At 40.5% G+C, this 51,982-nt stretch overlaps 3 protein-coding genes across 6 annotated transcripts; 2 read left to right on the top strand and 1 right to left on the bottom strand.

Moving 5' to 3' along the window:
- The first annotated feature begins 2,405 nt into the window (after window positions 1-2,405).
- LOC122869262 (class E basic helix-loop-helix protein 40-like) lies at window positions 2,406-6,221 on the top strand. The gene is made up of 5 exons (XM_044182081.1): window positions 2,406-2,865; window positions 3,008-3,071; window positions 3,322-3,429; window positions 3,808-3,931; window positions 4,132-6,221. Exons 1-5 carry the CDS (start codon window positions 2,795-2,797, stop codon window positions 5,043-5,045), a joined length of 1,281 nt encoding a protein of 426 aa, XP_044038016.1. The 5' UTR covers window positions 2,406-2,794; the 3' UTR covers window positions 5,046-6,221.
- A 1,601-nt stretch (window positions 6,222-7,822) lies between these two features.
- ttll3 (tubulin tyrosine ligase-like family, member 3) lies at window positions 7,823-14,523 on the bottom strand. Of its 2 annotated transcripts, XM_044182056.1 has the most exons (14): window positions 14,374-14,523; window positions 13,718-13,785; window positions 13,506-13,624; window positions 13,218-13,389; window positions 12,661-12,710; window positions 12,354-12,482; window positions 12,138-12,252; window positions 11,752-11,868; window positions 11,452-11,632; window positions 10,366-10,514; window positions 9,735-9,978; window positions 9,107-9,542; window positions 8,778-8,994; window positions 8,459-8,668 (listed from the first exon to the last, which is right to left on the bottom strand). In XM_044182056.1, the coding sequence occupies exons 2-14, from the start codon at window positions 13,731-13,733 to the stop codon at window positions 8,634-8,636; spliced, it is 1,980 nt and encodes a 659-aa protein (XP_044037991.1). In that variant the 5' UTR covers window positions 13,734-13,785; window positions 14,374-14,523; the 3' UTR covers window positions 8,459-8,633. The 2 variants fall into 2 exon arrangements, with proteins under 2 accessions (XP_044037981.1, XP_044037991.1); XM_044182046.1 differs by having other exon boundaries at window positions 7,823-8,994; window positions 14,374-14,522.
- A 1,444-nt stretch (window positions 14,524-15,967) lies between these two features.
- Window positions 15,968-47,351, top strand: slc4a8 (solute carrier family 4 member 8). 3 transcript variants are annotated; one of them, XM_044172209.1, is made up of 25 exons: window positions 15,968-16,339; window positions 27,317-27,398; window positions 29,293-29,445; window positions 29,921-30,056; window positions 31,302-31,462; window positions 33,865-34,041; window positions 34,641-34,729; window positions 35,345-35,502; window positions 35,624-35,711; window positions 35,837-35,983; window positions 36,134-36,234; window positions 37,539-37,713; window positions 37,879-38,012; window positions 38,114-38,359; window positions 38,697-38,802; window positions 39,201-39,362; window positions 39,451-39,564; window positions 39,665-39,826; window positions 39,954-40,205; window positions 40,327-40,395; window positions 40,945-41,118; window positions 41,202-41,333; window positions 41,421-41,518; window positions 41,781-41,886; window positions 42,065-47,351. In XM_044172209.1, exons 1-25 carry the CDS (start codon window positions 16,295-16,297, stop codon window positions 42,068-42,070), a joined length of 3,273 nt encoding a protein of 1,090 aa, XP_044028144.1. In that variant the 5' UTR covers window positions 15,968-16,294; the 3' UTR covers window positions 42,071-47,351. The 3 variants fall into 3 exon arrangements, with proteins under 3 accessions (XP_044028144.1, XP_044028151.1, XP_044028161.1); XM_044172226.1 differs by lacking the exon at window positions 15,968-16,339 and adding an exon at window positions 25,036-25,135; XM_044172216.1 differs by lacking the exon at window positions 41,781-41,886.
- Window positions 47,352-51,982: the final 4,631 nt, after the last annotated feature.

Here is a 51,982-nt window from a genome sequence, read left to right as displayed (position 1 = left end):
GCCCATCCAATTTCTATCTAATTCACTACACTCAAGGAATTTTCTAACAGACCTTTAGTTAAACTAGTTGACGTGGTCATAGGATGTGAGTCCTTTGAAGCTTAAGAATGAAGACCCTCACTTGTTACTGTAAAAGAGACAACATTTCTGACATTATGAAAAACGTGTTTAATCAGAGTTGTCTTGTGACAGCTGCTACTTTACTTATTTTTGTCAGATAAGTTAGATGGATTGTCCAAATGAACTAGCTCTTATTAGCATGGGGGGAAAAAACATCCAAATCAGGCTTTTAAAGATAATATTTATCTCTAGTGAATTTTTTGTAAGTTGTCAAAATTAGCGAAAGAGTACACCAAACTTAATTGTGATTTAGAAATACATACTGTACAAAAAAGGTCTTCAAGTAAAAACTTTTTTATTAATAATACATATCCAAAATGCTGAAAAGTTCTGCTTTTCAAAATACTGTATAAAAAAAAAAAAGGTCAGGGAAGTTGTTGCCTTCTTGCGTAGCCTCCTGAGTCTCATCTAGCTTGCGAGACTGGATTTGTGTTCCTATCTTTGAAATCAATAACTTGTCCCAAAAAGAGCTTAAGCATGAGTTCATATGATTCAGTTACTGCAGGGATTTTGGTAAATGTGATTTCCAGGCAAAAATCCTGAGACATGTGGTCAAATAAAAAATGTTTAAAAAGCTGGAGGGTAGACACACATCATAATTCCTACTGTGATAGAGATAGTTGCTTACAGCTTCACAAAACTGCCTTAATTCTTGCTTCATAGGGATCCACATTGACTTTAACTAGCAGAGTTAGAACAAATGATGGATTATAATAGGAATGATGAAACAATTCAAGGTCTTGCACATTGATGATTGTGAAATTAAGCGACACTTCCTTTTTACATGTGACATGTACAGGACTGTTGATATATTAGGGTGATTATCCTTGAGTATAGGTCATTAAGATGTAATAGACCTGTAATTGTGTTATGGGGTATGGTGATGTCCTTGTGTATTGAATTTGTTTGGACATTGTATGTATATTTTTATATCAAAATATCCTATTCTTGTAGAGTAAAATAATGTGTATATCAATGACTTTAAAGGCCTTTATGCTTTTATTTTAGCTTTAACATTAGAGATTTTCTAGTAAAGGGAAATATTTGAGGAATCATTATAATTTCAATGTAAATTTCAACAAACCTGTCTTCATACACCTTTTCATTTGCAATAAGAAAATAATTTAATGAAAATCTGCATTAAAAACGCGTGTACTGGTGTGATCTGTCCTTATAGCCTGCAGCAGGCAGGTGCAGCCGCAGTGTGCTGGATGGGCTGGATGTGCCCAGTCCGCTCAGCAGGCTCCCGGGGCCATGAGGAGTTCAACGTGACAACCGGCAGCGCCTCATGACAACAAACACTGACTCCACACACACTCATCCACAGGTGCACGTGGTTCTCCCGCCGTGACCGCACTGTCGATACTGGAGCTCACCTGCCTTCTGCAGACATGTAGATCGATATAATAGCCTACACAGCTGAATGTTTATTATTATTATTATTTATTATTATGATAACACTTTACTTGGATAGTCCGCCTACAGATAGGTTATAGAGTAGCTTATTTATAACATTTCAACTGTTTCGCTGTTGTCTGTAGATGTTTAACAGATTATCAATAAAGTATATGTGACAATTCAATTGGTTAAACCTAACCAAACCTTAATTTGTGAAACAGTTGACTTGTTGAATCTCAACTAATAAGCTGTTGAAATGTTACAAATACTCTATAAACTATCTGTAGGTGGATTATCCAAGTAATGTGTATAACTGTTATCATTATTATTATTAGTATGTTCTGTGAGAACACAATCTAACTTAAAATAATTAGGCTTAAGAAGCTGCCGTTGTTCCTACATCATTAATGGGATGTTGAATATAAAACTACAAATATAAAAACAGCTGACTAACGTTGTCCACTGACTGCAGAGCTCATAATGTTTCTAAAACCTCAATGCATCATTCAACACTCATGAAGGACTCAGCTAAGTGACGTTCACTGCACTTGATGACATTTCGTGGCATCACTGCTGTATAATAAACCTGCAGGATATTATTTATGCCTATATGGCTACTACAGCGTTTTAACTGTCTTACTGATTATTTCTATTTGGCAGTAGGTACCGTACCCACTCGCCTCGCACGTGCCCCAGGCCTGTTGAACTCCTGCACTGCTTAGCTGCCAGCACATTCCCCGTGCGTCGGCGAGCACAGCCTTGTTTCCATACACTTCAGCATGGTGGTACACGGGATCCGACACGCGCCGCCCTCCTCTCTGACGTCACCCGCCGTCCGCCCACTGAGGCTGCTTATCGGTAGAAAGTGGGACGTCCCTCCGCAGAGGATACAGCGCCGTTTAACACGTGAGCCTCATGTGACTGAGGTAGGTCAGGCTGAGCTGAGAGTCAGAGGGTTTATTTAACTCGTCGCTCAGTCCTCCCCCACTTTCCCAACGCGCCACTAAGAGGGTTGCCTTCCTTCAGCGGCGGGACCACGGCGTGGAAATCGCAGGGACTAACTTGAAACCATTTTCACACCCAAAATAACCTTTAAATTAGCAAGACTAGTATTAAATAATAATTAGTACACATTTCTGACCGTTTTTAAAAGCATTTTAGGGCATTTAGCTAACTGCTGCTTTGCAACTTTTTTTTTCGTCACGCGTAAATAAATGCGTATTTATTTGTGACTGCATTGGAAACGTACTTTGACTGCGTAATTGGAGTAAAAAGAATGGAGCGAATTCCAAGCGCGCAGCCACCTCCTCTGTCCAAACACCAGGCTGATATGGCAGACGTGCAGGGGTAAGTTATACTTCTAAATGCTTTTACTAGACTGTGTAGCCTTATCCTCAAACGCACTTGATATGTTATTTGTTCTGTATCATAAACTTCACCTAACCATTACCTCATACCTTACTGCTGTTCTCTCTCTTTATTTCTTTAGGATGGATTTCCCGATGTATGTTTATAAACCCAGGCGTGGAATGAAGAGAGGAGAGGAGAGCAAGGTCCGTTATTATTTTGTATATTGCCAATTGTTAAGTTTTAACCATATAGTTTTTATTAAAGGGTGTGAACTAAAAAGGGAAGAATTAGGCTGGCAGTAGTCTTGTAGCCCCATAAATGGTTGACCTAATTTCTGCTATGACATAACTCCTGGAGTCCTCCCTATCGATGTGACTGCCTCTGATCATAAAGAGCTAGCTGTGTGCTCTCAGATCAGCTGAATTAACCCAATATTGCTGTTTATTCTTGCAGGAAACCTACAAGCTGCCTCACAGACTCATTGAGAAGAAAAGGCGTGACCGGATAAACGAGTGCATCGCTCAGTTGAAAGACTTATTACCAGAGCACCTCAAACTCACGGTAAGTTCATGCCGTATGGAGAGATAATGGGATTCACTGTATTGAGTGGCATGCACCATCGAGTGGCTGTTCGGTGGTATTACATCCTCTGTGCGTCAGTAGTAAAGAGGATGTGTCTTCTGTCATGTGTCATTGTTTAAATTGGTGGTTTTAAAAATTAAAATGTAATTGTAATATAATTAATACTCCAGACTGCATATTATCTGTGTCATTTATATGATCCCTTATCATCTTATTGATTATTTTTGCCTTTGTGGTTGCTGCTGTAGTGTTATGATGATGGGACAGCCAAAGATCATGTGTACATGGGTAGTAAAGCTTAGAGTCTATGTGTTGTATAAGAGGTGAGGATGTGCTGACTGTGTCTGTTTCCTACAGACTCTGGGCCATCTGGAGAAGGCTGTGGTTTTAGAGCTCACACTCAAGCATGTGAAAGCCCTCACCTCTCTTCTGGAGCAACAGCAGCAGAAGATCCTTGCTCTGCAGAGCGGCATGCAAATTGGTGAGCTGCAGATCACACACACACACACACACACACACACACACAAATATGCATGTGGAACAGGATGACAGAATTATGCAGAACTACAGGCAAATAAGTGACTTCAAATATAGCTATAGTTGTAGGGAAATAGACATAAAATCTGCATTGCTACTTCCATGTCAAAATTCTGATGGTGTGGTTTCTTGTTGTGTTTACAGAGCAGCCTCCTGTCAGCCAGGAGAAGTCAGAGGAGATGTTCCGCTCTGGCTTCCACTTGTGTGCCAAGGAGATTCTTCAGTATCTAACCAATCACGAGACTGATGGAGACTTCACGCCATCCCATGTGATCAATCACCTTCACAAGTTAGCTGCAGAGGTGCTGCAAAGTCCGGTCCGACCCCGCACTCCTCTCAGCCCTCGACCTGAGGAAATCCCCACCTACCACCAGCACCAACCTCACAAGGAGATGCCCGCCAGCTTACCCCCTAAACCCAGCGAGGGCTATGGGAGGAACTGTGTGCCTGTCATCCAGCGGGCGTACGCTCCACCGAGCAGTGAGCAGAGTGGCAGTGATACGGATACAGACAGCGGTTATGGGGGAGAGCTGGAGAAGACTGAATCTGGGGCGCCACAGGGACGTCCAGATTACTATGGTCAGGAGAGCCAGCTGAAGCGAACGCTGGGCGAGAGGCAGAGCTCCAGCATCAAGCAGGAGGATGACGAGCCGCGCCACAAACGACCCCGGGTGGAGTCGTCTGAGGATGAGCTGTTCTCAGGTGGAGAATCATCATCGTCCTCTAGCGGTTACAGTAGTTACATGAGCGTATCCCCCAACCATCCGCCTCCTCCACATCCCCTCTGCATGCCTTTCTACCTCATTCCACCTTCTGCTGCAGCCTACCTGCCAATGCTGGAGAAATGCTGGTACCCCGGGGCCATGCCCATGCTCTACCCTGGCATGGGAGGCTCTTCACCCGCCATGCCCAGCGAAAGACCGCCTCCACCTCAGCTAGTGTTGTCTCCCAGGGGAGGCTCTCCAGCCCCAGTCATGTCTCAGACCCCCATGGACTCCCCTGCCCTCCTTCAGGCACTAAAGCAGGTACCACCCCTCAACCTGGAAACCAAAGACTGAGAGATACGAAAAACAGGGGTGAAGAGATTATCCTGTTCTAGTGCCCAGGAGCAGAGACAGTAGTAGGAATGAGAACATGACTGAGCATATCCATAATCCATCCTCATACCTGTCCTCAGCCTGGAGGTCAAACAGTGAACTTGTAGGAATGATCTAGAAGAGATGGAGGGGAGAGCAACATCCATCCACACTCAGAGGATGTAAAACTCTGGTTGAATGTTTAAAGCTCAGTGGTATTACTCAATGCAAATGTATCATATAAACTGGACCTGCCCTGCACATACACCAACACACACACACACACACACACACACTTGGTTGAATGTAAAGAAAGATATGTTTAAGATGCTGCTGTTAAAGTATAAATGCAGATGACACTGATGCATCTCACTTGTAGCTGTTGCAATAGAGACACGCTATCTTTGTACTTTTAGAAAAAGTGTTGCCTCAAATGTTAGCGGTAATATTTCACCCAAAGTTTGTTGCCTATGTCCTGTAGGTCACCATTATCATCACTGAAAATGCCCTTCGAACCAGACACTATGATGACTGGCACTGTAAAATACAAGGGTGTCCTCAAGCGTGTACAGACAAGAGTAAGGGTACACCCAATGCATGGATGAAGGAATGGGCCACCACATGACCACACTGAATGAGAAGTCTTGTTTTTCATTGACAAACAGACAGTATAGATGGATTTTCTGTAATTATTGTTCATAGACTTCTTGTACATTTCTATTTTTGATACCTGTTCTTGCACTCTTGTCCGTCCGGAGAGATAGAAGGAGGGCAGAGTGTGGACAATTGTACGTTGTGTACTCAGAAACTGTGTACATACTGTAGCACTGTGCTGGACCTGGTCTGCATACTCAACATCTGTTTCTGCTCAAGTCAAACCTGGTGTTTGTTCTTGCTGTTGCCTTTTACTTGTGAAAAGCTGATAAATCTCAGATGTTTATTCTCTGTACTACGTATGAATACTGGAGTCAAAGGAGTCAGGAGGAGAGAAGTGAATGTAAACGTTTTACCAGAAGACTAGTTTTCTATAGAAAGAGGTACTTGAGATTTTATATTTTGGGACCTACATGAAAGATGTTTGATGTACATACTTTGTCTATAAATGTTGATATACATATATTAAGTGTATTAATAAAGTATTTTTTTTCCCGTGGAAAATCGCTTTGACTGTATGTATATGAAAGAGAAGGAGAGTGTGTGTGAAAAGATCTGCAAATGAAATCCAATCTGTTCAGTTTTAGTTATTTTACACCACAACATTCATGTCGCAGGGAACATTTACGTAATGGCAGATCTGTAGCCCGGCTCTCCTGCTGGTTAAACGTCTGTGCTCACCGATACAACAACAAGTAAATACACACGAGTGTAAACAGTTTCAGTTCATCTCCTGAGGCAATAATCAGGATCCATCTGCATCTTGTCAACAGCTTTGACAGGAAGACGTGTTTCTTATTGGCTGTATGATTCAGTATGAAATGCTATTATCTCTCTCTATATTTACACTCCCAGTATTGTACTATGTAGACAGGAGAAGTACATCAAAACATGTAGACGCATAAATCACAACAAATACTACTTATCACCACAATCTGTACTGTATTGTGCAATCACATATGTCAGATATGTGACAGCACTTACAGTCATTAAGGTTTATCTCATGCTGCAGATAGCAACACGTTTGCATTTGTACACAGGCCCAATGTCGATGCTCAACATCACAAACTCTTCAACCACATATTATTGTTTCCACTATCATTTCGGAGCTGTAGGAGAGTTGTTTTATTGCATATCTGGTTTGTTTGTACAAACTGAAGTGTAAGATCCATGACCTGCACCCTAAATGTCATTAGTTCCTCTGAAACTAATTATCTTTAAATTCATTTCCGTTCATTTGTTTAAGGAGAAGTTCCATGTTTTATTGCTGTCATAAGATACCATATGAGGTGTAGCTCACCCATTATTCATTTAACAATTTTCTTCTATAGTTAAATAATGCTTTTACCACTCATCTCAGTAGTTGGGTGCTGGAGGCTTAATGGTTAATACACATAACTACAATAACTCCGGTTTGACCTTTTGTTGCACATCATACATATCTCTCCCTCCCTCATTGTTTCTTGTCTCTATTTCTGTCAGTCTGTACAATTAAGGGTAAAATTGCCACCAAAAAAAAAAATCTTTCAGTTTGCCAATTTCAGTAGTTTATTTTAGCCATGTAGTTCAGGCAAATGCCCAGACTTATTTAGTTCTTTAAAAAATTATGTTTACAATAAATTGCATTAATTTGGTCAAATAAGTGGCAATTAAATGTGTATTGGTGTCTAAACCATTCAGAAAAGGTCTGTTAATCAAGCAGCAATCAACCGTTTAGTGAGCACTGACACTGCTGTGGCTCTCTCCCAGTGCTCCTTAACATTTTTAAGTTTATAAGCTATTTTCACATTTTGACTTTATGTTTATAAAGAGGCTGAAAGACCAGATCAACCAGGTGTTGCTGAATATGTACAAACATCTGGATAATGGCTGTCAGTTCTTTCCTATTTCATTTCCTCTCTTAGAAAGGCTTTGGCATAAATTGTAGTTAATTAGCTCATTGAGCCTTTATTGCCACCTGCTGGGGATTTGAAATACCTGCATCCTGTTGGTAATGTTAATATGAAGCTGATTATTTTTCAGCAAAAGATGGAACCAGTGATCATTTCATGATATATTTTCTGCCCAGTCACCTTGGAATATCTGCCACACTGGAGACACTTGAATTAACTATTTGTTTGTTTTAATACAAATTAACTTACAGAATATTGATTACAGAATATTGATTTTCAAAACATAATCATAAAACATATACATATTTTGTTTCCAGTCAGCCAAAATAAGACATGATTCAAATTTACTACTGAAATATATGGTATGTGTAACACTTTACTCCTAATATAAGAAGGTAAAAGTACTCATATTTACCTTATTGTTGTATATTTAAAACCCCTATGTGACTGATTTGAAAATGTCTCACTTCTGCACTCTCACCATGATTTTCACAAGTTTCTGCAAACAAAATCTGATGCCATCCCAGGCCATTAACATATAAATTAATAACAATGTTGTTGCTGACAAAACCGCTTCTGTACTTCCTACTGTTTTCTTTCCATCTTTTTAATACTCAACACCACTAGTGTGTATGTTCCCCTGTCCACCCTCCTTTATATTTGGCCATGCTTTGCCTTCGAGAGTGGAGGAATAACTGATGCCTGCGGACGCTGAGATGAGAGGACAAGTTTGGATTATGACAGGCAGTGGTTCCAGCCACAATGTTTGGTCGCAAGCTAAAGACCTCCAGGGTAGGAAGAGGCCCTCGGAGTGAAGGAAAGACCCTGTGTTGGGGCTCAAAAGCTGTCTGAGGAAGGAAGGATCTGGAGTTGTGTGATCCATTGCCTGGGTTGGGCAGAGATTTACAATCTGACATGCTGCGAGGGGGGCTGAGGGAAAATGAAAGGCTCCGTGGGACCAGAGTTGCCCTGTTGGCACCAAGACTCAAACCCAAACGTTTCCTCTGAGGTTCAGTGTGTACCATCAAAGGCTGTTCAGATGCCAGACTGCGACAGGACCTGCGAACACAGGAGATATTCAGAACTTCTGTTTTCCCCTTGCGTTCCTTCTTAGGAGATGTTGATGTCAGTTGCCTCTTTTTTGCTCCAACAGCTTGGTTCTCCTTGCCTGAACGACGAAAAGTAGAGACTGCTGGGAACTTCTGACCTGATGTTTTATGTGTCGTTTGAACCTCTTCTGGCGATGACTGATCTGAAGGGAACTGGATGGTGAGAGCTGGGTTAGAAATAACAGTTTGTCTATGAAGTGGAGGTCTGGATCGCAGTATGGGGGCACCTTCCACCAGCAGGTTCACTCCCACATACTGAGGAACTTCAACTGCAGCCTGGGAGGGTGATACAGTAAAACATAAATAAATGGCATAGCGTCTATTATTCAGTGTAATTCCCCTGGAAATTAAAGCCCATTGCCTCTATGATGTGTAAAGATATTCCAACCTGTTTATAGATTAGCTGGAAGCCTCCTGTGTAAGCACTAGGATCGGTCCGTCGGTCGAGCACAACCCTCAGTGTGTCCAGCTGGACAGCAGGGCAGAGGCGAGCAGTCACAGCGGTGGAACAGGCCATAGTTGGACTGGCATTGATCTCCAGAAGCCAAGGCCTCAGATCTCTGCCCAACATAAAGTCAGCTCCGTAGAGCTCAAAGCTTGCTTTGCGGGGCTCGACCAGGTCCTGGGCTGTCTGCAGGGCACGGACCACCGCTTGCTGCATGCCTGGGACCACCACTGACTCCCACTCTGCCCCACGGCCTTCCTGCTGCAGAAAAGCCCTAAACTGAGAGCAGGACCACATATTGTCCTCAGGCACGCCTGGATGGCGGTCATAGGACGGCTGGAAGTGCTTCTGGATGGAGTTGTTGCACAGGTGGACTGAGCTGAGGAAAATAACAAAGAAGTTAAGTCCATGACGATAAGTGTAAAATGTGCTTTGAATAAAACGGGTACATTTAGTCCTGCTTGCATTGTTAAATCAATCCCTCCACAAAGCATTCATGATACAAAATACAGCAAAGGTCAAGTACAAGTATATAATTTGTTTTTCTCTTTTGTCTGACCCGCTGTCTGACCTGTCCAGAGTTTTTGTTGAGTAGGGCTGAGTGGAGAACCGCAGGTAGCACTCTCTGTAGAACCAGACAGTCAGAGGGTTCCAGTCGGTGACGAGGAACCACTGACGGAGGTCAAACTTGGTGCCATGAACCAACAGAGGACGTTCCAGGTATTTCTGAACCACCCACTTACTCTCCTTTGTCAGGCCTCTGTCACTGTCCACGAGTGCCAAAATCTCATCCAGGTGATTCATACACATAATACCTGGGTGGATGGTGTGATATGGAAAAAAAAGTACCAAAACTGGCTTAAACAAATTAAATCTGCATTATTGACTGCAACAATTCCAGTGAGAGGACATGGTGTTTCTGATGGCCTTCTCAACAAATAGCAGGCTAACAGTCCTTCATTATACTGAAGCTGAAGGGAATTGTAGGCATTTTATTTTTTCCAATTAAATGTAGAAAAAGGACGCAATAGTAACATCTGCATGTCACAGTTCATGTTGCAACCATAATATTCACAACACAAAACAAGACCGTATGTTTTTTCAGTATTGTGTTTTGAGAGAATAGGGAAGAAGTGAAAGATGAATTTAAAAGATTACTATGTAACTATTATTTTATTATTATCAAAAAAAAAAAGCCTCACCTCGTCCTCTTGACTTGGCACCTGGTTTGATGATCCAGATGTTTTTTAGTCCATCTGTATCTAGCTGAGGGCAAACCTCCTGCAGTCTGATTAACATGGCCTGGCAGCGCTCCACAAACACACCGCTACCCCTGATCAACGCACCTTCACTACACAAAAACATCACGGATTGAGTTTATTAATCTACAGATTCACTAAATATATATATTATGCTTTACTCAAGACAGTAATTGTGCTGGTTATTGTCTCAAAGACCCCTTATGTGTCCAGATTATTAATTATATGTGTTGATACCTATCTACCTCCTCCATCTTTGCAACAGTTCTTGTACAGTAGTTAGGTGAATAGGAATACTGTATGTTCACAGTGGGAAAAATGACAAAATTGAACAGTAAAAATACCAACCAATGAATATTAAAACCACTTAATTTCTGAGTGTGTTCTTAATGGACATTATTATCCAATGCAACGCTCATTCCATTTCCAAAGGGAAATGGAGGAGCTACTCACAGTTGGAAAGAAATGGTAGAATGTGAGGCAACAGGTGCACCCAGCAGTTCAGAAAAAAGGAACGGCAGCTTTATATTTAAGTTTTTTAATTTAAAATAGACAGTAGTGTTCTGAAGGTGGAGCTCAATGATGTCTGTTTGCATATGTTTTTATTTATAAAATGGCACAGCAGGGCTATGTCAGTTTCCTGTAGTGCACTATAAATATTAACATGCAGTATCGTGTATATTTTATGGTATTTGTATATGCAGTAGTGTGGAACTGGAACATGCTGTATCATTCCAGTGAGCCCCACTTTAACACAAACCTTAAACCTAACTGACTCTATATTTAACCCCCACCTGAGTCCTAAGACGAACTCAAGATAGTGTTAAGAAAATCTATTAAAAGACATATGTAGTGTATGTGCTTCTGACACTGTTCTTTTTTTCTTTAAGAAACATTTTAGAGTGAGTTTTTACTGACCTATATTCATTTGATGAGTTGACTTGGACTGTCAGTACTGCAGATAAATTTAGTGTGACCTAAGAAGGATCATTCTAGCAAACCCAGGAAGCTCCCAGAAAACATACTCACTGCACAACCATGTAGTAGTCTTGCAGAAACTCTGCCCACTGCTGTTCTTCCACTGAGGGTGGTGTTTCTACAGTTACATCAATATCGCTGTGCTCTAAAACACAGAGAAACTCCTGACACACGTGTAAAGCCACTTCGATCATTCCTGGACCAACAAATCGACACTCCACATTATCCAGCTCTGTAGAGAGAAACAAGATTGGTATCATAGAATTTGTTACATTCTCCTTGACCCGTACTTCATATCATGGTCACAATTGTCAAAGGTGCATTTTTTTTAATTAATTTTGCATCTATTACCACCAGAGACACTGTTTTTGGCTTTTTGTTGCTCAACCTCTGCTCCCTCTCTCCTGCATTGACCTGTCTCAACCACATGCTGCAGCAGGCTTGTGCATGCTGTCCTCCTGAAATCCTCTTCATTGTCATATTTAAAAAAACAACAACAAGAGGACAAGAACACAAGAGAGATAAAGGGTGTGTAGTTTTGTTTAAGATGATACTATATCACTAATAAAAATAAGACAGTGGATGTGACAAGTCCACTTATAACCCCCATTTACACTTCATGCATTTCTTATCTACATATGATTTTTCCATGTTTCGTTTACACCTGGACACATAATTTCTTATATATACATATTCTTTTATAGAGCAAGATGTGTTAATAGAGCCATACAGCAGACCTATGAATGCATGCTTTTCATCCTCTGCCCCAAGCCTGTAACATCTTGGGAAGAAGGTGTCAGGATCTGCTGTATCAAACCACTGAAGGTTACGCAGGTTCACACAGAGCCCTACCTGAAAGAAACAGAAATATATACATAGGAGATGGAGAGCACTAGCTGACCTATGACCAAAGTTGAATAACTCAATCATTAGAAAATCTTTAGAGATGAGACCTTGGTAGTAAACGTCCCAGAATTTGCATAGTGATTGGTCATTTGGTCATGCCGTAAGGAGCGACAGTCTATGTAATCCCAACGTGTTGTCCAGTACAAATATGTTGTTTCATTTCGAGCCAGGCGAGACTAGAAAAGGTTGAGGAAGAGTTAAGTTAGCAAGCTGACTGAGCTAGAATACACAGCACGATGAATAAAAGACACATGGAAATGATGTTATGCAAGAATAACACGAATAACACATTTGATTGCTTTCAGACTGTGCAAGATGTCAGTGTCATGTTGGTTCACTTGAACGTTATCTTACCATGAGGGCATACATATCATCAAGGTTCTCTTCTTTCTCGCCTTCATCCACTGTAAAGAGAAAAGTAAAGAGGTGCGTGTGAGTGCGCGCACGTGGGCTTTCATCTGCATAGGGGTGTGTTAAAAGGGTAGGAGTTTGTGTTATACGGTATGTGGTACACAATGCATCATTTATCAGGTGTAGGGGTATCCATCTATCTAAACTAGTGCTCCAGTTGCATATACGTTAACCCCTCCTGGACTTTTAGCTTTGACAGTTAAGGGAAATATTACTGACCTCTCTTTTAGACAAAATTTAAATCACTCAATGAACTAACAGACATATGGATGATTGGGGGAAAAAAATGTAATTGTAAAATTGCATAAATTACATTTCTGATGTTTAAAGCACAATAGTACTTGTTAGTAATACTGTGTGCAGGGTCTTATACACACCCCTTCTTTTCCCAGTATCTCAACCCCTTATATAAATCCGTTTTTCTTCCCACAGTCATGAACACTGCATCTTGTTTTCTCAAATGTCTGATTTGGTAGCTTTCTTAAAACCTATTGTCTCACCAGTAACATCAGCACTGACATCACCACCATCGCCATCCTCCTCCTCCTCATCGCCATGGCAATGAGGTGCTCTCTGGGCAGGATGGGGCAAACGACGTTCCACCCACCCTCTGGCCCATAAGGCAGCACGGATCACAGGATAGGGTCCCTGCACTGAAAACACTTTCCTCAACTGAGAATGAGTGGAAGAGAAACAGAAAGAGTCAAATAGGACACATAACACGTAAGAGGATAGTGGGGTAATGTGCAGAGGTGTTACAGTGAAGTCTGTCTTGTACATATAGTCACCTTCAGTGCTTTCTCCACCAGTGTTTTAGCTGTTTTTAGCCTGTCTGGCTTTATCGCTGGCAGGCTTGGCACACTGCGACGTAACCTCCCCTCCACTGGAGCCACAGTGGATTGTAACACTGAGACAAATTGTTTGGTCAAATTTCAATATAAAGTAACTGTGTGCACTCGCATGTGAGTGTATTTGTATGTGCAGATGTCTCTTTACTTACCTGGCATTTGCTGCATGGTACTTTTATATAGTTCTCTCTTCACTGATCAACATACAGTGTTTAGTTCTCTGTGAGCAGAAATATAACAGCATTAATTTCACGTTATCATATTATAGGATATAAAATCATACAGATGTATTGATATTAATCATAAGATAATATGATAGATAGATAGATGTAAAAAAAAGGCACAATCTATAAATGTATTCCTCCTATTTCCAAATAAACCTTTTCACTGTCAGACCAACAAATTGTAGTAATGGTCTCTCTGGTATGGAACGTGGCACCCACTTTGTCTCTGTAGCTACTGAAGAATTGAAAGGATGTAAATTGGGCCACGCAGGCATCTAAATCTGGCCAGAGCTGACTGAGGCTGACATAGGTTCACATCGACATACCCATGCGCAAAAAGGCGCGTGCGCGCACACAGGCAGACATGTAGCCTAGTACAAACTCATGAACAAAATTTTAAAAAGCATGTATACCATGGAAACACATCTACAGTAGATTACATCCACGATGAACGATCGTGGATTTGCGGACCAACTCTCTGTGTATCATCTATGACAGCGATTAGACATGCATAAAGACTGTTCCTAAAATACATCTCAAACAAAACACAGGAGAGATTTTACGTTGAACATTAAGATACAAACCTAATGTTGTCACCGCCCCAGTGACCCGACCACTCTGTCCATAGCTCATTCCTGGTTCCTTCATGCTCCCGCAGAACGTTCCCATAACAACCGTGCATGCTCCCACATTGTGTTTATAGTTGCCATAACAACCGTACCCAGGAGAAACAGGACGCCATGTAGGTCGATGAAAAATCAACTGCCTTGCACAAGAACCATTAAACCACCATTTGTGTGGACATATTTTATTGCAGTATTAACTCAGTGCTCAGTAAACCATAGGGACCAACTGGCTGAGGAGAGTCAACCAGCTGAGCTAAATCCTATCAAGTGTTTAACAATGTGGCAGGTGCACAGTCTCATATTTGTCTTGATCAAAAGAGTTCATGACGAGGCCAATGTGGATACAAAACACTATGTGATTTACTGATGCTCAGTTTGATATTTTTTGCTTCCTTATGAATATAGGCGACTATCTGCAGTGGTTACAGAAAAACCGCTTCAGTAATAAGCCTGTCACTCTGTCAGACATGTGTCCGTGAGGTTTATGAGATGTACATGGATTATAACAAACGGTATTTCCTGCTTTGCGCAATGCTTTACTATCCCACAAGGTGGCAGCCAAGGCTTTCTAGTATGTTCTAGTGTGTGTTTTAGGATCAATCAGATCCTCCATTACAACTCTGTCCAGGTTCTTCTCTTTCATCTTATGTGCACACTGCTCACTTTTGCATTTATTTTTTACTACTGGAGTCTATATCGCCATGTAATGTCTTGTTTGATAATTGATAGAGTAAAAGGGGCAATTTCATCTATATTGTATCAACCCTGCAATTACACAGGGAAAGTACTTCACTACTTCACTTACAAGTAGTTGTACTTGTATTTCCATTTCTCCTACTTTATACATATACTACTCCACTGGCCTACATTTCAGAGGGAAATGTTGTACTTTTTAATTTAATTTATTTTTTTGCTATAGTCACAAGTTACTTAACAGTTTTTTTTCATACATAACTCATCATGTTATAAAATTTGATGCATTGTTTTAGATAGTAGTTACTATTTGCTCCTGCTCAGGCTGCTTCATTAGTATAATATAAAATAGCTTAAATATAACATAAACCTCTGAAAGGTTTATATTATCATTTAATATAAAGTTTAAGTATATTTTGCTGCTATTATTTCTCTACGTTTATTCAAGTAAACATTTGAATTCAGGAGGAGTTACACGCCTACTTGTAATAGAGTTGGGGGGGTTTATTGCTGCTTATGTAAAGGATCAAAGTAGGCTACTTATTCCACCACGTCTTCTTTCCACCAAAGAAAATAAATAAACATAAAGTTTGACAAATCTTGTCATTTGTCAGTATGTTTTTAGTCGTTCTACTGATTTTAACATCTGCATGGATGCAGCGTGCAGTATGTTAAATGGCCAATTCAAGTAAAAATAAATGCAACAGCTGAACCATTTGCTGTGCACAACAGTCCAGCACATCTTAGCAGCTGAAACGCTAGAAGCTGCCCAACTGGACATCGTATAGAGTGACGTCGCTCTATAAGCCTATAATAGTCTTGTCTTTATTGTGTTGGGTAGCAGCAGTGCGCCGCAGCCCGTAGTGTGCCTCTGCGCTCTGATTGGCCGAGGCTGCAGTGATGTTCGCTGCATCCGGATCCCACAGCCAGGGCAGGAGGGAGGGGAGCTGGAAGTGCGGCCGGAAAATCATCATAACACTGGGGGGCAAAATTAGTATTTTCACCGTTTTCCTCATCTGGAAGAGATGTTTACACTCAACATGTCTGCAGAAACAGAAGTAGCTGCTGTTTCCAACTCGTGACTGCTTCTTCCAAACGTCCTAAGACAGCGCTGAGAGGCTGATCAGCCCCTGAGAAAGTCTCACCTTTACACCCCGTGAACACTGAGCAGGTTAACCCAAAGGCCATGAGCATGCCCGTCAACGACCCCGAGAGTATACTGAGCTACCAGGTAAAGTGCCCTTTAAATGTCTAATGCATGGCGCGTTGCTTTGACACTACGGGTTGGCACAGACCAGACCAGGCTGTACACAAGCTCCAACAACTGTAACCCTGCTCTAACAGAAATGTTTAACTTACTGCTGGAATGATGGACTGGTGTGATATTTTAGGAACTATTTTATGACAGAAATTATCACACCTGTTCTCTTTGTTGGCGTTGCATTCCCCCATGCATGTCATATCTTGCTGCGATGTTTTAAATTTACCCGGGATTTTTAATTTTTTTTTTTTTTGAACATTTTATGTTGAAGCCAACTGAATAAATGTTATCCCAGGTTGCTAAGTTGTGTCAGGTTTCTCACTCTGCGGAATGATGCTGTATGCGGAGGATGTTGTTGATATTGTTATTCTGAGGTGCTAACACGTGCAGTAATTCGGGAGAGCGTATCACATTACAATGCACTGGGAAATCTGAGTTATTTCGACTGTTCCTCGAGCACACATAAATGTGTTGTGGAAAAGTCATGGCCACATTAATGTGATATTGCAGCAGATTATTGATTAGATATCGATACATTTGAAACGCAGCTCTCATTAAAATGCCAAATGCTCGCCCTGAAGTCGCATGTGTGTGAGGAATAACAGGAATGGGGCAGTTTGCTGGATTTTCAGATTGCTCTTTTCTTAGACGGCGTGTTATTTTCTCAGTTACCCTCAAATGACCTTGACGCCATCCTTACAACGTGCACCATACACTGCTGAGTGTCTACTTCCATATGTGATCGTCATTAGCCAACCCTGGCGGCAGGGGGAGGACAGCCCTGTGGTTAAATGAGGTTTGAAGGTGGAAATGGCAGAATCCTTAATGTCCAGTTGATGTGTGATCCATTATGAGATCCTCGGTCGGCTGATGAGACAGAGGTAAAAGAGGAACTAGTAAGGATAAATAGACCATTCAAACTGGCATGCAGTAATGTTTGTATAGTGTGATTATAGCTACCATGGCATGCAGTATCACAGCTTAAAGGACTTAATGTAGCCTACAGCAACAGAGTCATGTCATCATGGTAATTTATAATAACATCCTGTCTGAGGGCAGGAGACAGCTGGAGAAGGACCAGAGGTGAGCTGGGAAGTCTCTGATATGATTAGACAGCTTTCAGACAGGGAGGGGAAATTGCCTGTGAGCCTCACTCTTCAAACTTTAGGGCTATTCCAGTTCACTGTCACTACAGAAAACCTGTAAGTTTGTCTCTCCACCGTTGTTGTGGTGGTCTGGTCGGTCAGCATGGACCAGGATCTTTGCCATATCCCCCACCTGAAACCTGTTGAAATGTTTACTAAAGTAGTGGGAAAGGTATTCAGATCATTTGCTTGGGTAAAAACAGCGATATTAAGATGTTAAAATACTCAGTCAGCCTACAAGTAAAAGTTCTGCGTTCAAAATTGTACTTAAATGATTAATGTGTTAATTTGTAAACAGCACTTTCAAGCATTAATGTTGTAGGTGATACAAGTGACCCTAATCTTAAGTAATAACTACATATACAATATTAGGGTATTTATTTTCAATTTCGATTAATCTGAAGATTATTCTCTCAGTTAATCATTTGCTCTAGAAAAGCAAGGATCTTTGCCATATCCCCCACCTGAAACCTGTTGAAATGTTTACTAAAGTAGTGGGAAAGGTATTCAGATCATTTGCTTGGGTAAAAACAGCGATATTAAGATGTTAAAATACTCAGTCAGCCTACAAGTAAAAGTTCTTCGTTCAAAATTGTACTTAAATGATTGATGTGTTAATTTGTAAACAGCACTTTCAAGCATTAATGTTGTAGGTGATACAAGTGACCCTAATCTTAAGTAATAACTACATATACAATATTAGGGTATTTATTTTCAATTTCGATTAATCTGAAGATTATTCTCTCAGTTAATCATTTGCTCTAGAAAATGTCAGAAAATACTGAAAAAAGCCCATCACAAACTCCTAAAGCTCAAGGTGGTGTCTTCAAACCCATTATTTTGTTTGACCAACAGTCCAAATAAAACACAGAAAAGATGAAAATCCTCACAATTGTGAAGCTGAGAATGTTTGCCATTTGTGCTAGGAAAAAATTACTTTAACGAGTAATCGATTATCAAAATAATTACTGATTACTGAAATAATTGCTTCAGCTCTATTAGATTATATACTGTTGAGTAGTTTCATCTATAGTAATACATTTTATAGTAAATATACATCATTTTATAGTAATACATCACATTTTTGGGTTTATCATATGTTTTGCTTTTTTTCTCTCTGCAAAGTTACTGTAAATGTAGGGAGGTAAAAGTAGAATATTTAAATTTGTGTATTTGTTGTGTATTTTTAAATGTATTTGTAAAGAACTACAGTTATAAAAACTGCACAAAAAGACTTATTCAACTGAAGTACATGGCGTTATATGTGTGCCTCATTCCCGAGTGTGCAATGGGACATTTTGAACACAGAAAAAGATTTTTTTGCAAGCACATAAATAATATTATATAGAGAAATTATTATCACACAGAGAATATTTGATATCAGTTTTGAGCTTAGTAGCCAACATTTATTACCGTGTTTTCTATTAGCCCCCTATAGAGCATTTCCAAGGCACAGGTGTGTGATCACAGTGTAGGTGAATGAAAACACAGCAATCCTTCACTAGTAAATAAATAAGTGGGAACACTTTACAATACGGTACACAAAATTGTAAGTAGGAACTTGCTAAGGAATGACCTGATAATGAATTAATCATTAATAAGAAGTTCCTGAATATAACAGAATCAAGGTCCATATAAGATAAGATAATGTAGATAATGATGAGTTACTGGAGAACAGACTGGGATATATTTTATTAATGAATTATTAGTATTACCAATTTAGTAAACAACGTCTTACATACGTAAGTGCTGTCAAAGAGTAGCAAATCTGTGTATATAAAGCAAACCCCAAGAGACGTAATGTGTATGCAAATACAGCTAATGCCATACTGCTGCTTCTTAACTGCCAAGGCGACAGTCAATATTATGTCTGGATGTAATTATTCTTTAAATGTTTGATACTGTTCACTGATTACTCCTATTGACTGTTTAATCACTGAGGCCCCTCACAATTTCATTATCTGACTATGAATTCTCTGTAGTGCAGGCACACAGTTACATGCAGAACAGCCCCTTCTTCACTGAGTATTGAGAACTTTTCAGTGCCATTGATGCATCGCGTATACCTACACCACAGAGAATCACTGTATTGATAGAAGACCTACTTCTGCAGTTACACCACTGGTTCTCTGCATATTTACAACTATACAGAGATGCTTGGGAAATCAATAAGCCCTCATAAAAGAGAGACACAGTCACATACCATACTAAAGTGCAATCACATACAAAACTGTACAAAAGTGTGAAGAGCCATCTATATGTAGTTGGCAGATAATTAGATATGAGGGTCATTACATGTTTTCACTAATGCGATCAGTAAGTTTTTAAATCTTTTTTTTATTGTACATCCGAGAGACAGCATCGAAATACCACAGCTTTTGATGGTGTCACTACCTGCCCTGATACGGTAAAACTGTGATTCTAGTTCCAGTTTTGTAATAATTTATGGCACTCCTCATCATAGATTTGTCTCAGCTGTAAGTCCCCACAAGATTGTCACAGTTCCCTTTTTCATTCCTTTTACAGTAGCTATTTGGCATCCCACCCAAGCTTTAATTTTAATCAGAGTCCATTTAGTGAGAGTGATCCATAGTCGCCTACCTGACGAGCGAATGTGTATTTTATAGAGCAACACTGCAGTTTTATACAAATCTCAGAAGGAAAAGTCCATCTAATCGAATCAATCTTGAGTTCTCCATCTGTGAAAAGTTTCTCAAGATTCCACATCATGTTTGAATTTTAACTATTACAGTTATACGGCATGCCCAAAGCCAACATTTAATGAGATTCATTTAGTTTGAAAGCACACACATTAGAGTGAAAGATCCACAGCGGTTTAAACTCCCCAAAGGGCAGTAGAACTAATATGAGTAGAAATAAAGTCTTCAAACAGCAGGCCCAGCTGCCTTTCACATTAGTACTTTTAGAAATGATATGACCAGATAACTGAGAATCATCCAGACACACAAATTTAAGAATTTAGTCCCTTCATTCATTCATTTGGAGGTGAAACTCCAAAATCTGCAGTTTTAATTATGCTGTATGTTACCATCTTTAACCCACAAAACCAACTACAGCTGCAGTAATCTTTCTGGAAAGAAAACAATTAGAGAGCGAGGGCTGTGGAGAGGCAGAATTGTGCGTGTGGCATTGAAAAAGGTGTGTATGACTCATGCTACCCGTGGGCTGAAGCAGTCAAAACAGCCGCCCCTCTCATCCTATCTCCTCCAGCTCTCCTCCTTCCTGTCTCACTTTTTCACCATTACCTCTTCCTTTCAACCATTCATGTTAACCCCTCCTCTGACTGAAGCACTGTCACATGTGTCTCTACAGCAGACAAGCAATGGTGCGATGCTATGAAGGGTCAGCGCTAGCCTGCGGCTGTGGCGCCCTGGCTCTCAGACACAAAGCCTAGTCTGGAAGTGACAGGCCCAGTTGTCTGAGTCAGGATCTGTGTCCCTGCTGTCAGTTCAGGGTGCTTCTGCTAGGAGAGGAGAGAGCGGTCAGCTTTGAAAGAGGAGGGGAGGTGGTGCTGGCATGGACAGATAAAAATAGGAGACTGCAGAGAAACAATCAAGAGGAGTAGTGGAAGTTGTCACAAGAGAAATCTTCAACAAGTGTTTTGTTAGAGGGAAACAGGTCATTGTAACGGTCAGTTGAGTCAGTGGAGACAGACTCGAAAGCCCACGCTGTGCTGCTGAATCATGGATGCACTTTTATGAATCTATCATTCACTGTCTGGCAGTGTTGTTCTCCTCACTGCGGATGTAGTTATTTTATTCATACAGAGTGAAAATCTCTTATAACAATGATATGCACTCACACAAGTATCATTTCTGCGTCTTTCTTCTGAGAAACTAGCCAGTGTCTGTGATGTGTCATGTCACATATTTCTCTGTGTTTCAAGCCTCTTCATAGATACCACGGGCCTCGTTCCTCTGAAGTTGGCTCCACTCACAGTCCCCATTTTGGAACAGCACATTGATTGCCCCTCTCAGTCAGGAGACTAGGATGCAAATCACTGCTGCTCTATTTGTTCAGGGCAATGACCAGTTCAATGTGTTTCACTGTAATGCGCTTTGACAGTACCTACTGATTTTGCCTTGTTGTTGCCAAAAAAACTTGTTTTTTGGGTAGCAAAGTCATGAACTCAGCACATGAAGAAAGAGAAATTTAGAATTTTGAGAATGTATGATGATTTCTCTACTTTATATGCTATTGTAGATTGTCAGGTAATATTAACTTACAGTTTACATATCAAAATCAACGTATGAACCTTTGTGTGTTCATGTCTACAGTCACTTTCTGCATCAATGGGAGGTATATCAGCATCATAAGTAGGACACTGTGTGGGATTGCGCTGTTCTATTCTGCTCTGGGAATCTAACATCTTTCTGGGACAATCTGCCCTGTGAGAAGATACATCTTGTATTTGTTTAGTTATCACACATAGACGAGTGATAGCATCTCTCTCTTTTTTACATGCTGAGGTTTAGGGTGCCTAAAGTCTTCATCATGTGAGGTGGGCCAAAAAATAAACAAATGCATTGCATAGGAGGATTAGTTTGTATTAGATGAGTTTATCATCAATAACTAAAAAAAGGGAGAATGTATCATTATAGACAATACATTTCAAGGATAAGGGCACACATTTTCAAGTTAAATTAATAGTTGCCCATATAAACATTTTTGTACAAAATGAGTACTGTGGATTTTGTCCCCCATCACATTGAAAGAACATTAGAAAGTGACCTTTTAATGACGAATACGAACAGGACGAATTAGTCCAGCAAGCAAAAAACAGTTTCAATGCTCATATGGGCACCTGACTATTGTTTTAAGACAGACTTGAAAAATTGTGAAACTATCCTTTAATAACCTTCATTACAGGCAGCTGCAGTGTGTGTTTCCCATGGGTGAGTGCCACTGAAATGCTTGTAAAAGACAGAAACTCAAGGACAGGCAGCCATTTTGGGGCTAGCTGTGGGCCGCTTTTATGGCGCAGTGGCAGTAATCAGCGTGAAAAATTATTTTTGAGTCATAAACCCTCCCGAGCACTGTGACTGATACGAAGCTAGAGGACAAGTGTGAAGAAAAGGGGATGGTTGCCAGGAGATAGAAACAGGCAGAAACACACAATTATTTGCCATGTCAGTGGAAAATCACGCACACGTGCATGCTTTGAGGGTCACAGCTGTGCTCACCCACAGAGAGAGAGCAAGCAAAACTTTAAGTGCCATGTGAGCTTTTAATTAGCTGATGCACTTAATGTGACACAAGGGAGGTGAGTTATGAATGACAGGGAACCATTAACCTTTGAAAAACACTCATACCTGCATGAATTTGCCTTTAAGAAGGTGCTCTTAGTGAACTGTGACTATGGGCTGTGAGTCATATTGTGTTATGAAGAGCATGGACTCAGGAGAAGGAACATCATAATCATGGCATGGATATACAGTAGTGTAATCGGATCTTGCCCACAAAATATGACCTAAAAGAAGATTTTCTTTTTCTTTCATGTTGTTCTCTGAAACACAGTTTCACCCACTCTGTAGTTGTAGTTATTGAATGAGCCTCAGGAGAATGATTTTCCTCCTTTGTCTGTGTGTGTGCGCGCGTGCACCAAATGGACCCAAACTAATTGATGATCTGATGGTCTACCGTCCTTTCTGGGACAAAGAGCTTTTATAGTCTCTCTCTCTCTCATCCATTCTCTCTAGTTGTGTGTCTATATGTTTGGTGAAGCTCCAGTTCTAATGGAGCCGACTGCCTCTAGCCTGAGCCCAAACCCACACACTGCATAGAAGCTCTAATTCACCAGCCACAGCTGCACTGACTGATAACACTGTGTTTGTGTCTGTGTGTGTGTGTGTGAGAATCGAGGTTATGCGAGGGCCAGTGGATTCAGCCAGTGGATGTGTGTATGCACAGGATTGGGATTTTCTTTAAAGCAGCTAATATTGATTTTTAGAATAAAAATCAAATGAGAATGTGGAGACAATGTGTCAATGTGAAAGGTGTTGCTCGTAGTGATGAACCTGCAGAGAATTATCACCTGAATCTGCAGCTCCCCTAGAATTTACGGAGCTTGAGTTTCAGCTCATTGTTTGGCTGTCCGGCCGACAACTTTCCTGTTTTGGTTCACTATATCCACTGACCTCTTGAACATAAAACATTGTGTACTTCTGAAAATTTTTGAAAATCTACCCAACATATAAGACCAAGGTCTGTAAAAATTACTCGGACGTTGTGGTGCTACACTTCAGTCTGTACAATTTTAAAAGTTTGTCATAGTTGATATCTTTTCTACATGCTCTGCTGGCTGTAATAAATACATTAATGTGGCTATTTCTTATATAGTTAAATAGAAATCTTTACTTTAGGGCTGTATATATTTTAAGAGATGTTTCCTTGGACATCCTTGTTTAAGCTTATATGGTTCTCATTGTACATGTCCACAATTTTACTGATACATATAAGTGATATCTGTCATAGTTATGTCTCCTGCAGTAAAGCTTGCATTAACTCAAACCTAAAAAACAACCAAAACCTGTGTGTTTGTCCGTCTTTCAGTGTTTTCCGACTTTCCTATCCTGTCTGTGCCACGTATCCCCAAGCCCATTTGTTCCAACTGAAGATGTAAATCTAAAAAAATGGGTCACAGATATATACTTTCTTTTTCAAAAAAGGCTAATTAATTTCCTAAAACATTTGGTTCCTCTAGTTTTGGGATTGAGTCATTAGTTCATCCTAATGAAGGAACATGTCACCCAGTGATGTTTTTGAAAAACAAAGGAATATATTATATCAGGCTTTGGCTACATAGACAATACTTGTTAGTAGAATCAATTCATTGTAGGTTTTAGTCTTTTCATGGGATTTGTTGACAATAAGATATTAAAAATATAGAATATTACCAGACCTATCCTTTAATGATGAAAAGAGAGACAGCGAAAGAAAGACGATACGTTTGGTGTCAACTAACTATACACAAAAGTATTTTAACCAGACAGGCTGAATATGTGTCATCTCTGATTTACTCTTATTTAAGATGACAAAGCCAGTTTTATTTTATTTTTCCCACTTCTAGGAGCAGCCCGGTGCTCAGTACAAGCACCACTGTAGCTACTGTTAGTGAGTGAGCCAAGTACTGGTTTAGTGCCTTGCTTAGGGGCACTTTGACAGGGGCCGCAGACTGTTGGCACATGTAAATACACATGGTCACAAGCCTTTTCTTTCTGTCACCACACTTCCATCCCTTGCATAAACATAATTATATAACCATGAGTCACATTCAGTGTTTGGCCCAAGCATGACTTCCTAATTAAGAGGCCTCATTCTTTAAATGGACAGAATTGTCCTGGGATAAAGAAGTGCTCGGTCATGGAAAGAGAAAGAAATCCCTCAGCACTGATATGGTGGAGAGGGTGTGAAAGGAGGCAGGAAGGCAGTGCCAGGTCACCCACACCTGTGAATTAAGTGGATGTCTTGGGATCCCTAAGCTGTTTTCAACTGTTGTGTGAATTATAAGTGGCTGTCTGCGCTGATATCAGAGCAGTTGACAGTTGACATAAAAACAGCAAGCTTTTTGTAGTTGGATTTGAATTTTGCTTATAATCAGGTAAGACATTTATCTGTCTGTACTGCATGTTAATTAGTTTTTTCTTATCACAATCTTGTGTTAATGTGCTTAGCTGTTCCGTTTTTAGCAGCCTGGAGAGGCTAAATGGGGCAGAAGATAAAAAAACAGCTTAGGGACTTCAGTGTGCGCGTAAATACAGTCTGACATAGAGATAATACACACACACACTTATAGACACACACAGCAATATCACCATTTATCACATTTCATAACTGCAGGCGGCATTGATTCAAAAGTGGGGTTTTTTGTCAATATACTGTGCGTGGTGTTTTATCAGCCAAACCCCAGGAGAACTAAGAAAAATCACTGCTCACTCTTGTTCCATACACACATCTTACAATAATACACACAGTCATACACACACAGGGTACTTTAGTTCAAATGTAGTTTTATGTCCTGGAAAGCTTTAATAAAGCGACCAATCACTCTCATTAACAGGACATATAGTTTCGAATTTCTCATAAGCCAAACTATAATGTTTTTCATCAGAATAAATGAAAATCCTGCTCTTACATGCTGCTCTGACAGGCCAAGACATTTTCATTTCCACTCCACTAATACAAACTCTCAGCTTTTTCCAATAGCACTTCAGGAAGACAAATTGCAACTATTTTTGCCTCTGTGGCCGTCATGTAGCAGCCCGAGCCGCAGTGCGTTGCTGCGTTCACTACCCGCTGGGTATTAGACTGACCAATTGCAGTAAGAAGACTGCATGACGGAGACTGTAGATCTTAAGTGTTTACCCCTCAGTTAACACTCTGAAAGGGAGATGTACTGAGTGGACTGTCATCATTCCCACATGAATCTTTTGATGAACACCAAGCACACAGAAACACACACACACACACATACTGTATATTTTACATGCACAACTGTTGAGCTAAATAGCTAACATCAAATCATCATGCTAAATCAAATCAGGGAGGCACGATAAACAATTTTATGAGTTACTAACTAACTGACTAACTAACTATATTACCACAGCTCTGTCCTGAGTTTCACTGTTGAACAATAAATCTCTTATGTTCTCTGTATCTAGTCATTTAGTCATCAAAAAGATTTAATTTCTAAACTGATTCATTTTTTTCCGAGAAGTTCAACGCTCTCCACTGTTAATAATTTTTTAAGAGTGGGTGTCAGTTTTGCCAAATGGCAGATATTTTAATCTTCCAAGTTCTGCATTCACCACCTTCACACACTCATAGAAACACATCCAGTACATACGTCATCATGTGTTCATATAGAGTGGGTGGAGAAGCATCTATTATGTGGAGAGCTGCATTTATTCACAGGGGTAACAGCATCCAGCATCTAGATGTGTGTCTATTATCCTACCTGTGTCAAAAGTTACATTTCTGCCAGAAAACAATGGGCAGGTTGAAGTGATATACACTTTGGTTAAACAGCATGTGGGAGGTTCCCGGAGATTAGAAATTAAAGATTTTCTGTTGCATGTACTTGTGCAGAAGATGAAGAGAGATCCTTAAAACAGAGACACTGCAGCAGCGCAGGACTCCAGAGCCGCTGTAGAGGTTCCTGCAGCACTCTGCCCTCATTATCATAGGACAGATACATGACCACGGATAACAGTCACTGCTGCACTTGAGCAAACAGCACTGCTTCTGAGAAAGCCTTGTCACTGGGATAGTAAAACACAGCAACATCCTGCAGCAGTCTGCCTACAGCAGTACCCCTGATGGATGTGACACTTTGCTAATTTGATTTGATTTCCTCTGGATAATAGAGCCTAGCACATTCTCCAACTAACTTGTGTGTGTGTTTATATGAATGCGTGTGTGCGTGCCTGCCTGTCCTTCTCTGTGTGTCTGTGCCAGACGGTCTGAAAATAGACTGTCTGGAATTTGATGCTCATTGTTGAAAAGCTCTTGCAAGTTTGGCCAATTAGTGGCTCTGTTACAGTGCCAGTAGTGTCAGTAGTTTGCTTTAACAGGACGCTCCTGGACAAAATGACCTTTCAGGTTTCCTTTCATGGACTTCAAGGGCTGAAGGTGTTTTACGAAATTGAACTTTTCCATAAGAACAATATGGCTGCTGGAGACAGAGGGTATTGTAAAGAAACGTATTAGCTGCACTGAATATCATTCAAAAGAACAGTAACATGATACTTACATGTCTTTTGTGTGTCTGTGTGGCTATCAGAGGCCAGATGAAGAGGTGGTGGTAGACCAAGGAGGGACCAGCTCAGTACTGAACATCCACTATGAGAAGGAGGAACTAGAAGGTGAGTAACATGCGCAAGTAGAAAACATAATCAAACTCTTTACTTTAAGTCCCTATCTGTAGAATATTTATGTGATTATTTCAAATGGTTCTCATGGCATGAGTTTTTGTTTCTTGCTATTGCCCTGGGTCAGATATGGGGTTGGGTTGGGGCAGCATGAACTGCTGTCTGCCACAGTGTATTAAAAGTTATGATTCTCATTTATGAAGAATGGTTTCTTTTCACACTATCATATTAGTGTTGCATTATAGGCCATGATTAATAGAATAATAATAATGATAATAGAATGCACTTTAGCACATTATTATTTTGGTCATTATTACTTAATCCAACACTGAAGCTGCTTCTTTGCTCTCTATTGGTTCAAACATTCTGCCATGTTACACACCTGACCACACCCCATTCAGAAGTCCTGTTGTTATATCACTAATTGAGGAGTGGCCAGAGCAGCAGCATGCTGGCAGCTGAGATGGATTTAGTGTTGATTTATCCTTTAACTACATCCTCTGTATGGATTAGGCTCCTTTTCCTTTTCTAAAAGTACAGCCAGCAGAACTATCTCTATCTCTGCATTTCCATGGCACAGCTCCATAATTTGTTCATTTTTAGCTTCAACAACAACAGTGGCTTGACAACAACATGTGCATAGTAAATGCTCCTTGTGCCCACTGTGTTACCAGCAACCATCACACCTGCAGTTTGCATTTTACATGCAAAACTTTCCTTTGTAAAGTAACTGCATCCATCAGATAGCCTAAAAGAAGTGCAGTTAAAAAAGTGCAGTAAATATCACTCAGCCTACAGCAGATCTCCCAAGACCACTTACTGTATGGCATATATATTTTATGAGACCAAACAGTAATGGAGCAAAGTTTTCTGCAAGATTAAGTAATTTCTATCATTCTTTGTGTGTGTGTGTGTGTGTGTGTGTGTGTGTGTGTGTGTGTGTGTGTGTGTGTGTGTCTAAATAATTTACAGTGTGAGTTGTTTTGAGGACATGTGGATGTATTGTCTCCTTGTCTGATGGAGATGAATAGAGTTGAACATTAATAATGAATCCTCCATCTATACAGAGGAGGGTTGGGGGTAGACAGGGGTGTGTGTGTGTGTGTGTGTGTGTGTGTGTGTGTGTGTGTGTGTGTGTGTGTGTGTGTGTGTCACTAGGCCCATTATCGCTGTCCTGGAGGGATAGTAACATGTTCAGAGATGGAACACTCAGCAGCAGCTCAGTAGCTTTGTATCTGCATTGCACCCCAAAATATATTAGAAACAAACATGCACACACACATACATCAGACTCTTTGAAAAACTCTTGTTCAATTTTATTCATAACAATTTGCCAGAGCAGTTTTATTAATTTTCTGATCATTACAAGTGTTCATTCTTTAATTTAATTTAATTTGAAAAATGTATTCAAAAGTGACGGGTATGATGTTTAAGTTGCAACCTTCATCTGATAACTGAAATAATAAACAAAACAGTCTTAGAAATGACCGTAGAAATCTGAAATACAAAACTGTTCATTGTGAGCCTCTTTGGTCTTCCTGGATCTCCTCCTTTAAGTATATTTAAATATACACAACAGACAGCCTTATTCTTTATTAGGTTAGTATTCATAGATAATTAAGTACTTTTTATTTTGTCCTGCATTTCTCTAAGGTGCAGTTACTGAACTCTCCAGAATCTGTATGCTCATTTATATCACTGTAATGATGTTTTATGGTTTTTTCAAATCTCTGTTGAACTGTATTTTTATTAAATTAATAGGCAATAGTGATGATATTATGGCAAAATGTTTGCATGTTTATTTTGCAGTAAATAATGATACTATGTATGTGTATAAAAGGATTAATCAATAATAAAAGTATAATCTCTTCTCTCGCATCTTTTTCAGGCCACAGGACTCTGTTTGTGGGGGTTCGGATGCCCAGGCAGAGCCATCGTCACCACAAGCCCCATGGCTCTCGGCACCGCAAGAGAGACAGAAGGGCAGGAAGCATCGCGACACAACAAAGCGAGGAAACTGAGACGACCACCTCCAATCATGGTAACACACAAATACACACACACACACACACACACACACACACACACACACACACACTCTTCTTATCTTCTTAGGCTACCCCTTTGCAGACAGTGTCTTTTACTTTTCAAATCCAGTGTTTTTAAGGCTCATCCAGTCATTTATCAGTCAGAGTGTAGAACATGCATGCACACACGCTTATCAATACTGTGGGCACTTCACACACTTGCACACACACATTCAGCACTCCAGGCTAAAATTGACAAGCCCATTAATTAGCTACCAAAGGACAGGAACTAGTCAGCATGTTGCATGTGTGTGCGCATGTGCTTAGGTAGATTACTGTGAATGTGTGCGTGTGTGTGTATATATGGACCTAGTAGTCATTTAAAAGGCATGTACCGACAAAGTAAGTAGTGTAGTGTGTGTTTGTGAAAGTGTTTTGAGAACCACAGTTCACCTCTCGTTCCTCCCTCACATCTTCTCACTTTATCAGACACGCCGTCCCAGCGTGTCCAGTTCATTCTGGGCACAGAGGAGGATGCTGAACATGTGACCCACGAGCTATTCACTGAGCTGGATGAGATCTGTGTGAAGGATGGCAAGGATGCTGAGTGGAAGGAAACAGCCAGGTCAGGATCTCCTCTGGGAGCTATTGGCAACAATGCTTAGCAGTAAAGCTTCTGACAGCCCGGCAGCTATACAGCTGTACCGTTACGAAGAGGGAGTGGTGGTTACATTTAAAGCTTAGTGGATCATTTTTTGGTTGGTTTGTTCACGGTGAAAAGCTCCAAAGAGAGGAATGACAGAAAACACTGCTGTGATCTCATTCATGCTGGTCAAATGCCACATTTCAGTTTCACATGTCAAACCTTTCCGTCATATTTATGATATTTATGAAAGGATCTTTCCTGGGAGGAAATGGTGTAAACCACAATGTAAAGCTGATGTGTGTGGGATGGGACAACATCTTTCTTTTTAAGGTTTAATGCTTCTTTCTTCCTGTCTGCACTGAGTGGATCTGGGCCTGTATTTATCAAACCTCTTAGAATTACACTTAAGAATGCTGTAAAGACCCAACTTGGGAGTAAAAAAGTTCTTCACTGAGTTTGAAAAATAAGACACATTTATCAAGCAACTCACTCCTACTTATGGCAAAGTTTAGGAGTAACATTTTCAGAGCAACTTTCAAGTGATCACATGATGTATGCTACATATGCAATATTGTTAATTCTTTTTTTATTTAATCCTTAAATTTACTCAGTGATATGTTATTCTGCATGATTTAAATTTCTCAAAAATGTCATTTTATTTTGTGAAATCCTAAAAAACTTCACTAGAATGTAAGACAACAATCTAATATAGTTATAATATTAAAATAGGAATTAACAAATATACATATCAGGAAAATTTTGTACCACATTGACAATGACGAAACATGGGAAGAGATTGCAAATAAAATCAATGTCAACTTTATTCTTGTTGTTACAAATTGTTACAACATTCTATAAAATGTTCAAATGAAATGCAAATAATAGCCTAAATCTACCTCATTCTGAATTAAATATATTGCGTTAGATAGTGTATTATTCATCATGACCAATGATATTTTGCACAGTCACTCGAGAACATGTCTCAAAAGCTGTGTGTTCACCTCTGTCTCTGTACTGCAGTCATCTAGGATCTAACCAAGCGTAAATTATATATTAATTTTAAGACCATTTTTAAGTTGTAATAAGTTGCCTTTATTTTTTAAGTGAATATTAAAAGTAATAATACTTCACATTAACTCCTACTTGCAAACTTAAGTCCAAAATTCCACTTTAAGAAGATTGATAAACACAGGCCCTGATTTCTTGCCTATCTTTACTTCGCAGGTGGCTGAAGTTTGAGGAAGACGTGGAGGATGGCGGGGAGAGGTGGAGCAAGCCCTATGTCGCTACTCTCTCCCTCCACAGCCTGTTTGAGCTCCGCAGTTGCATCATCAACGGCAGCGTGTTGCTTGACATGCATGCCGACTGCATCGAAGAGATTGCAGGTGAGAATTTGTCCAACTGATATATATTAGTATCTCAGTAGCACAGTGCTATTTATCCCCAGAAAAAAGGCAAGCTCTGTCTGCACATTTTTTTGATAAGGATGTTGCAAGAAATCAGTTTGTATCATTAGTGTAAGTGACTGGATGCTTCTTCAAATGGTTACATGATTTCACAATTTATTTTCCTGTCTTTCTCTTAAGTCACTTGTTGCCCCTGTCCTAGAGTAAATATTACATTCATTGATACAAAACAGGCTCTATCTCAGCCGAGATGCCCGCTGGATGTGTGCTACAAATCAATTTATCCTTCTAAGAGAGGAGACACACATACGGTACAGGCCTGAGGGGAGCATCATCGCACTGGATGCAGAAACACACAAACAGACACACACAGACCCATGTTGTCAGTCATAGAAAAAGCTGAATTGACTATAAATTACTTGGTTGTGATGTCAACATAAACAAGCACAAAATGGTCCAGTGTCCATACTTACAGTACACCAGTGGCTGTAAAGGCTCAGTTTGTGCCATTATCATTAAGCTGAACAAACAAGTATGGCTGCTTGGTGGTTGTGTTTTACTGGAATATTGCAGCTGAACTTACAAGCCAATCCAACCTACAATTAGATAAAGCTGCTACCACGATTCAAGGTAATTTGCATGCAAGTATGCAAATAACTATGCACCTGTATTTTGCATGCAAGCACATGATTAGCTAAGCACTGAGTGAATGACCGCAGTTTTAAATTGGACAGACATGTAAATGATATATGTACACATGCAAACATTCACACACACACACACACACACATACAAAAGATCACATGGTTCAAGGCTCTCCATCAGTCAGTCTTCCTCATGGTCAGATTGTGACAGGTTTACAGCCTGAACAGCCTTGTTGCTTGCAGTCATTCCTCTTCTCCAGCTCTCCACTGCTCTTCTCACTTCCCTCTCTTCTCCATGTGACTCCTGCCAGCAGCACCTGGACTCCAAACAGTAGTCAAGATGGTAGAAGAGATATAGACAAAAAAAAAACGTTCCTTATTTATTTACTTGGTTACTTATATTTCTGGAAGTGTGGCAAACTGAGACCAAGAGGATGCAATTGAAAATGCTCAAAGTTGCATAAAAGGCATATTCTAATCTTTCTTATCCACAGTATACGAACAGAACCTCTCTGTTGAAACACAAGAATGAACCTCTGAGCCCCAAGGATAGATTACCAGAGTCTAATTCATTAAGACTCTTCCCGAAAATGTCAACATAATAGGAATAATAATATTTTTAAAAACTGCTCTATACATTAACCGGGTGTCCAAATAATTCAATTCATCAGTGTAGTGGAATTCAAGCAGGTAAAGGTAAGGGAAATCAATGATGCAACTTTTATTTTGGAAGCCAGCATGCTCTCACCAACCTAACTCTCAAATTCTATTAGAATGTATCGTACTAAGTATCAGTAACTGTTAATTAACATTAACAACAAGTGTGTGAGCAAATCAATAAAGGAGGCTGCATACACCACTTCTTTGAACATGATGACAGATATTATTGAATGTAGCTCTTCCTCATATGAGTAACTGATGGTCATCTGTCAAGTGATACACTAGAGGAGGCAGAGCTGTTGCTGTAGTCTCAAATTAGAAGGAACATGATCTATCTCAAGTCTATGAAGTGTCAGTGGAGGCTTCGTTAGATGTACCATTTGTGAGTTTTGATTTAATTTCAGGCTCCTTTGGGCGGTTCTCTTGTCACTGTCCTTATTAACATGGCTGATTATACTGACGCTGAGCTCAGCACATTAGCACTGGCCTTGAAGTGTGCTCAGAATGAATTCAGCCACTGTAGTGTGTGTGTCTGTGTCTGTGTGTCTGTGTCTGTGTGTGTGTGTGTGTGTGTGTGTGTGTCAGGCAGACAGTTTGATTGACTGTAGAGGAGGGAAGGAAAGAACGAAGGAAAGATCCAGTGCTGATTCAATCAGTATGAAAAAGAAAGGGAGACTGGGAGAGGAGAGAAGAGCAGAAGTCGTGAGAGAGACGGAGAGATGCTGATTATTCTCTGCAGTCCCAGATATGTTGGACATATAATGACCTAACCCTTTCCAACATACCCTTTCTGTTCAGCACTGTGCCTTTACATATTAACAGATGTTTGAGGAGATTTTAACCACATCAAATTAAAGGAAAAAGCAAATATTTCATTGTTCAAGGAAGGCTCTATAGTTGGACCATTAGTGTTCTTTTATTAACTAGGTTTTCTGTGCTTTCAAGTTCTGGTCAACCTAGCACAAATACATATGTACTGTAGAAATAAAAGCTGTCTGATGCCATTAACTTGAAAAAGCCTAAAGTCTGATTTCAGTAACGAGCGAATGTGCGCATTTCTTTGTCCGTGTGTTGCAGACATGGTGCTGGACCACCAGGAGGCGTCCAATGAGCTGGACGACAGTGTGAGAGTAAAGGTGCGTGAGGCTCTGCTGAAGAGACACCACCACCAGAACGAGAAGAAGAAGAACCTGATGCCCATCGTACGCTCCATCACTGAGGGAACCCGCAAACAGTCAGAGCCCCATCTGACAGGTGGGTTTCATACTGTACCACCACACCACATGCAAACGCATGTTGCACAAATACATTTCTGGCCAAACTTCTTCACAAGTTGAAAGCATTAAAACAGTTGTCACAGATCATTTCTTGGTATGAATAAAATGTAGACATCCAGTGTCATGGATTTAAATGATAATTACTTTTATACATGCTTTTAAAGTCTCATAAATATGAGTTGACTTATAATTTCTTCAGTCAGTGACAGCTCTGTTTGATATAATAAGATTACATACGATTGGATGGATGGTTGGAGAAAAAACTAGGGAATAAAAGTAGGCAGGAAGAGACTAAAAGCAACAAGATGAAGCAACAGACAGACACATAGAAAAGCACGATCTCTAAGCAGTGACACTAAATGCATTCAGGGACAAACTGCCAAAAAAACATTTCACTGTCCCTAAGCAAATGGGCGATATATTGGCAGCTAAGCATTACTGCCTTCATAGGTTGTTTTTTTCACTTTGCACTTGGCAGGCCAATAAATATATATACTGACTCTGATTCTCTCTCTCTCTCACTCAAACACACATACACACACACAAATGCATATACACTGCCTTACTGCCCATCAGGATCAGCCACATCTCACCAGCCTCCACCAGCTACAGAACCAGCTAAGAACGGTGGTGGACAGGACAGCACCCAAGTGGACCTCAGCAAGGTAAACAAGTTGGCTGTGGAGCAAGTGTGTTTTTTTCTCAGAAATGTGTGCAGTGTCTCAGTGAACACAGTGTATGTATATGCTGTGAAGACCACAATAGAATATGAGTATTTAAAAAAAAAGAGAGATATAATGAGGGTGACGCATCTGACAACAGCAGTGTAAATTCTGTTTTGGTTTTGCTATCAGCTCTATGCATGTACTGTAGCACTATTCTAAGATCTGTAATCAATGTTTGGTGTGCTGTCAACATCATCAATTAGGTCACATAGTGCCCCCTAGGAAACAAAAAGAGAACTACATTTGTTCAAAGTGCATCACTGCAAAACACAAAGTACACAGTTAAAAGCATCCATTTAGCCATTTTGAGTGCATATCTGTACAGTTTAATATCCCTAGTGCTAAAATGCTAGCTAGGTTCTCTGGCATTAGGCTGCACCTGTGGTGGAAGAGCTTTGTGGACAACTCTTAGATTGAAGACATTTTTGTTTGCACTGTTAGTTCTGAAGTTACAGGATGCAGGGATATGTCTGTTAAAAAAATAACAACCACTGTAGGTATTAAGTAATTGTATTGTATTCTTTCCTGCTATTATCTTCTACCTTGTCTTACCAGGTGGACATGCATTTCATGAAGAAGATCCCAGAGGGTGCAGAGGCCTCCAATGTACTGGTGGGAGAACTGGACTTCCTGGAGAGGCCCATTGTGGCCTTTGTCCGCCTCTCCCCTGCTGTGCTGCTAACTGGACTCACTGAGGTCCCCATACCTACCAGGTAGACGGCCACTGCTCTTTGCGCATACATGAACAATGGTTCAGTTATAAAATCAAATTATGTAAATTCAATAATCCAGGAATGATTTACATACTCTGAATAATCTTCTGACAAATATCAGGTTCCTCTTCATTCTCCTGGGCCCAGATGGAAAGGCTCAGCAATACCACGAAATTGGACGCTCCATGGCAACCATCATGACAGATGAAGTAAGAATGCTCTGTCAATTAAAATCTAGCTTCAAAAACCTTCACAGAACAAATAAAATCTCAAAATATGCCTTGTAAAGGCAGGCAGTTAAGTTTTCTATGTCCCTCAATTCTCTCTGGATCAGATCTTCCATGATGTAGCCTACAAGGCAAAGGACAGAAGTGACCTGCTGGCTGGGATAGATGAGTTCCTGGACCAGGTGACGGTCCTACCACCAGGAGAGTGGGACCCCTCCATCCGCATTGAGCCCCCAAAGAATGTCCCCTCTCAGGTACTCAGCTATGATGACATAGAGATTTACTTTTCAGGTTTGAATTTTAGCTACAACTTTGATTCGGTGCGATAAAAGTAACAGTGGCTGTATAGGTAAAGTGTATAGCTATTTTTTTTTTGTCTGTTTCTGGTCACTGGGTGTCTGCAGGAGAAGAGGAAGACGCCCGGAGTCCCTAATGGCACAGGCTGCCAGGTAGAGGAAGAGCTACATGCTGAGCACCATGGGCCAGAGCTGCAGAGAACTGGAAGGTAAGCCGTCATTTGTAGGTTTATTACACAGGCTTGTTGCTTCATATTTCAAAAAGCAAGATACCCCACAAATGGTGAATATCAGGATATTCTGTCATAAAAACAGCAAAAGTTATGCTTCTGAAGGGATGGGTGGAAGCCTGGGGCTGAGTTTAGCACTCACCACCATGTTTGTCAGTTGCTGGCGCCACAAAATCTAAATTTGGATTTGTGAGGAGCTGAGGTGGGACAACCAATTGACAACCCCTACGGCCAAGTATGACAGCCTGAAAGACAAGCTTGCACCAAAACATTCTTGACTTTATTTCTTAAAGAGTAAGTTTAAACCCCCTGAAAATCTTGTTTTTGCTGACCTCCAGTGGTTTAACTTCTCACCTTGATGCAGTGATGTAGCTGTGTACTCCAGGATACTGTGATATCACTGGTGTTAAGTTACTCTTTAAATGCCCTGCACATCCACACAGGTGTTTCATGTTATTCAAGCTAACCTATGCACAGGTTGAAGGGGGTGGAGCTATAATGGGAATTACATGAGATCACCAAACTCAACATATCAATAACAGGTGCAGAAGGAGAGTAAGGGAGAGGTCGAGCACAGTCTGGACACACCCACACAGTCCTGAAAAGAGGTCTAATCAAGGGAGTGAAAACACCTGTGTGGGTGAACTACGGCTGTGTAGGGCCTTTAATTATCCTCTTAGTGGAACAGTAATCTTTAAGATGCCACAATGACACACATTAGAAGAAGTGAATTCACTAATGAGACCCTAGTTTATTAAATTAGAAAGTTGGGGGGATTTTCGATTGTTGTTTTGGTTTGTTTGTTATGTTTTTTGTTGTTGGGGTTTGTTTTTTTTATACAGAGCAAGCATGAAATTATAGCTTTTTGCTGGCCGTCTCAGAGTTGCCTCCTTATTGAAAAGGATTAGTTATTGGCCAGTTTTCCCTGTAAAGGAAAATTATGACTTTAGAAATATGCTTATTAGCTTTTTGCCGAGAGTTAGCTAGATGAAAAGATTGCTACCACTTGTCTGTGTGCTAACCATGTAGCTAAAGCCAGGAGGCGATTAGCTTAGTTTAGGATTAAAACTGAGCCTTAAGACACAGTTAGTGTGTTAGCTATGTGTTATGTAAATCTCGGCAAGAAAGCGAATATGCATACTGTATATCCCAAAATGTCGAGCTATTCCTTTGGAACAATGGAATAATGTGTCGACTTGACATTGACATTACCATTACACTGACATACCAAATAGTTCTCTAAACTTCTGCACCTCTCTTCTTTTGTTGTGTGGCGTAATCAGGTTGTTCGGTGGTCTGATACTGGACATCAAGAGGAAAGCTCCGTTCTATCTGAGTGACTTTAAGGATGGTATGAGCCTCCAGTGTGTGGCCTCCTTCCTCTTCCTCTACTGTGCCTGCATGTCTCCTGTCATCACCTTTGGAGGACTGCTGGGGGAGGCGACAGAGGGACGCATCGTAAGAGCACAAACACACTCAGACACACATTCAAACAGAGGCAAACACTGCACACATACTGCTGTGTGATTAGAACATTATGGATGCAGCATAGCCATTGTACATGTTACTGAATACTGTACTGCACACCAGACAAACTCTCTGTATTTCCACCATGTGTTGTAGAGTGCCATAGAGTCCTTACTTGGTGCGTCTATGACTGGGGTAGCCTACTCTGTGTTTGCTGGTCAGCCTCTTACCATTTTGGGCAGCACTGGTCCTGTGCTGGTTTTTGAGAAAATCCTTTTCAAGTTTTGCAAGTATGTAATACAACAACCTCCCTGTGACATTTATATCATCACTGCCCAATTATGTATTTGTTGTCCACCCCTAATCTCTTCTCTTCTCTTTCTCATATCAGGGACTACGGCCTGTCCTATCTGTCGCTGAGGACTTGCATCGGCCTGTGGACGGCCCTGCTGTGTTTGATTTTGGTTGCCACAGATGCTAGCTCTCTGGTGTGCTACATCACTCGGTTCACAGAGGAGGCCTTCGCAGCCCTCATCTGCCTCATTTTCATCTACGAGGCCTTGGAGAAGCTCTTCCACCTGGGAGAAGTCTACCCCTTCAATGCACACAGCGACCTGGACAAACTCACACTGGCGTAGTGAGTAGCAAAATGTTCACTCTGCTGGTTTTCTCTAGCTTTCACCTGCATGTTCAGATTTTTCATTGTTCATTGTTTTGTTTTTTTCTGTGCATTGTTCTTCTCTAAGAATACATAGCTGTCATTCTCTCTCTGTAAGCACCTCCTCACTATGTAGCTTTGCCCTTGCTGTCTCTTTGTTCCTGCTCTCTAAAAGCCTTCATATCACATTCTTGCATGCAGTTCCCTTTATCTCTGGCCTAATTTGACTGATAAAAGCATGTGAGCCCATCCTTTTTTAGTCAGCCACTGATTTTTCTTCTGTGTTGTGCTTTTTCCTCTCTTTCTCTCTCTGTAGCTGTAGGTGTGCAGAGCCTGATAATCCCAGTAATAAAACCATAGATCTGTGGAGTGAGAGAAACATCACAGCCTCTGCCATACCCTGGTCCAACCTTACTGTCAAGGTAACGCAACTATGCGGAAACACACGCTCACACACACAGACGCCTAATGTTAGTGTAACTTTCACATGATAGCACACACTGCATTTGCTCCACCGTGTTTACTTTTTTAACATTTAACATTCAACTAACCCCCTCACCTTCCCTTGCGCAGCTAACCTCTCTTAAGGACCTTTGCAAACACTGACAAGGATATTCAATTGATTAACCTTTCACTACTGTGTATATAACTGAGCACACCAAAGGCTTGTTTTGTTTCTTCAGTATTGTGTTTTTTTCTTTCTGTTTTGTAGACTCTTCCTGTATGAAAGATAATTTAGATAAAATAGTCTTTTGATCTATTTTCTCTTCAGTCCTCTAAGGCAGTTTTGTTCTAATATAACCTCCGTAAATCTCTACAGGAGTGTATCAGTCTACAGGGCCACTTTGTTGGGACGGCATGTGGCCACCATGGCCCCTACACCCCAGATGTTCTCTTCTGGTCTACCATCTTGTTTTTCTCAACCTTCCTCATGTCTGCCTTCCTCAAACAATTCAAGACTAGTCGTTATTTCCCCACTAAGGTAATCAAACAATTTGACTGCTCAATAAGCTAGGGGTTACCACATTAGTAACCACTGATCTCTGAGTGTTGTTATCTCCCGTGCCCAGGTGCGGTCCATGATCAGTGACTTTGCAGTGTTCCTTACCATTGCCATCATGGTTCTGCTTGACTATGTCATTGGAGTGCCCTCCCAGAAGTTGAAGGTGCCCAGCAAATTCCAGGTATAGAGGAAATGATAATAATAACAATGTGGACTTTGATGTAAAACTGCATGGTTATGGTTGAATCATGGCCTCACTCTTCTTTAATGGGATCCTCCAGCCTACTAGAGACGACCGAGGTTGGTTGATCAATCCAATAGGACGCAACCCATGGTGGACAGTCCTGGCTGCATCTATTCCTGCCCTTCTCTGTACCATCCTCATCTTCATGGACCAACAGATAACTGCCGTCATCATCAACCGCAAAGAGCACAAACTGCTGGTAAGAAAAAATCTGAGAATTCAGATTCAGATAAGCAGCCCTATGTACCTGTATCTCTGCACTGTTGCTTCCAGCTGCAGACTGTAGCTCAGTTATTCATGTACCTATCTGTCCTTCTGTTATGCAGAAGGGCTGTGGGTACCACCTGGACCTGCTGATGGTTGGGGTGATGCTGGCGGTGTGCTCCATCATGGGCTTGCCCTGGTTTGTAGCTGCCACAGTCCTGTCCATCTCTCACGTCAACAGCCTGAAGCTGGAATCAGAGAGCTCGGCTCCGGGAGAGCAGCCTCGCTTCCTGGGCATCAGAGAACAGAGGTTCACTGGCCTGCTTATCTTCCTGCTAATGGGCTGCTCTGTATTTATGACTGGAGCCCTGCAGGTTAGTCAGACAAGCTGTGCAATGCTGCCCCCCTCTGGCTGGGACATTTAGTCAAAGAAGTGAGAGCATGAAATAGTCAAAATGTTACCAAAACTCATTGATGTATGTTGTTTTTTTCCAGTTCATTCCTATGCCAGTGTTGTATGGTGTTTTCCTTTACATGGGAGTCTCTTCATTAAAAGGCATTCAGGTAACGTGCAATCTGACATATATAAATGTCACACAGGAACATTATCCTATATGGTAAAGATGATTTACAGTCACTGTGTGCACGATTTGAAAATTCCTGACTTTGGCACCCTCTAGTTGTAGTGTCAATGGAAGTGTCTATTTTTTTCTACAATCCAAAACTTATATAATAATATATAAATAACATAATTTGCAAGATGCTATAATCACATTGGCATGTGAAGAGATATGTTTTCAACTCTTACTATATTTATACTTAATACTTCAGCTGATAGTAATTCAAATACAAAATGTTCCAAGTTGTTCTCTTGACCTCTCTATCCCAGTCATTTGGCTGTCCCTGTTATGCCCTCTCCTGATCTAATTAACTAACTCTGTTGCAATTCAGTGCGGCCTGACAGTTACTAAATTTGTCATTCATAATCACTCTCTTTCTCTTGCCATATTCATTATCTGTGTCTCTGCTCTTCTCTCATTAATTCATTTCTCTCGTTACCCTCTCTGTCTCTTAACTTCCCTACCACCCGCGTTCATCTTCATTATTTCTCAGTTCTTCGACCGTCTAAAGTTGTTCGGCATGCCAGCGAAGCACCAGCCAGATTTCATCTACCTGCGCCACGTCCCCTTGAGGAAGGTGCACCTGTTCACTGTCACCCAGCTCACTTGTCTGGTGCTACTCTGGGTCATCAAGACGTCACCTGCCGCCATCATCTTCCCCATGATGGTGAGTTGACCACCGCCAACATCCCCTTTCTCTCCATGTCTTCCATTTAAATAACAGGCACCTTTTTTCTCCGGTGCCAACAGGTGCTGGCGCTGGTTTTCGTCCGCAAGCTGCTGGACTTGTGCTTCTCTAAGCGAGAGCTAAGTTACCTGGATGACTTAATGCCTGAATGGAAGAAAAAAAACCTTGATGATGCCTCCAAAAATATAGAAGAGGTAGTCCTAATGGAAATCTTGAAATACAGAGATGAAAATAAATAAACATGCTCGTATTGACTGTGTATGTTTGTGTGTGTCTTTTAGGAATCACAGATTATGCTCAGTGCAAAAAGGGAAGATACTGTTCAGATTCCCATGGAGAGCAGCAAGCCCGTTCAGACCCCAAAAGCACATGACCCCAGGTGAGAACACACACACATACACATACACACACTTAAGTGGACAGGATGGACATCAGATGATTGGAGTGGTAAGACCATGAGAGAAACTTTTCACCTTCCTGTCTATGTATATGTATGCTTGTCTTGTTTGGATGTGGTGGTCTGTTTTCAAGTGCACACTGTGAATACTAACTAACTGAGACCTCTCCCTAAAAGCCCCAACTCACTCCCAACACCATCTGCTTTCTTTTCTTACCCTCCTTTTCCTCTCCCTGCTCCTCAGGTGTGACCCCTCTGATATTAATATATCTGATGAAATGTCTAAAACCACAGTGTGGAAATCCCTCAGCTCCAATCAAAAGGACACTCGTCCTATGGCTGCTAAGAAGGCAAGGCCATACCCTCTTTTTCCTCACCCCTGTCATCTGGATATATTCCCGCTACACACTGTGGTTACTCGCTGCTTTTGTGCTTTGCAATTGTTGCTCCGACGGGTAATTGCAAATTGAGGGCAGCCAAGCTGCTCTGTGCTGTGTTAATTCCAGGTGTGTTTGTTCTACTCTGCAGGATTGAAGGGATTGCGTTCATAGACGAATAAAAGACGTCCACATTACTGGCAGACTCAGCTGTGTCACTTGACTGTAGCTCTGGACCACAGGACGCTGCAGTTTGGCTGCTTCAACTGTCAGCCTCTTCAGTGCTTAGAGGAACAAGTCTTGATGATTTCTACCAGCTCCCCGAAACACATAATACTGTCCATAAACACACAGACAAAGACATACACACGCACTTCTATCTTTGTGAGGACTGGAAATATATTATAAATATTATTTCTCTAAACCAAAGCTCTAAAATGTAAGCCAGTGCTAACTTAATCCTAACGCTGACCCCTTGACTACAAACTGCACCAACCTCAGCAACCTTAACCATCTTAACCAGTTAACTAGTGGAAAACCCTGATCTCAACCATCAGCATCTTCTACTTCCAGCTTTCTACTAAACCAGACAGGGAAGAAAGCCCTTAGTGATTCTGGCCTTTTACTAGTTGTGAGCTTGAAGGATGATATAAAGGATGACACTTTAAAGCACTCTCTCCTGTAGCAGCATTCACCTGTGAAAATTCAATAGTATTGAATAGCTCAGTTTTAATTCATTGGTGTAGAGCAATGAGACGGGCTCTGAGAATGTAATCTAGAGACAGATCCTGGAGCTGCTCCATCCACAGTAGCAGTAAATAATGGAAAAACTGCGAGGACACTGTGACAGCTGCTATCAGCCATAGTGATTTCACTGAGATATGGGGACATTTGCTGATTCATAGCAGAAATCCATGCATTTATTTAAAACTCATTTGGATATAACATCTCAAATAGCCTAACAACACACCAATTAGTCAATCAGTCAGTAATTCAGTGTCACTGGTCTATCTCCAAAAATGTCAACCAAAAAGTCTGGATGGTTTGTTTTTAGCTCATGGGGACACAGCTGTTGCTTGTCTATAAATATCGGCTTTACTGCCCAACATCAATGAAACAGCCCATTGTAAATTCCCTTGTAGGGTAGATTTTTAATTTAATTCTAAAACTAGCCATAGCCGTAAACTGATATACAGGAATATGCCCAGTTGCCAGTTTATTAGGTACAACTAGCTAAAAGTAATGCAATCTAATACGACAGTCCTGCGATAAATCTTACCTTCATGAAGTTATAATGTTCAGGGGTTTTTTTGTTATTGTTTTTTAAGATTATTTTTTGGGCTTTTTGCCTTTCTTTGATAAGAACAGCTGCAGAGATATACAGGAAATTTGGAAAGGAGAGACATGCAGCAATGGGCTGGATTTGAACCCAGGCCGCTGCGGTAAGGACTCAGCCTTGTACGTGGGGCACGTGCTGTTGAAGTGTAGTGCGTTATACTGACAGGTGTTTCTAATACTTTGTCCACCCCAGTTAAATTAAGAGACTAACAACTGTATTAGTTTAAATGTACTTAGTAAACACCTTATCTTTTTTTTCTTATTTTGGCCACTTGGGGCCCCGGAAACAACCTGTAAACCCAACATGGTTGTTTATTTACACAGCAGATATGGAGCAACATTAGCATTCATTTCATGTGTTTCTGGCCACGTGATGAATGCAGTTCAATATTCACTCTCCTTTTAGTCCTGTTTTTGTTTTTTCCTGAGGGAAATATCTATCTCTTTAGCTGCTAAATGATCCACGATGTTCACCAGCTAGTTGCTAACTTTCTGACTCTCTGCTGTTTGGTGCTGAACAGGTAGCGTACAGCAGGTTTTCAGAGCTGTTTCGCTGAAAACAGATGCTGCTGCAGCTGAAAACAACGCTATGAGAGCAAAGTAAAGTTGCGGGCCAGAAAATCAAAACGATGAGCTGAAATAAGTTCTAAAGCTCCATAGAGCTGAGGGGAACTGCAGAGTTGGATGATAATTTATTGTCAGCTCCTCCCTACAAGTGATCTCTTTCAAATACAAGTAGTTGTGTGATCCACTGTTAAAATATTTATAAAAACCTTTATTATAGCTGCTTTAAAGACATTTGGTCCTCACAAAGATATAGGAGCACACAAAACAACAACAACAACAACCTCTCCACTCCCCTTTTTCACCCTTTCATCAGAAACAAACACCCAGGTTTCCCACCTCGACTGTACACTTAGCTGGGCTATACAATGGAGTGTAAATGCTCCTTTATAAACAAACCAGGTTCTTTTTAATAATTTAAGTAGGTCATCATTATCAGTCATCATTCCTTAAATCTACTCTTTTTATTTAATGTGCCATGACTGTGTTCTTTTTCTAGTAGTGATGATATGGTCGATTATTTAGTAGATTTTAGAAATACATTGCAGGTTCAGTAATACATAGACAAATCCTCTTTTGGTGCATAAAACTTTGTGTCAGTTTTGTGTGATGATGTAAACTGAAAACTATAAATGTTAGAAGACCCACTTCAGTTGAAGCAGTGGCATCAATAACGTGTTTTTTGAGGCATAATTCTTTTCCCTTTACGGACGTTTGTCTTTGAACTAATGATTGTGTGGATGAATCTTTGTGATGTGTTAGTACAGTGTCTTATTTCTTTACCTCAGACGAGTTCATAAATGCTCCTGCAAGGCACTTCGGCTAATGCCAGGTCAGGGGAAACCAGAGCAAAGAAAGTGTGTGTGTGTGTGTGTGTGTCTGTGTGTCTGTGCGAGAGAGAGGGAGAGCGAAAGGGTGTCTCCCTTTGAGTATCAGGAAAATAATAACTATTTCGTTACTTTGGGGTGGGGTGGGGGCTACAGCATTTTCTTTTAAGCAATAATTGACCCAAAATCCAACCCAGACTGACTTTACCATAACGCTTTATTTATCAGGGTGCTTTTGTGCCAGTGCAACCTTTTTTATCCATCCCTGAGTGGAGTAGAGGCGGTTCAGGAAAATATAACATTTGAAGCCGAAAAAACACTTTCATTGCATATGCCAAAAATGTCAACAATTACACACAATTAAAAGAGGATATTTTGACATTGTCACACTTTCATTATGTGGATTGCCGACACTTGTCAGTTTGGATAAACAAGTTTCTGATGTAATGCGCTCCCCCCTTTTCTATTATCAGAGTCCCATCTGGCGGTTGTCTTTAATTAATTTAAGACAGGACTCTCCTTTTTGAGTTCAGCAGTGTCACCTCAAAGCTTGGAGAGCCAAAGGGAGCATAGAGATTTTGGTGCAAAAGAATGACCTTCAGTAATACTTTATTTATAACTGCACCTTCTGTAGATAAAGAATTTGTGATATATTTTATTTTTTAGAGATCTATTAAGCAATCAAATGGTTTTACAATAATTTATTACTTATTTATTATTTATTACAAAAATATTTTTAGATATGAAATTCCAATGTGTTCTCTTTGCTTTCTGTATATACTGTAATAAGCAACATAAGTTCAGAGAAAGGCTGAAGAATGCAGCACATGGATGATATACTTATATGAATGAATTCAATAAAATACCATTAAAGGTTATTACACAGAGAGCAAAGAGCTCTGATGGGAGACAGCAGGAGTTTGTCTAATAAACTGCAATTGTCACACCCTTTTGTCCTCGATGGGCCTAGAGCCTTGAAACTGCTCATAAATCAATTATTGATTGATACTTAATTGGACAATAAAAAGAAGGATTATTGAAAGACTATTTTTAAAGGGGTTTTTTGTGGCATTTTTGCGTGACAGGAAATGAGGGGAGAGAGAGAAGAGATGGCATGCTACCAAGGTCCCAGGTTCTAATCATGAATGCTGCAATAACACAGTCTTCGAGTGAGACTATGTAAATTTTGCTGAACAGCAGCCACAGCGGCCACAGGTGAAAATTACAATAATAATAATAATAAATGTTAAAATGTCGTAGCACAGGTAGAAAGGAGTTATCAATTTAGGAAACTGACTCAGTTATGTCAGTTACACAGCAATACAGATCTTAAGCTACTGGTCATACCAGACCAAGTAAGGTTGTAGCAGAAAAACCCCTGAATGTATTGAATAGATTAATGGTGCGCTTTATTGCTTCAACTTTTCATTTTCAAGAGGAAGAATGCATTTTTATTTGAAGTTGGATCTTTACTTTAAGGTTAAATATCAGAGAATGAATAAATTAATCTATTGTAAAATGATCAATTTTAAATATTTGGTCCATGAATTGATGGATTAATGTAGCCATGTTTAAAATCGAAAAACTCCTTGTTTTACCGTCCAGTTAAATATCAATTCATGAATTGTTTTATAACAATATTCAAGGCTACTTCCTCTGTAGTCCCCATCATTTCTATTCAAGTGACTTTAAAGCAAAGTGCACAAGTACAGTAATCTATCACTGTAACATCACATGCAGTAATACCTCCTCCAAGACACGTATGAAAGTTTTGTACATTGTGTTTGCTGTCATGTAGCCTACTTCTGCTTCTACTCTGTCAGACTTTTGAATGTGAATAGTCTTTGTGTGTCTGAGGACTAAACTAATGAATGGCATGACTTAATATTATTCATTGTGTAAATATACACTCTAAACCAAATTGTGAAATCCCTTTTAAACATCCAGAGTTTAATGACTGTAGATTTTGACTGTTTTAATGAGCATCATGTGTCTTAAACTTGATTTTCAACTCATTAATGTATATGTGAATGTATGGCAAACATACAGTTAAACGCCTTCGGTATACTGTAGGTTTACTGCATATACATGTGACCAAGAGGCCATAAAATTTTGATGGATGTGAGTATAAATATACGTGCTGTACGTGTGTGCCTGTCATAGAATACATAACCACTTCCTGTTGTGCTGTCATTTTTGACCTTTGACCACCTTACATCTGACCAAAAACAGACCTTTTAAAAGCCAGTAATGAGGCATAGGCTGTCAAAAAAAACTAGAATCATTACTGTGGCCCATACAATTGTACAATTTCTATGTTGCATAAAAATACAAGAACAGACCCATGTTTCAAATTCTCTCATGAGATTTTTATGTGTAGATAAAAGTGAAAACTGTGCACTGTGTGAGGCTATGTCCTTCTACTGAATATAAGACAAAACTTGTGTCTGTTTCAAGGTCAATTTGACAAAAGAGGGAAATTATGAAAGAGAGCGAGAGAGAGAGATGTCAGAAAGCGGGAGGCTTTCAGGAAGAAGAGCACCTGTACTGCAGTAACCTTAATCCTATAGTCTTGGAGCCATAGAAAGAGCGATGCCTTGTCTCTTCAACCACTGAATGATTAGTCTTGAGCAAAATAGTTCTACATGTTTTATATGTATATGTAATTTTAATTTTTGATTATGGAAAAATGAAAAATAAATAATTACAGTTGAAATGAAATGAACTGTTGTCTAGTTATTGCATCATGTCATTTGGTTAAATAGTTTGATTGGACAGATCTAAGAGATACTCCACTGAGTATTTTGATGTATTTAATGACTTGTCCCACTAGGAGGCAGCAGAGTCACAATTCTTTCAAGTAGATTCTGCCTACAAGGCCTTTGCCCTCCTAATATTTATTTAAATTCAAGATTGTTACATCAAGTTAAGACAGATAAACACTCGTCCCAGCACCGTTTCCTGGGAAGTACCCACATGAGGTGTCTAAACCTCCTTCCTCCCTCTTTTACCTTCCTCACAACCTCTTGGAACTCTTTCCATTTTCATTGGACTGTCCCCTTCCTCCTTGTGCCGCACCCCTCCCCCGTTTTTTATCCTGAGGTGAGAACACAGTGTGCACATCTGGAGGTGATCCTGACTGCAGAGGAGTAGCCTGTGGGAAGGGGAATGGGGTTAAAGATGCACTGCACTCTGTATGCCGATATCTATGTGTGCATGTGTGCCTTCAGGGTGTCATGTGATCCTGACTCCCAAATGCTCCTGATTACAAACAGCTGGCGGGCTGTGGCCTCAACCAATCGGACGAGCTGTTGGCTGTGACATCAGGTGGAAGGAGGGAAGTGGACAGGACATTTTAGATGGTTCTTACCTCTTGAATCAGGGATCAGCAACATCAGGCTGATCCATTAAACTGTGTGGGATCCCCCACATAGCATTTGCCAGCTGGTCAGAATATACATTGTGGGGGTATTAATGATTTGTTCAATAGTTTACATTTTCATTCATTTAGCATGGAGTATCTGAGCTGATTCAAGATTGTGTGCATGAGTTAAGTCTGTGTAGCTGGAGGTTTTTACAGCAGATTTGTCACTGCAGGAAAAGCACAGGTTTAACTTATAATATTAATGATGTGCTCTGTTCCATGTAGGTTTGCCACTAAGCCATGAAAGTGACACACACACCTGTGTTTGGCAATCAAAACACCTGTCATAGAGAAATAGGTTGACATTTTAGAACATATTCTTATTAACTTAATGCATAAAGCATAATGACCGGAAGTGGTGGCAACAGCTAGCCTGGCGAATTATTGTTTTTGCACTTTGGTTTTTGTATGGATTAAACAAATATAACACATTAATTAATGAGCTTTTAAGGTATAAATCTTGATTCTTCAAATGATTTCCATTTGTTCAGCATTAGCTCAATTCTGTTATATTTTTAGCAGATGACTAAATTATGCATCCCAGGTTTACTTAATAGGCTTTTTTCATGGATGATATTTTGACAAGAACAGGTGTAAATAATAAGATTAATGATGGCTGAATTCCATTTAGCTGTTTCAGTTTCAGAGTCCTGATATTGTGCATGCTGTCTCACTGTCACGGCTTACTGGGACACTTGAATATAACAGAGCCATTGTTAATGTTATTAGTAACACCTGGGCTTTTCCTACTCTGACCAGTCAAAATGTCTGCTGTGAAAAGGGCCTATTATTACTGGTTCTCCTTAAAGAGTCATTTGAAAGTATGATGTATAATTTAACTCTAACATTCTTTATTCTTCATTATTTTTCATATATAATAAAATAAATAAATAATTGTTTTAGGTATTAAGTGTGAGAGGAATAAAATGATGAACAATATTTATTGGAGGCAACTTTTCTGGTTAGAACAGCATAAAATATGACAGTGTATGCCTCCTACAAGCTCAAAGACAAAATTGTTGGTCATGTGTAAGATCCAACCAAAACAATCCTGATCGTCTTTTTTTTTCTTTTCTCTGTTTCTGTTCAACTCACTGAGCTGTTGTCCTCTTTTCTCACTGAACAGAGGCGGCTCTGGGCTCGTCCCTCCCCTCCATCAATCTCTGTCATAAATCTGTCAAGCAGAGAGAAAGGGAACTGCTGAATACAGATTTGTCAGCAATTAATCTAACCTCTATTACTAGACTTGGATATTGTGTTCTCTATACCAGAGAACAATAAGCCACTCCAATATGGAGCACTGCACTGCATGTGTGTGATGTGCAGTCATGTGTGTGTTTGTGAGAGGGAGAGCGCGTGTGTGTGTGTGTGTGTGTGTGTGCACGCATGCAGTAAGCTTCCTTGGGTGGTGTTTCAACTGTTTTGTTGATTACACATAAAACCATGTGAATCAAAATCCTCTTTTGTCCACATTTTCCTGTTCAGAATGATCGTGCTCAGCGTTATTCCTTATACTTTTTGTAAAATAACACAACAGACAGTTACTGCCTCTGCTGTAGGGCTGTAATTGGAATTCATTGGGATAGCAATGCCATTTAACCTTGAAGAGACATAGAGTATTCTGAATGTGAGGCTGGCTAATTAACATTCTGCACTTGATGAGAAGAAAGGACATATGATGAGTTAGTGTGTGTATATGTGTGTGCTAGTGTGTGTGTGTATGTGTGTGTACCAATGTGCTTGTCTGCTCTGTCTCATTGATTTTCTCAAGGATGTGGATTAGAGTCAATATCATGTTTCCCAGACAAGATGGCCATGAGAATAAAAAATAAACACAAACATTAGTAATATGATAATAATAGGAGGAATAATGAAGGAACATGTTACCCAGTGAAATAGTGTAACTACTTGATGTGTTTTAAATAGTTTTTGGACAACAATGGAGGTCTATGAAACAGAAGAATAAGATTTATCAGGCTTTGGTTACACAGGCAATACTTGTTAGTAGGATCAGTTCATTGTTAGTTTTGGTCTTTTCATGGGATTTGTTGACAGTAAGAAAATATAAAATATCACCAGACTTATCCAACTTATCCAATAAATACAAGCCCAGTACTTTGCTGACACTGACATTGCCTGTGGGAGACAATACACACATTTCCTGTTCTTTTTCCAAAGATTTCCTGTTCCTGTTATTCCCTCTCTCTCTCTCTCTCTCTCTCTCTCTCTCGCTCTCTTTCTATGTTGCTCTCTCTGTCTCATAATTCACCCCCTCACATAATTTTTTGTATTTTTATTTTTTGTACATGTGAACATGCTTGGCAATGTGGGAATGAAAGTTGTATTCCAGCTATTTAACACTGTAGCTACAACAGCGGTCCGGTTTTTGAAGGTATAGACTTATTTTCATCATTAACCCCATACCCTCTTCCTATACACACGTGCACACACACACACACACACACACACACACACACACACACACACACACACACACACACACACACACACACTATTATCATTACTGGGACAGTTCAGTGGAGCAGCAGGCCAGTGCTCAGCTGCTTGAGACAGAATTAGAGTAGAAAACAGCTGAGCTTCTCTGGGGTGCTATCATGTGACCTATCCCACCCACAGGGCCAAAGGGACCCAGGGTTAGAGTTACCCATGTCCAATTTCCGTTAGCCGGAAATTGTACATGGGTAACCCGTTATGTGTGTGCGTGTGTGTATGTGTGGAAATCTGTCTTCCTGTGTGCATTTGTTTTATAGGGAATTTCTCTCCTCTGTTCCCCAACCTACTGATAGTCACACCTTTCTGTTCGACTGTCATTAGCACACACTCTGCCCTCTGTTTGTCCCAGTGACCTGCTTAGGGCCGCATGGCTACATGGGGAGGCGTTCCTGACGTAACAAGAGACCACATCTGGGGGGCAGTGAGAATGTATCAAACAGCCAACCTTATCTATGATGAAAGGAACAGCCCCCGCAGCACATTTGGGATTGTTTAGATGTATTGTTTCCTTGCCTGCAAAATAACAGCATGGCTTTTTTTCCCAGTGTCTGTCAGCAAAGCAGGTAAGGGAGAAAGAGCTGAGCACTGCACTAGCCATTACTCCTCTGAGTCACCTGATGAAAGGTCTTGTTACAAGCCTCCACCTCCACTGCTATTATTGGCACCAATTTAACTCATAGTACTCTCAGATAATAGTCAGCTTGGCTCACAAGAGCTTTATCTCCATTAATCAGGAGGACTGCAATGATCCAGTATTGTAACGCTGATGTATCGACGAGGGTGGTGATCATAAAAAGTATTCATTTTTGTCAAAACTCTGCTTTGTAATCATAGTTATGTGATTATGGTCTAATAAGATGAAATTACAAAGGAAAGTTACAGTTTGTCCAGGGAACAACCCCCTTCTGAAACATGGCTCACACATGTCAAACACGTGCCTGTGTGTGTGTGTTTGAGACAGGGCCTGGTGTTGAGAGCAGCCAAAGCAGGAGTGTGTCCTGCAGGGCCTTGAGTGTTTACAGCAGAGTAACATGAGGAGTGGACCAGCTTGTCCCACCTACTCCATAACTCTAAATGCAGAACCACAGCTGTGTTTCTATGTATGAGGGACTGGGGTTGGAGCAAAATAGGGACTAGAGGGAAAGAGTTCAATGAGCCCCTGAAAGGAAAATGATATAAAAGTATATATGAGAATATCAGATACTGATAAATTACAGATGAAGAAATTAACCCACTTCTTAGTCAAAGGTTTGAAGCCAATGTGGAGGTAATTTGCTGCTGCCCGTGCATGTGTGCAGGCTAGTGTGTGTGTGGGGGGTGGGGGGGTACCACAGGAACTGGGTAATATTGACATGGTTGTTTCAACCCCACCCTCCCAACATCACTAAGATCAATGTACCAG

The sequence above is a fragment of the Siniperca chuatsi genome, linkage group LG2 (assembly GCF_020085105.1).
Source record: "Siniperca chuatsi isolate FFG_IHB_CAS linkage group LG2, ASM2008510v1, whole genome shotgun sequence".
Classification (NCBI taxonomy): Eukaryota; Metazoa; Chordata; class Actinopteri; order Centrarchiformes; family Sinipercidae; genus Siniperca; species Siniperca chuatsi.
Note: the sequence above shows the minus strand (reverse complement) of the source record. Positions and strands in the feature narration are given on the sequence as shown.

What these genes read in the sequence shown, in the direction of transcription:
- LOC122869262 (XM_044182081.1), top strand. Translation starts at nt 2,795, where the DNA reads ATGGAGCGAATTCCAAGCGCGCAGCCACCTCCTCTGTCCAAACACCAG. An exon ending in AGAGAGGAGAGGAGAGCAAG is followed by an intron (nt 3,072 to 3,321) that starts GTCCGTTATTAT and finishes TTATTCTTGCAG; the next exon opens with GAAACCTACAAGCTGCCTCA. An exon ending in CAGAGCACCTCAAACTCACG is followed by an intron (nt 3,430 to 3,807) that starts GTAAGTTCATGC and finishes TGTTTCCTACAG; the next exon opens with ACTCTGGGCCATCTGGAGAA.
- slc4a8 (XM_044172209.1), top strand. Translation starts at nt 16,295, where the DNA reads ATGAGCATGCCCGTCAACGACCCCGAGAGTATACTGAGCTACCAG. An exon ending in CTGCATCGAAGAGATTGCAG is followed by an intron (nt 31,463 to 33,864) that starts GTGAGAATTTGT and finishes CGTGTGTTGCAG; the next exon opens with ACATGGTGCTGGACCACCAG. An exon ending in CCATCATCTTCCCCATGATG is followed by an intron (nt 41,119 to 41,201) that starts GTGAGTTGACCA and finishes CGGTGCCAACAG; the next exon opens with GTGCTGGCGCTGGTTTTCGT.
- ttll3 (XM_044182046.1), bottom strand. An exon ending in CTGGGACGTTTACTACCAAG is followed by an intron (nt 12,253 to 12,353) that starts GTCTCATCTCTA and finishes TGTTTCTTTCAG; the next exon opens with GTAGGGCTCTGTGTGAACCT. An exon ending in TGCCAAGTCAAGAGGACGAG is followed by an intron (nt 9,979 to 10,365) that starts GTGAGGCTTTTT and finishes CCATCCACCCAG; the next exon opens with GTATTATGTGTATGAATCAC.